Source organism: Arachis ipaensis, chromosome B3, assembly GCF_059453495.1.
Source record: "Arachis ipaensis isolate K30076 ecotype BB chromosome B3, ASM5945349v1, whole genome shotgun sequence".
NCBI lineage: Eukaryota > Viridiplantae > Streptophyta > Magnoliopsida > Fabales > Fabaceae > Arachis > Arachis ipaensis.
Genome location: NC_142438.1, coordinates 11,019,424 through 11,091,512, shown reverse-complemented (window position 1 = coordinate 11,091,512; position 72,089 = coordinate 11,019,424). Strand labels below are relative to the sequence as shown.

The 72,089-nt window shown below is 33.6% G+C and overlaps 4 protein-coding genes, 1 long non-coding RNA gene and 1 other non-coding gene across 9 annotated transcripts in view; 3 read left to right on the top strand and 3 right to left on the bottom strand.

Annotated features, from left to right (window-relative positions):
* Positions 1–3,307: 3,307 nt before the first annotated feature.
* On the bottom strand, positions 3,308–7,759 carry LOC107632477 (uncharacterized). Its single transcript, XM_016336154.1, has 4 exons — positions 7,518–7,759; positions 6,451–6,606; positions 3,607–4,965; positions 3,308–3,542 (listed from the first exon to the last, which is right to left on the bottom strand). The coding sequence occupies exons 1-4, from the start codon at positions 7,757–7,759 to the stop codon at positions 3,308–3,310; spliced, it is 1,992 nt and encodes a 663-aa protein (XP_016191640.1).
* Positions 7,760–12,818: 5,059 nt separating this feature from the next.
* On the top strand, positions 12,819–14,407 carry LOC148569844 (uncharacterized). The gene is made up of 2 exons (XR_015907260.1): positions 12,819–12,882; positions 14,176–14,407. It is a non-coding gene; the product is annotated as an uncharacterized LOC148569844 (long non-coding RNA).
* A 29,289-nt stretch (positions 14,408–43,696) lies between these two features.
* LOC107629576 (DHHC-type zinc finger family protein) lies at positions 43,697–49,714 on the bottom strand. Of its 2 annotated transcripts, none has more exons than XM_016332390.3 (9): positions 49,468–49,714; positions 48,586–48,699; positions 48,084–48,488; positions 46,626–46,694; positions 46,445–46,516; positions 46,217–46,345; positions 46,034–46,114; positions 45,600–45,800; positions 43,697–45,272 (listed from the first exon to the last, which is right to left on the bottom strand). In XM_016332390.3, the coding sequence occupies exons 1-9, from the start codon at positions 49,510–49,512 to the stop codon at positions 44,193–44,195; spliced, it is 2,196 nt and encodes a 731-aa protein (XP_016187876.1). In that variant the 5' UTR covers positions 49,513–49,714; the 3' UTR covers positions 43,697–44,192. The 2 variants fall into 2 exon arrangements, with proteins under 2 accessions (XP_016187876.1, XP_088364334.1); XM_088508208.1 differs by having other exon boundaries at positions 48,084–48,436; positions 49,468–49,669.
* Positions 49,715–49,760: 46 nt separating this feature from the next.
* TRNAE-UUC (transfer RNA glutamic acid (anticodon UUC)) lies at positions 49,761–49,832 on the top strand. The gene has a single exon. It is a non-coding gene; the product is annotated as a tRNA-Glu (tRNA).
* Positions 49,833–51,279: 1,447 nt separating this feature from the next.
* On the bottom strand, positions 51,280–53,387 carry LOC110269947 (uncharacterized). Of its 3 annotated transcripts, XM_088509581.1 has the most exons (3): positions 53,370–53,387; positions 52,978–53,102; positions 51,280–51,916 (listed from the first exon to the last, which is right to left on the bottom strand). In XM_088509581.1, exon 3 carries the CDS (start codon positions 51,841–51,843, stop codon positions 51,490–51,492), a length of 354 nt encoding a protein of 117 aa, XP_088365707.1. In that variant the 5' UTR covers positions 51,844–51,916; positions 52,978–53,102; positions 53,370–53,387; the 3' UTR covers positions 51,280–51,489. The 3 variants fall into 3 exon arrangements, with proteins under 3 accessions (XP_088365707.1, XP_088365708.1, XP_088365706.1); XM_088509582.1 differs by lacking the exon at positions 53,370–53,387 and having other exon boundaries at positions 51,280–51,852; positions 52,978–53,178; XM_088509580.1 differs by lacking the exon at positions 53,370–53,387 and having other exon boundaries at positions 52,978–53,173.
* A 12,835-nt stretch (positions 53,388–66,222) lies between these two features.
* Positions 66,223–72,089, top strand: part of POP2 (Pyridoxal phosphate (PLP)-dependent transferases superfamily protein) — a 7,207-nt gene continuing 1,340 nt past the window's right edge. The window contains exons 1-17 of the mRNA XM_088509428.1: positions 66,223–66,254; positions 67,026–67,129; positions 67,615–67,699; positions 67,857–67,929; positions 68,825–68,922; positions 69,286–69,378; positions 69,765–69,838; positions 69,927–69,965; positions 70,074–70,162; positions 70,250–70,326; positions 70,405–70,479; positions 70,798–70,845; positions 70,934–71,017; positions 71,107–71,194; positions 71,712–71,790; positions 71,886–71,976; positions 72,063–72,089. The exon at positions 72,063–72,089 is cut by the window's right edge and continues 52 nt beyond it. Of these exons, the coding sequence (XP_088365554.1) occupies positions 67,631–67,699; positions 67,857–67,929; positions 68,825–68,922; positions 69,286–69,378; positions 69,765–69,838; positions 69,927–69,965; positions 70,074–70,162; positions 70,250–70,326; positions 70,405–70,479; positions 70,798–70,845; positions 70,934–71,017; positions 71,107–71,194; positions 71,712–71,790; positions 71,886–71,976; positions 72,063–72,089 (1,104 nt within the window). The 5' untranslated portion in view covers positions 66,223–66,254; positions 67,026–67,129; positions 67,615–67,630. The remainder of the gene's footprint in view (positions 66,255–67,025; positions 67,130–67,614; positions 67,700–67,856; positions 67,930–68,824; positions 68,923–69,285; positions 69,379–69,764; positions 69,839–69,926; positions 69,966–70,073; positions 70,163–70,249; positions 70,327–70,404; positions 70,480–70,797; positions 70,846–70,933; positions 71,018–71,106; positions 71,195–71,711; positions 71,791–71,885; positions 71,977–72,062) is intronic.

Here is a 72,089-nt window from a genome sequence, read left to right as displayed (position 1 = left end):
CAGAAACCTTAAGTGAGTGAATTTCTAATACTTGATATATATATATATATATAACTCCAATTTCCACAATCATACCACAACACAACAATATATATAATTGAATGTGGGGTGAATATTGTTGTTTGGTTTGGAGTGTGAGAATGAAGATGGATTATTGTTGAGTTGTATGTTGTCTATTATTGATAATGATATTGACGAGGATTATAGCCTAAACTTGATGAGAGTGGAATGTTTAATGATGAGAATTGTTGATTTTTGGGTTTTGAATGAAAAATTATATAACTTTGAGATAAAGATTGATGTTTAGCGAATTAGTGAATATAGAATTAGATAGAGTTAAAAATAAAATGAATGGTTATGGTTTAGGCTTGCTTTTGGTTAAGAATGGTTGCTAAAAAATTGGTTTTTGAAATGTGGGGTTTTGCCTTGGTGGTGTAAAAAATTCTGCACTCGCAGATTTTTGGTCAATTTTGGAGGGTTATAATTTAGCGCTCAGAACTTGAAAATGAATGAAGTTTATCTTGAAATTAAACTAGGAATATATAATTTAAGACCGTCAAAGAATGGAGGAAAAATAATTTTTGTAGAAAAAGTTATGGGTGTTTGAAAACTGGTGGTTAAAATTAAATTATGCAGATTCTGCAGAATTAGTGGCCGAACCAGGTTTCCTGCGTACGTATCTATGTTGCGTACGCATCATTACACTTTTGTGCGTATGTATGATGCCTGCATACACACCATTCACGCACCCTTAAGGAACCGAGATAGGTTCCGTGCGTACGTACGAAGCCTGTGTACGCACCATTTGTTGTTTTTACTTTTTACTGAAAATGTTGTTTTGAATCGTTAAGCTTTTCTGGCGAGTTTGTATCCCCCTGTAACTTTCGTTTGAAGTCTGATAACTACTTTAAAGGCTTTGCATATGTTGGGGTGGATATAATGAATAGTATTGAATCATTTTCCGATAAAAACTTGTTAAATGAGATATAAATATTGTGGAGACGGTGGTTTGTTCCGTCTGTGGTGAGGATGGTGCCACGGTGGTTTTGTTCCACTCACGGGTTGATGATCCAAGATGGTCCAAGATGGCAAAATTATTGACATCCCGAGAAAATGATGTAGTTTGACACTCGTAATTTCGTTTGAACTTTTTCTTTTCGAACTGTTTTCCTTATCGGCCCGATATGATGCCCTTGATATGTAATTATGAACAATACTTTGTTGTGGTTGGGCCGATGCGATGCCCTTTTGTACTACTATTTTAACGATTTAAACTCTTAGAATCTTCGCATTATTTTGGTTGCTTTTCATATGTTTCATATCTCGCTTGGCCAGCAACTTATAATTCAATGGATATCCGCATGTTGTTGCATTATGGTTTTCAGGGTGATCAGTCCCGGGAAACCATCCTTGTATCTTGATAACATGCATGAACAAATCAAAGTAAAAATAAATTGATATCAACACGCAATCACTTTTCAATAATGGGCCTCGTTAAAACCCTTTGTCGTCGTCTCACTCTGAGGACAAGGGGAAAGAGTACCCCCTTTTTAACAATGTATAATGAAACAAGTGTTCTGGTGAAACAAATTAAATTAAAGAAAGAAATGACAAAGTAGATGAAAGTAAAAGTAAGCGAAGGCAAAGGATAACCAATTGGCCGGGAGGTCGTCCAGCCTTCAGGAGTAAAACCTTCTAAGGTTCGCCACATTCCATGTCCTCGAGACCTCCTTTCTGTCTAATCGCTCTAACTTGTAAGCACCCTTTCCATGCACTTCTTTTACCCTGTAAGCTCCTTCCCAATTAGGCGAGAGCTTGCCTTCTCTAGGAGTCGGTGGGCCGATATCATTACGTTGCAACACCAGGAGTTCAACTCCCCATTGGGAGAAAGGCCGGGAGACCAGGATTGAGCTTAGCTCTTCTGCCGGTGCTTTATGGAAATTTGCATTTTCTTGGCATTTCTTGCACCTCTTGACGAACTCGCGAACGTCTGTCATCATGGAGGCCAGTAACTGGCTCTAACGAGCTTTCGAGCCAAAGCTTTGTCCCCAATGTGGTGGCCATAACATCCTTCATGCACTTCACCTAGGACATACACCATCTGGTCGGGTCGTAAGCACTTTAGTAAGGGTTGGTTGAGCATTTTCTTGTATAGCTATCCCTGTACTACTGCGTACTTAACAACCTCTCTTCTTATTAGCTCCATTAACATGGAGTTTCCATCGTGTGCTTTGATCGCGTGTCGGGATTCATACTGAATATTGAACTGGGACAGCTCTATTGCCTAAGTCATCATTCGCCCCGCCAGGTCAGACTTCTGCAGAATCTGTCGGATCACCTAGTCGGTTCTGAGTGTGATCGAGTGTCCATGAAAGCATTGCCTTAACCTTTGAGAGGAGATTTACAAGGCATCCGCTAATTTTTCTAGCTTGGTGTATCTCAACTCCGCTCCTTGGAGCACTTTGCTTACGAAGTACACAGGTTGTTGTAGCTTGTCCTCCTTCCGGACCAGAGCAGCCGCCATGGCCTCTTCTGTCACCGCAAGGTACAGATACAAGGTCTCCCCTTCTTTTGGCTTACCGAGAAGGTGGCTCCGACAAGATTTTTTTTAAAGTGATTAAAAGCTTCTTCACATGCTGGGGTCCACTCGAAGGCCATCCCTTTCTTCATCAGGTTGAAGAAAGGGAGCCCCCTGGCTGCTGACACGTCGATGAAGCACAATAGGGTCGTGAGTCTCCCGCCAGTCTTTGTACGTCCTTCACACATCTCGGGCTTGTCATGCGGAGAACCACTCACACTTATCCGGGTTGGCCTTTACCCTCTTTTGCATGATCATGAATCCAAGAAATTTTTCCACTTCCATGACAAACGCGCATTTCAGGGGTTTAACCTCAAGTCGGTTACTAAGCTACCCAGCTCACCCATCTTCACAAGTATGTCATCTACGTAAACCTCTACCGACTTACCAATGTGGTCCTTGAAGACTTTATTCATCAATCTCTGGTAGGTCGCTCCCATGTTCTTCATCCCAAATGGCATGACCAGTGACGGATCCAAAAAATTTTATCAGTAGGGGAAAATATATATAGTATAATAATAATTTATATAATTATACTATAGTATTATAAAATTTCTCAAATTATTTAACTAACAAATTAAAATAATAAAATAATAATTTAAATAATAAATAATTTAAAATTCCATTATTCTGGGTTTCATATTTTGAAAAGATTGAATAATCTTTTCATTGTCAATACAATCAAATGTCTCTCTTTCTATGTATGTCACTAAACAATCATTTAAAAATTCATCTCCCATATGGTTGTGAAGCCGACTCTTTATGATGTTCATAGCAGAAAAAAGTTCTTTCAACTGATGCAGTTGCTACAGGCAAAACTAAAGCTAACTTCAAAAGAAGAAACACTAACGGATAAACAATATGTTTTCGAGTCTCAACCAATTTCTGAGAAAGAGCACCAATCCCATTTAAGTTTGAGAATTGATCATCAGAACGTACATCTAGTATAAAGTTCTCAAGTTGACTATCAAGTGCCAAAAGTTGAGTAGAAGAAAATTCTAATGGATATTGGATAGAATTGAGCTAACTGGATTAACTTCTCCTTATCAAACGCAAGAAATGAGTGTCTTGAATTCAGACAAGCTATACAAAGAAGTAATTCAGTATTCACCTCTGTAAAACGATTCTTGAGTTCTTGAAGTTGTCTATCAACTACTTGATAGAATATCTCAACTTGAAAATGATGCAAATTTGAGATCTTTTGAGCTTTGCGTCTTGATCTTCCTTGTGACACAAATATATCATCCATTTTTGGAACAGTAATATTATATTTGTCACAAAATAATGAGACTTCGTCAAGTAAAAGAGACCAACCATCATCTCTTATAGTTTGCAACCGTTGCTTAAACACTTTAACCAATGCCATAGCATTTACAATGTCTTGATCATTCCTTTGTAATGCTTGAGATAATTCATTAGTAACTCCCAAGATATTTTTCATCAAGTGCAAGTTGAAAATGAATTCAAAGGATTGAATGACATTCAATAAATGACATGCTTCAGCTCTTTGTTCTGAATTATTTCCATCTTCCTCAACATATTCAAGAACATTGACCACGGAAGGAAACAAAGAAATTAATCTAAGTATAGTTCCATAGTGTGAATCCCATCTAGTATCTCCAGCTCTTTTCAAAGCTATTTCTTGATTCAAACCACGTCCACTAGCAATTTCTCCACTTTGTAATGCTTCAATGGTCTTAGTCATCTGACTATCACGAAGCATATCTCTTCGTTTACACGAAGCTCCAACAACATTGCACAAATTGGTTAACAAATTAAAAAGCAAAGCAATTTCAACTTGTTTCTTTGCAACCGTTACAAGAGCTAACTGAAGTTGTTGAGCAAAGCAATGTACATAAAAAGCATAAGAATTTTCTTTCAATATCAAAGTTTTCAAACCATTAAATTCTCCTTGCATATTACTGGCACCATCATATCCTTGGCCACGTACTCTTGATAAACTTAAATTATATGTTTCTAATAATGACTCCAATGCTAATTTTAGAGATAAAGCATTAGTATTAGAAACATGAACAAGACCAAGAAAATGCTCCCTAACTTTCCCTTCTTTATTCACATACCTTAAACAAACTGACATTTGCTCCTTAATAGAAATGTCACGGGCTTCATCAACCAAAACAGCAAACAATTCATCCCCAAGACCATTAACAATAACTTTTGTCGTTTCACTTGCAGCAGCTCTTACAATATCTTTTTGAATTGAGGGAGCTCTTAGTTTAAGATTCCCACGAGCATTTTTGAAAGCACGATCAATTTCTTCATTATGTTGTGCAAGAAAGTTTAGAAATTTCAAAAAATTTCCTTGATTAACAGAATCATCTGTCTCATCATTATCACGAAAGGCCAATCCTTGTCGCAAAAGAAATCTAATACAATCAATTGTGGCTGTCAAATGAATTTGATAATTCTTTTTAGCTTGCTCAGATTGTTTTTTAATAGTAGTACTAATGTGTTGTTTTGGTTTCATAAGTGCTTCACATTTTCTCCAAGCTTGATTATGAGCACTATCATGAATCCCAACATGAGTTTGTAATCTCTCTTTTTTTTTTCCAATTTGAAAAGCCATTGATTACAAAAGCATCACCACCTTCAGTCTCAGGTTTCATAAGATAACAACAAAGACAAAAAATAGCATCTTTGATATACTATACTCTAACCAATTGCCATAGTCATCAAACCAATTAGGATTAAATCTTCGAAAAGAAGAACCACAAGCAGTTTGTGGAAAATCATGAGTCCTTGGTTGACAAGGAATTTTTTGCAAATATGCACATCTAACTTTGTCTCTGTCATTCGGATGATAACTTGAAATCTTTGGTCGTTGTCCTGGATCTGCTATGAGACTTTTTACTTCGAATTCTAAAAACCTCCTCTTGTTAGAAGAAATCGATGAATTATTTTGGGATCCAATCTCCAATGATGAAGTTCTTTTGAAATATTTTTCCATTACTAATAGAAGAAAATTATAAACCTAAATTAATTCACAATTCTATACAAATTGAGAAGTTCAGTATAAAATTATAAATACAATTTGAAGTAGGAAGAGATGAATTTGGTGATGAAGGAATACCACGAAAACAAACATGTTATAAGAATGGAAAGATGAAGTAGCAGGTGCGAAAAACCAACACAAAATATGAATAGATTTTTTGGATTCGTGTCTGCTTGGTTTTTGCCTAAAATTTGCAGTTTGTTTAAGCCTAAGCCTAGACATAGTTTACCAATATCGTGTTTGTGCTTTCGTTTTTCTTATTTTATTCATGTGTGTTTATTTCAAATACTGAGATCATACAAAATTGATCAATTAATAAAGTAACAAATACAAATTACATCAGAACAAAATTACATCAATTAATAAAATAACAAAATTAACTTGAATTCCATTAATAACAAAATTCACAAAATAACAAAATTGATAAATTAATAAAATATAAATTCAGTATAAAATATTTCTCCATCAGAACACAATTACCTCAGAACACCATTAGAATTCCATCAGAACACAATTGCTAATTAACAAAGTAACAAACAATTACAATTTACATTAGAACTCTATCAGAACACAATTACATCAGAACAAATTAATGAACTATATCAAATTGAATGAATTAATGAACTATATCAAATTAATAACAATGCAACAAATGAGAATAAAAACTGAATGAAGCAACTAAGTGAACTAACTATATGAATTATGACCAAGAGGCTTAGAAAACCAACACAAATACCATCTAAGAGGCTAAGACCTAACCAAATCATAAGCAGTAGAAGAGGAGCAGGTACAAATTCAGAAGACTGAGAAGAGGAACGCAGGTGCGCAGCGGCAGAACCACACAAATCATAAGCAGTACCTAACGGTAGAACCAGCGGCACCCAAGACCCAGGCACCCAGCGGCAGAACCAGCGACACCCCGCACCCTGAACTGCTGAAGATAGAACCAGATCCAGACGCCGAAGGAACGGAAAGACAGAACCAGACGAGGATTGAAGGCTTGAAGCTGTGAAGACTGAGAAAGAAGACCTCACCAGACGCTAAAGGAACACAGCATCAGAACCAGACGCGGGCATGCGGTGATGCAAGGAGAAACCGACGGAGCCGACGCGGGAGAAAGGGTTAACGGGATAGCGACAGAGAAACTGTCGGACTGGGCGAGTGGCGGCAGACGAGAGTAACTCTGGAGGGCTGGAGTCTGGAAGCGGAGGTTGGAGGCTGGAGCAGAGGAACAAAATTTAAAAAGGGGAGAAGAAGAAGAAGGGGGTTAGCCCGTTAGAGATTTGGAAGGTGGGGAATGGGGTCAAAATGAATTGGATGGTGGGGGAAAATTAGATATTCACTAAGAACTACTAATTAATTTTTTCAAATTCACTGGGGGCAATTGCCCCCACTAGGTGCTGAGTAAATCCATCCCTGGGCATGACCTTGTAACAGTAGGTCCCTACTGGCATTATAAACGCCGTTTTGTCTTCGTCAGGCCGGTGCATAGAGATCTGATTGTATCCCGAATATGCATCCATAAAGCTCAAAAATCTGTATCCCGCTGCCACATCTACCAGGGCATCAATGTTGGGGAGGAAAAAAGAATCCTTGGGACACGCCTTATTGAGATCTGAGTAATCAATATACATCCTCCACTTCCCATTTTCCTTTCTGACAAGCACCACATTTGAAAGTCATGTGGAGTAGGCGAGCTTCCCGATAAAGCCAACTTCCAACAAGCTAGTCATTTGTCTGGCTACCTCGTCAGCTCTTTTCGATGACATTTTCCTTCTTTACTACAAGACCGGATAGGTCTCCAGCTTCACAGCCAGGCAGTGTGACATGAAGTCAGGGTCTATCCGCGGCATGTCGGCTGGAGTTTAGGCGAAGAGGTCTCTGTTTGCTTTGATAAATTCCATCAGGGGTTCCTTTAACTCATACGGTTGGTTTCGGTTTACGAACGTAAACTTATTCTCCATATCCCTCACTCGGAATTTCTCCAGGTCTTCTTCTGGTTGAGGCCTCGGTTTCTCGTCAACCCTGGCATCCAAGTCCGCCAAGAACACTCCAGCTGACTCCTTTGATTTCTTCTTGAGTGTTAGGCTGGTGTTGTCACAAACAACCACCATTTCTAAATCTTCCAAGATCAATCCCACAGATCCATTGTCTGCCACAAATTTCATTGTAAGGAACTTCGTGCAAATGATAGCCGACAGCTCGTTAATGGTCCTTCCTCCCAGAATCCCTCAGGACCACAAACTCAGCCATTGTCAACTTCTGGCTTGCCCTAGAACCCACACAGATCGGAAGGGTAACGGGCCCATCAAGCTTGATGTAGTTGTCTCCCAATCCTATGACCCCGTGACGGTGGTCTTTGAGGTCGTTCTCCTTGAGTCCCAAGGCATCGAACACGTTCTGGAACATGATGTTCGAATCCATCCCTATATCCGCTAAGATCCATTTGACCAAGCCAGTCCCAATCTTTGCCGTGATTACCATTGGCAGGTCCTCGGGAAGGTCGTAGCACCAACGGTCTCCCGGGCCGAATGATATCTCAGGGAGTTCTCCAAAATGGACCTTAGAGCTTCCCGAAGACATGGCTAACACCATGGCATCTTTCCTGACCGCTGACTTCAACTTAGGTGGGGCATCCCTTCCAACCACTACATTCACCACCACAGTTGGACTAGTGTCTGGGTTCTTGGAGGTACCTTGCCTCAGCTTCACAATTCAGCTTCGATCTTCCTCGAAGCGTTCTTTCTCTCTCTCTCCTCCTTAGTTCTCAGATGAATTTCGAGAACTCAACTAGCTTTTCTTCCCAGATGGCTTGTTCCATTGCATCTTTCAAGTCAAAATAGTCTTGTGTTTTGTGGCCAAAACCTTTATGGTAATCACATTAAAGGCTTTTGTTTTCCCCCCATTGATGAGAGAACTTTTGCGTGGTCTAGAAATTTGCGGATAAATCATCGTTGCAAGTATAGTTTCTAAACCTTCAAAAGTCCTTTCATACAAACGTTTTGGTTGTCACAAGTAACAAACCCCTTTTAAAATTGATAACCGAAGTATTTAGACCTCGGGTCGTCTTCTCAAGGAACTGCAGGGAGGTATGTTCTTATTATTGGTTATGAGTTTGTAAATTGGGGTTTTGGAGTTTGGGCAATGGGCACAGGTATATTTAAATGACAAGTAAAATAAATTAATAATAATCTCTTGGCAAGGTATGAAGAACTGGAAGTCCTATCCTGGTTATCCTTATCAATTGTAATGAGAATTGGATTTTTCTCCCACTTTGTTAACCTCTAACTATGAAGGTAAGTTAAGTGGATGAATTAATTTTTATTCCTCAGATCCTAGTCTTTCCTTGGGAAAAGTTAGAGTTATTGGAACTTAAATTAATTCTTGAAGAATTCCAATTTTCAATCAACAATGAGTTTGATAACTCAAGAGTCACCAATTATTTAACCAAAGCCAAAAGGGAAAATATCTAAATTAAATTAAAAGCATTAATATAAATAAAGCAAAGCAATCTTAAGTCTGAAATACCTCAAATAATATTAATTAAGAAAATCATAACATGAATATAGCATAAGCCAAATAGGCAACATAACTAATATAAGCATTAAAGTATCTAAAAGTAAGAGATAAATATAAAGTAAAAGAACATTGAACCTGGGATTGAGAGTCACTCCTAAAACTAAGAGAAGTCCTAAATCCTAATCCTAAGAGAGAGGAGAGAACCTCTCTCTCTAAAAACTACATATACTCCTAAAATTGTGAATGTGAAAGCCTGTTTTATGAATGGATGTATTCTCTCTACTTTATAGCCTCTAATCTGTATTTTTTGGGCCGAGAACTGGGTCAGAAACAGCCCAGAATTCGCTGGTTGCGAATTCAAACACGCTGAATTTTCGTCACTGCGATGCGTCCGCATGGAGCACGCGGTCGCGTCACCTAGCATCAGGGCAACTATGACATATTATATATTAAATCGAACCCCGGACGTTAGCTTTCCAACGCAACTAAAACCGCATCATTTGGACCTCTGTAGCTAAAGTTATAGCCATTTGAGTGCGAAGAGGTCAGGCTGGACAACTTAGCAATTTCTCCAACTTCTTGTATTCCTTCCACTTTTGCATGCTTCCTTTCCATCCTCTGAGCCATTCCTGTCCTGTAATTTCTGAAATTACTTAACACACATATCAAGGCATCTAATGGTAATAAGAGAGGATTAATATTAGCAAATTAAGACCAAAGAAGCATGTTTTCAATCAAAGCACATAATTAGGAAGGCAAATGTAAAACCATGCAAATAGTATGAATAAGTGGGTAAAGAGTTGATAAAATCCACTCAATTGAGCACAAGATAAACCATAAAATAGTGGTTTATCAACCTCCCCACACTTAAACAATAGCATGTCCTCATGCTAAGCTTAAGAGAAGCTATAAAGATGAAGAGAAATGGTAGAATGTATGAAATGCAACCTATCTATATGAATGCAACTACATGCAAAATGTTTCTACCTACTTAGTTAAAAGTAAACAAATCTTTCAAGAGAAAATATGAACTGGATTTCACTAATTCAAATCATGAAAATGAAATACAAATAGACTTGCAAGAAGAAAATAGCTCATGAAAGAAGGGAACAAGGAATTGAGCATCGAACCCTCACTGGTAGTGTATACACTCTAATCACTCAAGTGTTTTTAGGTTCGATTCTCTCAATTCTCTACTAACCTTGCTTTCTAAGGCTTGCTCTTCATCTAACAATCAACATAAATTTAATGCACAGATACACATATCAAGAGGTTTTTAAGGGTTGTAATGAGGTTAGGGTCAAGGTAGGATTGTATTTGGCCAAGTGGACTAAAATCTGAATCCTTAATTAACTTAAACTTTCCACCTAACTTTAGACAATCCATGTAATCATAATACCACATCTAACTATCCATTAACCATGTTTTCCACATATTCATGCATCTTAACTTTAGTGCAACTCATATGCATTGCTTTCACCATTTACTTTGGGGCATTTTGTCCCCTTTTACTTATTTGCTCTTTTTCTCTTCTTTTTCTCTTTTTCTTTTTTTTATTATATATTTTTTTTCTTTTATTTTTTTTAATTTTTTTTCAATGCATATGATTAAATTATTGAATGCATGAACATGTCCTATTTCTTTCACATTTTTAAAAAATTCTAACATACTCAATTCTCAAACCAAATATTTTCAATCCCAATTTCCCACACTTAATTCATGAGCACTCTTACTAGTCTAAGCTAACCAAGGATTCACATTAGGGACATTATTATTTTCCGCTTAGAGTTAATGATATGCTAAAGTAAAGAATAAAAGGGGTAAAATAGGCTCAAATTGGTTTGCAAAGGATAATGAAAGGGTAAGGCCATATGGGTATGTAAGCTCAGTGAAACAAAGGCCTCAATCATATAAGTGCATGCATACATCAAACCATGGAAATATAGAATTAAACAAGATAAAGATCACAATTTTAGAGAGAAAAATACACACCAAAATAGAATATTGGTTGATAAAATGCAACCAATTTAAATAAGCTCAAAATCTCACTGGTTTTGTGTGTTCGAGCTCTAAACCATGTTCCAGTATAATATCTCTTCAAACAAGTGTAACATTAAATTTTATTCAAATTAGTGAAATGCTCTTAAAAGGTTTTTTTTGAAAAAAAAAAATATTACTTCAACCAAGTGGTAAAATATGCATAAAATCAAATAATCATGCAATCAAACATGCAAATGCAATAACTAACAAGGAAAATAAAACATTGGTGTTTGAGAAGAAAATACTAACCCATGGAGATCGGTATCGACCTCCCCACACTTAAAGATTGCACCGTCCTCGGTGTATGCTGAGATGTGCAGGTGGATGGGTTGTTCCAATTGATGCTTTTCTTCAAGGATTGTGCAGATGGACTTGTGTGTCTCCCCATGTAAACGTCTTCCGCTTCCCTTCCGGGTGGCCATCCTGAAAGAAAAAGGGAAGAAAGGTAACCCAGTAATAGAGATAAGAAAATAAATGAAGTATGGGTGGGTTAATGCCAAGTGAAAAAGGTCTCATTTACATGGAAGCTTCAACATGCAAGTGAGAAAACAATAGAAGCCATGGCATGCCAGTGGTACAAAATGTACAACAATGGGGAAGAGAGTGGGGAAGGAGAGATAATATAAATTCATGTCAATGCAAAAGTAATACAGGTATAAAAGGTTGGCATTGATATAAATAATATTACCTATCCAGAATAAAACAAGTCACTAAGTACCCAAAATAATTCAAGAGAAGATGCAACAGTTAAATAAGAAAATTTTAACTCCAAATGAAAAATAATGAATTTAGAAACGAAAACAAAAAATATGCACAAAATTAAGATGCAATGAATGAAATATGCAAATAAATTAAGTAAAATAAAATAAAAGATAAGAAGAATGAGAAGGGAAAGAAGGGAAGAAGAAGTAAGTAAGAAAGGAGGGAGGAAAAATTAGGATTGGGGGAGAAAAGATAAGATATTTGGCAAATTAGGATAAGCTGTGCGGCGCAAGCGACGCCGTCGCGTGGGGCACGCGGTCGCGCGGCTTGCGCTTAAACTGATTGACGCGGTCGCGTCGGTCACGCGGTCGCGTGACACAGTTTATGCTACTGGTGCGAGGGCTAGGGGTGGCAGCAATACCCGAACCCTCGGGTACCCGCCCCGCCCCTACCCGGTCGGGGCGGGTTTAAACCCGACCTGCAGCGGGGCGGGGCGGGGTCGGGTTTAGGGTGAACCCACCCCTACCCGCCCCGGAGTGCATAAATATATATATATATATATATATATATATATATATATATATATATAATTTAAAAATTAGGGTTACTTGACTTCACTTCCTCGCCGCCGTCACTCATTTCATTTCCATTCTCAAATCTCAACCCTAGGCATTAGGCAAACTCTGAAGCTCACTTCGTCACTCACTCACTCTTCACTCCTTCAGGCTTGAGGCTTCAGGCCTTCAGCTCTTCTCCAACTCTCCAAGGCTGTCAAGGACCACATCCTCTGCTCAGCTGCGCCAGTAAGTCGCCGTCACAGCTCGTCCGATCGTTCGCCGTCGCTCACCAAGACACCAACCCTCCTCATTCATCTCGGTCGCTTCGCCGCTGTTGCTCACGGAGCTCACGTCGGCGTCGCTCCCACTTCTCGCCGTCACTGTCCTCGCCGACTCGCTCTCCAATCTGCGGTCTTTGGTCTGTGCTCACCTTGTCATCCCTTCTTCCTCCGTCGTCGTCTCTCTGGTGACTGGTAAGCACTAAGCACTTCTCGCTCAATACTTACCGCTGATGTGCATGTTCAGTTTTTTTTAATTTAATTTTTATGATTTATGTTTTATGTTAAAATAGTTAAGATAAAACTAAAATTAATTTTGATTTCAAAAAATTAATTTCTCGCTCTGGTGACTGGTAGATTCCTACATTGTGTAGCTCTTTTTCTTGTAAAATTCAGTCCATGGAAAATTTAGGGAAGAATATGTTTGTTGGCTCAATTTGTCAGACTTTGTTAGGCTAAAGCTTGTAAAATTAAAGTTATTTTGGCTTCTTTGATGATTGGTTATATGGAGAAGAAGAAGTGATTTATTCTGATTTTATTCTGATTTTGCAATTGTCATTGAGTAGTGAATGGACTCTTCAAGATTAGAGTGACTTGGTTTATGAAAGGGAATATAATCAAGATGTTATAATTATGAAGAGAATCAAAGACTGTTCTATTTTTTCTGTTAAGAACAAAGGCCAGAGCAATAAGTTTAGTGTTAATTATGTTATGAACTTTGTTTATCTGTTTTGGTATGTTGCAGTTTTTGGTTGAATAAATTTGGCTGAATTTTGCCTAAAACTTGTGTGATTTTTGTGCAATTTTACTACACTAATTAAACAGCAAAAGTGCAGAACTGATCAACAAATTTTGCTGATAATTCCATTCCATGCATCTTGTAAATTTCTTCCTATCCATGTGATAAAAAAAATTCAGTTATATCTATCTAAAGAAATAAAAGGGTATTGACATAATTCTTTCTTGGTCATTACGATTCACTTTCCTAATCTCTTAATTATAAAAGTTGAGTGATGAATTATCAAATCATATTCACGTAGTTTACTGCTACTGCTACTGTTACCAAATGAATTTTGAATTTAATAAAAGTAATCTCTAAATTATAAATCTAAATAAGCAAACTCATAATCCTCAAAAAATAAAAGATGTTAACAACTTCTAATTAACCTACTTGAATGGAGTTATTTTCCTCGTCGAGTTCCTTATTTCCTTGTCAAGTCTAGTAAGTTCTTCATGGAGTAATTGGACTTCAGTTCTAAGCTTTGTCACGGATCCTTCGAGCTCTTGGAATGCTTCCTAATAAAATTAACAGTTTTGTTTATAAATTGAAATTCAAGTTTTGGAGATATATATCAATCAAGATAATGCACATTTTTATATTGTATTATGTACCTGTTCATAATTTCTCTTCCTCTGAGCACATTTTCTGCTGGCCTCTCTTACATAGTACCAATTAATTTGCTAATTGTTACATCTTTTGATTTTCAGGTTTAAATCTTGATTTGCAAACTTTTAATGATGATGAAGATGTTGAAAGTGATCAAGAATAAGGGTTGAAGATTCCTTTATATCTAATATTGTAATTTCTTTATTATGGTGTTAAGTTTGTAGTGATCTAACACTTTTTTTTTTTAATTTCAAGTTATTTGAGCTAATGACATTGTATGAATTTCATGTTTGTATTTTAATTTATTTATGAATTTTAAGTTTTTTGTCTTAATTTAGATATGAATATGTTAAAATTAAAATATTTAATTTTTATAGGGGCGGGTAGGGGTGGGGCGGGTACCCGCGGGTTGTGACGGGGCGGGTAGTAACTGAGTTACGGGATGGCGGGGCGGGATCGGGTAGGGTAAAAACCCGCCCTTACCCGCCCCACTGCCACCCCTAGCGAGGGCAGCCTCGCGCTCGCACAACTCTATGTTCAAATTATTATTAGTGCCAAATTTTAAGTGACGCGATCGCATGGGGCATGCGATCGCGTGAGTGGGCTTTAAAGGAATATGACGCGGTCGCATGGGTCACGCGGCCGCGTGGGAAGGATTATGCGTTCAGCACCAATCCAGCACCACTCTCGCACAACTTTCGGGTGTGCACCACTTTGACGTCGAAATCTTGGTCACGCGGCCGCGTGGGGCACGCGGTCGCGTGGGAGGCCATTATTCCCATATGACGCGGTCGAATCAGCGATGCGGTTGCGTGGGACGATTTGTGCCATTGGCACGCCTCCAGCCACGCTCTCGCGTGACTTTCTGTTCGTTTTCTTTTCTTCCCATTGCACTGGTGACGCGGACGCGTCAGCGACGCTGCCGCGTCGCGTGCGTTTTTTTTTATATGCAATTATGTAGTATGCAATGCTAATGTAGATGCTATGAAAACTTCCAAGTTCAATGAAAATAAAATAAAATAAAAATAAATAACACGAAATAAAATTGAAAAAGAACGATCATACCATGGTGGGTTGTCTCCCACCTAGCACTTTTAGTTAAAGTCCTTAAGTTGGACATTTGGGGAGTCCTTTGTTATGGTGGCTTGTGCTTGAACTCATCCAAGAATCTCCACCAATGTTTGTATCTCCAGTAACCTCCGGGGTCCCAAACTAGGCATGTAAAGCACTTAAGAAGCTTCAAACAGATTCTTAGGCTCCCGGGGTGACAAATGTCAGAGCAGATTCCAGGATCCCAAATCTTGCTTTTACACCCATTTTTGTCGGGATCTGTATTTTTCCAGCCGGGTGATAAGTAATTTGAATTCTCACTGCAACTACCAAACAGCTTCCTAGACCCATTCAATTGAGCTTTACACCAACCTTTGCGTTTAAACTTTGAGCACACAACCATGTTGAATCTTATTTGACAATTCTTACCACTGGCCATCTTCCTCTTACTCTTAATGCTACAAAGAGTTCTAAGTTGACCATCCGTCTCCAGTAGCCCATATTCAAGTGGGATTAGAAAGCTAAGGGGTATGAATTTTACCCACTTGAATGTTGTGAAGGATGATGGCAACTTAGGGGGAGGGGTCTCCAATAACTTTGGCAAGGTGATTCCAAACTCCACTCCCTTGTGCTCTTTGACAACTTCCACCTCTTTGCAAGCTTCTTTAATTTCAACCTCTTCCTCTTGGTAGCTTTCTTCCAATTCAATCTCTTCTTTATTACTTACCAAGGGCATGGGAGGCTGTGCTTCTTCTTCTTTAATCTCCATCTCTTGATCGACCTCTTCTAAGTTCTTAATCATGATATGCCTTGGAGGTTGTACACCCTCCTCAACATCAATTTCAATCGCCTTGGAAGGAGGTTCTATAACCTGACTTTCCCATGGAGGTTCAGCATCTCCTAAGTCTGCAACCACTTCTTCTTCTTCAATAATTACAGCTTCCTCCACTTGTTCCAGTACAAAGTCATGCTCCGTACTATTCACTGGAGTTTCTAATATCTCCTTCATGCTACGTTCTTCATTAGATTGCCCACATGAAGCCATGGGAGCACTTTGAGTGTCCGAGCGTTGGGAACCTAATTGACTTATCGCTTGATTTAGTTGATATAGAGTAGCATGAAATCGATCCGCTGCTTCCTTGAGATGATCCCTTGATTCTTCCTTCACTAATTCTTCAACCACTCCTTCGACTCCAAGGGTTTTTACTACCTTCACCTTTAGGGCCTCCTCTAGCTCCTTATGAAGTATGGATTCGCGAAGATGATCCCTTCTCTCTTGTTCCATGTCAATAGCATCATTGAGATCATGTTGCTCTTGGATTGATGGATGTAGGTGCTCTTCCATGGATGGTGGTGATGGGATGGAGAGATCATTCTGTGGTTGACAAGGAAGTGCACTAGAGCTTGAGGGTTGATTGTTGAAGGTATTTGGTGGTCCGATTTGGGCGAAGAGAGCTTGTATAGTAGAGTTTAGATCGGCAAGTGCTTTCTCCATGGAGGTTTGGGGTGGATAGGATGGTTCATTTGGTTCATAGGGTGGTTGGTATGGTGGATGTGGGTTAGGGTCATATGGAGGTGTTTGGTGGTGAGGGGCTTGTGAGTATGGTGGTCCAGAGTTATTTTGAGGAGAGGGTTCATAGGCATATGGTGGTGGTTGTTGATAGTCCATTGGAGGTGGTTGTTGCCATGAGAGTTGATCAAATCCTTGTAGCTCCTCCCATCTTTGATTGTTCCAACCTTGATGTCTGTTCTCCTTGTAATCTCCTCTTCCTACAACATAATTGTAACCAGACTCATAGCCAAAGGGGTGAGAGTTCATAGTAGCAAATAAAAATTAAAAACGAAAATAAAAACAAATTTAAATTAAAAGATTATTTAAATTTTGAATTTGAAAATTAAATTTTGAAATTCGAAATTTTAAAATTTTGAATTTTAAATTTTTGAAATTTGAATTTTGAAATTTGAAATTTGAAATCTGAAAATTGAATTTTTGAATATTAAATTTTGAAATTTGATTTTTTTGGAATAAGATAAGATAAGATTTTTGAAATTTTAAATTTTGAAATTTAAAATTTGAATTTTAAATTTTTAAATTTGAATTTTGAAAATAGAAATTTGAAATTTGAAATTTGAGTTTTAAATTTTGAATTTTTGAATTTAATGAGGAAAGAGAAAAACAATAAAATGACACCAAACTTAAAATTTTTAGATAAGAATGAAGAAAACAACTAAGAACAACTTGAAGGTCAAAATGAACACGAAGACCAACCTGAAGATCAAGATGAACACCAAGAAAAACAATTTTGAAAGATTTTTAATAACTAAACAAAAACCAATAACCTCTTAATTTATGAAAAAGCAAAAATAAAAACAAAAAAATAAAAACAAATAAACAAGCAAAAATAAAATATTTACAATAACCAATAATAAGGCACACGTTTGCAATTCCCCGGCAACAGCGCCATTTTGATGAGAGAACTTTTACGTGGTCTAGAAATTTGCGGATAAATCCTCGTTGCAAGTATAGTTTCTAAACCTTCAAAAATCCTTTCATACAAACGTTTTGGTTGTCACAAGTAACAAACCTCTTTTAAAATTGATAACCGAAGTATTTAGACCTCGGGTCGTCTTCTCAAGGAACTGCAGGGAGGTATGTTCTTATTATTGGTTATGAGTTTGTAAATTGGGGTTTTGGAGTTTGGGCAATGGGTATAGGTATATTTAAATGACAAGTAAAATAAATTAATAATAATCTCTTGGCAAGGTATGAAGAACTGGAAGTCCTATCCTGGTTATCCTTATCAATTGTAATGAGAATTGGATTTTTCTCCCACTTTGTTAACCTCTAACTATGAAGGTAAGTTAAGTGGATGAATTAATTTTTATTCCTCAGATCCTAGTCTTTCCTTGGGAAAAGTTAGAGTTATTGGAACTTAAATTAATTCTTGAAGGATTCCAATTTTCAATCAACAATGAGTTTGATAACTCAAGAGTCACCAATTATTTAACCAAAGCCAAAAGAGAAAATATCTAAATTAAATTAAAAGCATTAATATAAATAAAGCAAAGCAATCTTAAGTCTGAAATACCTCAAATAATATTAATTAAGAAAATCATAACATGAATGTAGCATAAGCCAAATAGGCAACATAACTAATATAAGCATTAAAGTATCTGAAAGTAAGAGATAAATATAAAGTAAAAGAACATTGAACCTGGGATTGAGAGTCACTCCTAAAACTAAGAGAAGTCCTAAATCCTAATCCTAAGAGAGAGGAGAGAATCTCTCTCTAAAAACTACATCTACTCCTAAAATTGTGAATGTGAAAGCCTGTTTTATGAATGGATGCATTTCCTCTACTTTATAGCCTCTAATCTGTATTTTCTGGGCCGAGAACTGGGTCAAAAACAGCCCAGAATTCGCTGGTTGCGAATTCAAACACGCTAAATTTTCGTCACTGCGACGCGTCTGCATGGAGCACGCGGTCGCGTCGCCTAGCGTCAGGGCAACTATGACATATTATATCAAATCGAAGCCCCGGACGTTAGCTTCCAACGCAACTAGAACTCCGTCATTTGGACCTCTGTAGCTAAAGTTATAGCCGTTTGAGTACGAAGAGGTCAGGCTGGACAATTTAGTAATTTCTCCAACTTCTTGTATTCCTTCCACTTTTGCATGCTTCCTTTCCATCCTCTGAGCCATTCCTGTCCTGTAATTTTTGAAATCACTTAACACACATATCAAGGCATCTAATGGTAATAAGAGAGGATTAATATTAGCAAATTAAGACCAAAGAAGCATGTTTTCAATCAAATCACATAATTAGGAAGGCAAATGTAAAACCATGCAAATAGTATGAATAAGTGGGTAAAGAGTTGATAAAATTCACTCAATTGAGCACAAGATAAACCATAAAATAGTGGTTTATCACCCATCCTGTCCTTGAGCTGCCTTGTCTTGGCTAATATACCTTTTTCAATGATTTGTTGGTATACCTCAACAATGGGTGCAGTTAAAAAGGTGTAATTGGTGAACTCACCCACCTGGAGAAACAGTTTAAATGGTTTCCCGGATGTCCCTTCTCTTGACGCATCTTTTGGCCTTTTAACGTTGTCGGCCTGACGAGTTGGCTGGTTGGGTGGTTGCCGTTTGTTAGCGGCTACCACTTGGCTGACTTCTTCATCATTGATATATTCCCTTTCAACATTCTGGATATCCTGCATTGTCTAGACGGATTTAGTGGTGAGGTGTTTCCTAAAATCCTCATTCACCAGACCGTTGGTCAGGCATAGGTTTGCCACTGAGTCTGTCAGGCCGTCAATCTCCAAACATTCATCATAAAATCAGTCGAGGAATTTTCTCGTCGGTTCGCCAATTCGTTGGGTCACTCCCAGCAAATTAATCGGGTGCTTGGTTTTGGGGATCCGGGTGGTGAATTGTGCCAAGAACTTTCGTGTAATGTCCATGAAGGTCGTAATGGACCTTTGCAGAAGGGAGTTGAACCAATAAATTGCTGGTCCTACCAGGATTACGAGAAATGCACGACATCTAACGGCGTCGCCCACGCCCTCGAAGTTCATTTTGACCTCAAAGGTCGTTAAGTGCTCTTGTGGGTCATTGGTTCTGTCTTACCTCATGTCCGTTGGCTTGGCGAAATTCTCCGGCAGCCAGACCCTGAGGATGGATGGGTGGAAAGGAGTGTCCCCCATTATGATGGGATCTCCCTGTTTCTTCCCTCGATCTCTCCTTCACTCCCCATGGGCTTTCGACTTGCCGTGTGCGTAGGTGAGAGAGTGAGCATCGGTTTGATCATGCCTGTCGTCTCTCTTGGTGCTTTGTTGCCGATCTTCCGATCTCGGTGATGGAGATCGGGTTCGTGAAAGGCTTGGACGAGAGTTCTGGCTATGCTCGGGACGGTAGCGGTCCCTCGCCGCCAATTTTCTCTCCAAGTTCTGTACCCTGTGTCTGAGCTCTTGCATGATTCGAGAGTTATCGCCGCTGGTACCGCCTAACAGGTGCTTTTCTAAAGATCGGACGTGGGAGTCGTCTTGGTGAGATGGGAATCTTCGACATTTCTGAGAGGTCCTCGAACTCACTTTTCTTCGTGGGCGGCCCCCCGGACACCCAACGGATCCACCCTCAGCTCGTACCTCTTCGGTACGAGGGATAAGCTAGATGGTCGCGTCAGGTCCCCACAAACGGCGCCAATGTTCCGTTGTCGTCAGGATGAGAGGTCAGTCCAGTGTTGGGTCGAGAGCAACTACTAGAGAAAGGAAGGTATCTGGACCTGGGCACGAGCTGTTGAGAATAAATAGTATGGCCACAATTCAATCAATCATGTGTCAAATAATTTGTTATTGTTATTATATTAAAATATTAATATAATAAGGTCCTTGATTAAATTTAGAGATTTATTATTGTGATAGTGATCATAATATTGAGAGATAAATCTTTTATAATTTAATCTAAATTATTCTTGGTCATAAGATTATTAAAAAGGACATTAATAATCTGAAAAGATCAATATATATATATATAATGGCCTTCGTTAGATGAATATTAATAGATCTCATTTATTAAATTATATATATATATGGTGCATATAGAGATATGACCATTGAACTGACTCAATTTGAGAACTTTTAATGGTTATAATTACTGCATATTTATCAATAGGATATTCTCAAGATGAACATGGTGATAGAGTTTCTTTTGACGTGCGATTGTCATAGTAATTAACAATATATTTATTATACTTTGATTCCGGACACCTAATACCCTAGGGTGCTAATTGAATGGATATTGGGTATAATTTAAATACTTATAGAATTAATGATTAGTTAATAAGGAATCCGTCAACTCTCGGTAAAGAGTTTGAGATTTATGATTATAATGACTAAGATGAATAAAACATTGGCCAAGGGGATTGAATGAATGAAGAAATGAGTTTCTTAAGTCATTCACAGTTCATTATAATAATGGTAACAAGTTAGAGTTTGACAATTAAATCATACTCTAAGGGTTAATTAAGTGCTGAAAAGATGGAAGGAATTATACTTTGTTCTTATCAGGTTCTTAGTAAAAATATATATTACTTCATACTATCGGTCGTTGAGGAGTGTTGTTAGATGCCAACCTTGATTAATAAATTTAGTATGACTAGTTTACTACCCGCTTAGTATTGAACCTATGGGTCACACACTAACGAGTGTTCTAATAGAATTATTTAATTATTATTTTGATTTGATTAAATAAATAATTATATTAATTCAAATAAAATATTATTATATTCTTTGTTAGCACCAAGAATATTGAATATAATAATAATACGATAATTGAGAATATTAAATGAGATTTGAAAATAATTAGCTATTCTATTTCTAAATTTGAATTCTAAATTTGAATGAGATCCTAACTGATTCTATTTCAAATTGAGTTATGATATGATTCATAAATTTGAAAGATTCAAATTTAAAATCAGTAACAAGTCTCATATTATATATATGTATGCCAAGAGTAGAGGAAAGAGACGAGAATAAAACACAAGAGTTTTATTCCTTTTACCTCTACAAACATAAACGTATGTGAGCCTAATTTTTGGAGAAGAATTTATGGCATGCAAAGAGTTGCAAGAGGTTTCTCAATTTAGATTAGATGTCCATTGGTTAAGGAGTTGACAGCAAAAGTTGGTCTCGGTGTAGATACGCATAGCGCCTTCGTACTATCGAAGGAGAAAGTAATTTTTACTAGCGTACACAAGTATTTAGATCTGAGCTATACATATATTATTGGAATAAAGTTTAAGCATAAAATAGATCTTTAGGATTACTTTCTTTTTTCTGCTGCGTGTTATGAACACATAGTAATCCTTCACGAGCTTTACAAGACTAGGTGCTGCTATGGTCGGCGAGTGAGGCCACCTGCAAGAACACTCCGATGCTAAAGTGTCCGTACGATGAAACGGTTAATTAGGGTAAAGATGACGTACTTTGGGGGAGGGGTAGGTCCCTCCCCATTTATACCTTGTACTCGGGTGGGTCCTCTAATTTGGACCTGTCTGCCTAGAAGCTTCTGTCAGCTGTCTAGGAGGACTAGGACTTCTTCAGAAAGTACAGTAATGCGTAGGTCATTTTTTGCGCGCATGGGTCGATGACTCGTCGGGTCAGTAGCCTACAACATGGGTCACCGACCTTTATTCGGCTGGGCCGAAACAGAAATTATAACTAATTTTCATACGTGATTTTTTAAAAATAAAAAATAATTTAGCTCAGTTGAAGGTTAGGTTTTATGTAATCTAAATTAATATTTTTGTCTATAATATTTCAATTTTTTTATGTGATTTCTAAAAAATAGATAATGACTTCACTCACTTAAAGGTTCTAAAAATAGATAATGACTTGGTTCAGTTAAAATTTAAGTTATATGTAGTCCAAACTAATATTGTTATTATAATATTCCAATTTTTCATATGTAATTTTCAAAAAGTAGATAATGACTTAGCTTAGTTGAAAGTTCCAAAAAACAGATAATGAGTTAGCTCATTTGAAGGTAAGGTAATCTAAATTAGTATTTTTGTCGAATGAAGGTAAGGTTGTATGTAATGTAAATTAGTATTTTTGTCGAATAAATTATTAAAATAGTATCTGAAAGTTTATATAGATATGAAAAAAAAAATTCCAAAAGATGTTAACAACAAATAAGCTTTTGAAAGATTTAAAACTGACAAAAATAACTAGATATTTTATATATATATATTCTAAAAAATGATTTTAGAGATTAAATTTTGATACAAATTTTTACAATCATTATTTAAAAAAAAAGATCTTTTTATCTTTAAAATTTAGTAATTTTTTGTCAAGTGAATTTTTTAAAATTTTGTATTATGAATGACCATATTTTTTAAAAAAATAAAAAGAAAAATCTAGAAATTAAGTTTTGATCCGAATTTTTCTGTGCACATTCTAGATGTTTATTCAAATGTTGCCATGAAACTTTAGATTAAATAAATAAGTCGTTTGCTAATATATGAAAGTTTTTTTTGTTACTTACAAAAAATATAATATTTATTGATTCTCTTTATCGTATTTTCAAATTATTTAATGGTTATTTTGTCGATAACTTCTTTTAGAGATTTTTTTATCGGCAGACGAATCTTTTGAATACCAAATTAGTATTTAACCCTATTTTTGTCCATAATATTTCAATTTTCATATGATTTTCAAAAAATAGATAATGACTTAGCTCAGTTGAAGGTTCCAAAAACCAGACAATGACTTGGCTCAGTTGAAGATTAGGTTATATATATGTAATCCAAACTAGTATGTTTGTTCGTAATATTCTAATTTTCATGTGTGATTTTTAAAAAACAGACAATGACTTAACTCAATTGAAGGTTAGATTATATGTAATCCAAATTAGTATTTTGTCCATAATATTTCAATTTTTATATGTAATTTCTAAAAAACAGACAATGGCTTAACTCAGTTGAAGGTTCTAAAAAATAGATAATGACTTAGTTCAATTAAACTAGTATTTTTGTAGGTCAATAAAAAAAATCAAGTAATAAACTATTTAGTTATCATTTTTAAAAAAAAATAATTTGTTTAATTATTTAATTTTTTAATATTATATTAATAATTAATTGAACACTATTATAAATTTATTTAAATTATATTATTTTATTTATTTTTATTTTTTAAAATACGTCTAGATGTGTAAATACATGAAAAAAAAAGAAGAATATGCAGTAACTGAAAGAAGAAAGTATATATATACATAGTGTGACAATATAAGCAACAACATACATATTTTGAAGAGACATTTTGAGCAAAAAAGATTTTTAATTAATTGTATTGTAACATGTGATGTGATATATTTTAGTTGTCAAATGAATTCTAAATAACAACAACAATAATAATAATAATAGTAATAGTAATAGAGTGAGAATGATAGAGATAGAAAAAAAAAAGAATTTTTTTTATTTAAATTAAATAAATATAAAAAATTTACAAAAATACATAAAATATAGTATAATTACGTAAATATTTTTTTATATAGATATGCATGATAAAAAATATTTTAAGAATAAAAATTTGTATATCAAATTATTTTTCAAATTTACTATATATAGTATATGATAGATAGATAATAATTAATGGCAAGAACAGCATGACTCAAACTGTGGCTTTGTTTTATTTCCAAAATAGCAATCAACATCCATACAAGTGGTAGTATCATATTTGCCCTAGTAGGACAAACAGACACGCAGGTTTAGGAAACTTCCAAAAGTAGATTCAACATTTAGTTTATCTCTACTTGTGGTCTTATGGATTCTTAGGTGGCACTTGCCAAAATCCCAGCAATGTGCTATTTTACTTGGGAATTATAACCAATTTTCATACGTCATTTTCTAAAAATAGAGAATGGCTTATTCGCGCAATGAAAGGACAGGTTATATGTAGTCTAAATTAATATTGTTTTCTGTAATATTTTAATTTTTATAAATAATTTCTAAAAAAAAAATCACTTATCTTAATTGAAGGTTCTAAAAAATAGATAATGATTTAGTTTCGTTAAAGATTAGGTTATATGTAATTTAAACTAATTGTTTTGTCTGTAATATTTCAATTCTCATATGAAATTTTTTAAAAAATAAATAATAATTTAACTCAGTGAAGGTTAGATCCTAAAAAATAGATAATGATTTAATTCAGTTAAAGGTGAGATTATATATAATCTAAATTAGTATTTTTGTCTATAATATTCCTATTTTTATATGTAATTTTCAAATAATAGATAATAATTTAGTTCGGTTGAAGGTTTCAAAAATTAGATAATGACTTAGCTCTATTATTTGTCCGTAATATTTTAATTTTCATATGTGATTTCCAAAAAATAAATAATGGCTTAGTTCAGTTGAATGTTACGCTTACGCATGTAATCTAAACTAGTATTTTTGTTTGTAATATTTCAATTTTAATATGTAATTTTCAAACTCCGGATAATAGGTTAGGCCAGTTGAAGATTCCAAAAACCAGATAATGGTTTAGTTCAGTTGAAGGTTAGATTATATGTAGTCTAAACTAGTATTTTCGTCTATAATATTTTAATATAACTGATTGGAGGAGAGCATATCGAATTGTCGCACTTGAAATTTGCAGATGATACGATATTATTTTGTCTTCCGGTGACAGAGACAATAGTGAATTATAGGACACTGTTGCGATGTTTAGAGTTGATGTCGGAGTTGAGCATTAATTTTGATAAGTCAAGTCTGATATCGGTGAATTGTGAGCAGAAATGGATAGATCATGCCGGTAGTTTGCTGGGGTGCAAGCAAGTAGTTCTACCCATTAGGTATCTCGGGATTTTCTTGGGTGCGAATCCTCGTATGCTGAAGACTTGGAAACCGATAATTGATAAGGTGGAAGAGAAACTCAGCCTATGAAAAGCAAAGGTTCTAACCAAAGCGGGCAAACTTGTTCTTATCAAATCAGTGCTGAATAGCCTGCCTATCTACTACCTCAGTCAGTACAAGATGCCAAAGGCGGTTGCGGATAAGCTGATCGCATTGCAAAGGCGATTTATGTGGTATAAGGGGGATGGTAATGATGGTATTCCGTTAGTTAAGTGGGAGTTGGTTCAGGCACCGAAAAAGGTTGGGGGTTTGGGGGTTGGGGATGCGGTGCTGCGAAACACAGCGTTCTTATTTAAGTGGTGGTGGCGATTTTCTAAAGAGGAGTGCTCCTCGTGGAAGAAGATTGTATGCTCGTGCAACAACCTGAATCCTGATGTAATGCTAGTAAATCAACAGTTACCGGTTAAAGGAGGGCCCTGGAAAGACATATGTCATTTAAATATAAAAGAGCAAAGGATAAAAGAGAAAATGCTTACTGGCCTGGCGATGGAGGTAGGGAATGGGAGGAGTACCCTATTTTGGGAAGATAACCGGTTGCAAGGTGGGCCCTTGAAGGTGACTTTTCCAAGACTATTCTCTATTTCGAATCGGCAAGGATCGATGATAGGGGATTGTGGATTTTGGGATGGGTTTGAGTGGATATGGAATTTCCAGTGGCAAAGAGAGTTGTTCCAATGGGAGCTGGAATTTGTCCACCAACTTTATGAGCGACTAAGGCCGGTGAAGTTGTTAGATGGTAAAAATGATAATATGGTTTGGAAGTTTGATAGTAAAGGGGTATTTTCTACCAAGTCTGTTGTGCAGGTCCTACAATCAGAGACTCTGTCGGATGAGATAACGAGCTACAGTTTCACAAGTTCAGTTTGGAGAGGAGTGGTACCGCCGAGAATTGAGCTTTTTGGGTGGTTTGTGCTTATTGGTAGAGTGAATACTAAGGAGATGTTGAGTAGACTAGGCGTTATTAGGCCCAGTGATAATCTCTGTGTACTATGTAAGAAGGAGATAGAGTCGGTAGAGCATTTATTTCTCCTATGTGAACTAACATGACAGGTGTGGTGTAGTTGGTTGAGGTCTTTTAGGGAGATTTGGTCTATTCCTGGAACCATAAGGGAACTGTTTGAGCGGTGGACCGGTAGGCATAAGTGGAAACAAGATCAGAAGAAATGGTTGTCGGGGTTCTTTGCAGTTATTTGAAACATTTGGGTGGAACGCAATGCTAGGATTTTCGATAATCAGGAAACAGGTGTGGAGTTCGTAATAAGGAAAACGATTCTGAGCTACAACGAATGGATCGAGAGTGATCCTTTTGGTGGTTGATGGCATTGTCGGAAGTTACAAGGATTTTTTGTATTTTTATGAAGTACTTGTTGTTTCTTTTGTTGTTCCACATTAGTGTGTTGAGATTATTTTGATTAAAAAAAAATATTCTAATATAACTAATATTTTTATTGGTAATATTTTAATTTTTATCTATGATTTTTAAAAAAATAGATAATGGCTTAACCAGTTGAAGGTTAAGTTATATGTAATCTAAACTAGTATTTTTGTTCTTAATATTCTAAGTTTCATATGTGATTTCCAAAAAAATAGATAATGACTTAATTCAATTAGACTACTATATTTGTAGATCAAGAAAAGAAAATCAACTAATAAAATATTTAGTTATATTTTTGTAAAGATTTTTGTTTAATTATTGATTTGTTTAATTTATTATTGTGTGAAATAGTTTAATATTTTAATAATAATTAATTGAATACTATAACAAATTTATTTAAATTATATTATATTATTTATTTTTATTTTTTCAAAGACGCCTTGTAAAAGAAAAGAAAAGAATAGAATATAATATACAGTAACAGAAGGAAAAAAGTATGTACATACTACGTAGTATAAAAATATAAGCAGCAGCGTACATATTTTGAAGAGGAATTTTGAGAAAAAAAAATTTGAAGGTAAAGATTTTATTTTAATCGTAATTAAAGAGTGATATATATTCATATTTTGGTTGTTAAATAATAACAATAACAATAATAATAATAATAGGGTAAAAAGAATCAATAGAAATAGAAAAGAAGAGGGGAAGGAAGAAAAAAGAGATAGGAGTACATTAATTTTAATAGAAAATATTTTATTTTAATTATAATGGTTAATGAAAAAATATTATCTGAGTATGTGATATATTTTAATGGTCAAATTAGTAATAACTGAATAAGAGATGAGGTGGATAAAAGAGAAAGAGAGATAGAGAAGTGAGAAGGAAGAAGGGAGAAGGAAAAATCTCCTTAATTTTTTAAAAAAATATTTTAATTTAATTACAATAAAAAAGCGACATATAATATATTTTAGTTGTAAAATTAGTAATAAATAATAGATATCTATATTGGCTATCATGCGCCTTATCTATACTTCAAATACTTGGGTTCCAAATATATTCAACTAAGTATGAAGATCAACAGAGACTAGTAGTTGCTAAAAAATGAATTAGTTTTGAATCAAGAGATCTCTTATCAGTGTTATTTGTATACTTATGAGTAGCTAACCTAAGGTTGTCTTGATTTTTAATTGGAACAATTGAGTTAGACATGATGTTTGAAATGGAGCTAAGTATACAGTGACATCAGCATGACATCATAATGGAACTCTTAATAGTTAATACTTAATACATCCTATAAATGGAACTAGAGGGATTTGTCTATCTACCTATAGAGTTACTCGGTCAATCTATATTCTACACTATAGTAATCTATTAATCTATTTCTATCTATCTATCTATCTTTAATATATAATAGGAGAGTAGTAGTGGGTTGGTTGCTCGACAAGTGGCACTTCATTTATTCGACAAGTGTTAAGCTTTATTGCATGACAAGTGGCAACCTAAATAGTACAGTAGAATCTTTAATATATAATTAATAGGAGAGTAGTAGTGGGTTGATTGCTCGACAAGTGGCACTTCATTTATTCGACAAGTGTTAAGCTTTATTGCATGACAAGTGGCAACCTAAATAGTACAGTAGAATCTTTAATATATAATTAATAGGAGAGTAGTAGTGGGTTGGTTGCTCGACAAGTGGCACTTCATTTATTCGACAAGTGTTAAGCTTTATTGCATGGCAAGTGGCAACCTAAATAGTACAGTAGAATCGTTGAAATAAAATGAAATGAACATGAATAAGAGAAATAAATTTTGAATAACTTTTGGTTCTTTCATTCTTTATGGCATGCCGTTCACACACTGGGTTGTCCACCAGTTTTTATCCGGTGAATGAGGCGGGAAATAAATTTGAATTGAGAAATCAAATTTTAAAAATTAATTTATTTCTCTCCCCTAATCCCTTTCTCCTTTACCCTGATGATCACTGAGTTCTCTACCTTTTTTTTTTCAATCTCTCTTCTCTTACACCAAGGTCTCCTCTCACATTCCCATTGAAGCAGAGAAGAAGAGAACATGACAGTGAAGAGGAAAAGCACGAGGAAGAAGAGGGAGGCGATGGCGGCCGTAGTGAGAGGTGGCAACCTTGCCACTGAATCAAATGAAAGAGAGTGAAAGCAAACAGATCGGTGACAGAGGAAGAGGAAGGAGGCGACGGCGGTGATAGAGGCCACCGCCGCTATTGGATACGTCGCCAGAGAAGAAATTCGTTGGACTGAGGGGAGAGAAAAAAATGGAAGAAGAAGAGTAGAGGCTCAGGTTCGTCATGGTCTACAAAATTTTTACATGATATATTAAATGCTAAAATGTACGAATAAAACTGATGTAAATAAAACTGTTGTATCTGCAGAACCCAAAACTTCACTTTTTTTGTTGTATACTTTTTTCTCATTTGGAGTTTATTACTGTTGTCTTTCCTGCAGTCGTGTATTATACTATGGGCTGATGTAAATTGATAAAATAGGACGGATTCTATAGTTTATAGAAAAGCCGAAGGGATCTGATATGACAAAATTGGTATGTTAATGGTATCTAAAGCCTCAAACTTCTAACATGTTGCCTTGGTAATGCTTGCTTTACAACTGCTGTAAGTTGACACCACTGTCCTAGGGTTATCTACGGAAGAAGCAAAGAAACATCCTTAGATTGCATCAATGGGAGGATTAATAATAAAGTCCAAAAATAAAAGATTATCATAATTTATTTTTATTTTCAGTAACTAATTGTAGGTTTAATTTTTTTTTTACCATTCAAATGATCGTAGGTAAAATCAGCTAAGAAGTGAATTTTTTTAAGGTAAGAGTGTTTGGATTGTGTTAAAATAATTTCAAGTTACTATCATCATGTTTATCAGTACAAGAATTTAAATTTTTGTTGTTTTCTATTTGTTTTATTAATCTGATTTATGATGTGTTGTTTTCCGTTAGTGTAGGTTCCTCCTCTAAATGATGGAAACTCAGCTTACTTTGTTCAGTCAAATGCAGTTGAAAATGAATCATATCAAAACTCACCAAAGAACTCTAGCAGACAGAGGTATTCTATCATTTCATTTTTGGGTTTTGATTAAATTTTGTTATACTTTTTGCTATCCTCTTCAATATTCTTGATTTTTCTATTTATTTGAGTTTGATGCCTGTAATCAGCAGCCCTTTTTCTATTGTTAGGAATTCTTTCACTTGGCACGTCAATACTCTCATCACTAACACTACACATCAGTAAAAAGGATTTGGGTTTTGAAAATTCTATAAGAGATCATTTAGGAGCAATGAAGATAATCAAGTAATGCAAAAAAAATTTTTGTAAGAGACAATTTTTTCAAGGTTTTGTATTTCTGTTGTACAACTAATTTGAAATTAGTGTAGCTGAACAGTTTTTCATCTTTTAAATTTGTTCTTCATTTGGTCAAAATTTGTTCTCCTGCATAATATTGCAATGATCAGGTATTGATTTATAATATTGCAATGAAGCAATAGCCTTGCATCTTGCCTTTTTAGCTATCACTTATCTTTTGAATTAACTTTGACATCTTGGCCTATGTTGTAGATTTACCTTGGAGTGGATGAAAGTTATAGTTTTATTCCAAAGTAGTCAGAATTGAGGTTTGCTTTTAGCTTTTAAATCCAGTCTATGTACATTAGATCTATTTGTAATTTGAGTTGAATTTTATGTGTGTCTCAATTGTATTCATAGGTCATAAATATACTTTCATGAGGCGACGACAGTGATGGAGGCCACCACCGCTGTTAGATCCGCAGAGCTGCGTCCACCACAATGGGTGAGTTGGCAACAATTTCCTATCCTTGCCACATATGGAAGGATCAACAAAAGAGGGGAGCCACAAAGACAAGCTCCCAAAAGTACTGTACCTGATAGAGGTATTATTCTATCATATATTTTTGGGTTTTGATTAAATTTTGTTATACTTTTTATGTGTTCTGGATTTGCACCCACCATCTTATTGTTTGGAATTCTTTCATTTGGGACATCAATTCTCTAATCATTAACGCTTCACATATACCAATATAAATCTATAAGAGATGTTTCGAGCTTTTAATTTATCAGCTGGAATTGATTTGAGTAAAAATAATTTGGTTTTGAAAATTCTATAAGAGATAATTTTGGAGCAATAAAGATCATCAAGTAATGAAAAAAAATATCCGGTCCCACTTTAATGACTCTATATTTCCGGTCTTTGAAGAACATGATAACATCAAGCATAATACAACTTTCCCAACTTTGATTAGATACAAATGTCCGCATATCCTTTATTTGGGTTGAAATACCAATATGATTGCCTAATTTGCTTTAAGCCTTTAATGCCTCTTTAGGTTCTATCTCAAAGATACATTTCCACCCTTCAATTGGCTATGGTAGTCATGCCCCGTTTTACTTTTTCGCACAGGTTTGGTGGACTGTAAAGTGAATTTTATGAAATCTGCAAAAGAGTTTTAGTTTTGGTATTAATAGATATATTCTTTTGATCTTTTTTCATAGGGTTGGGCATGATGTAGAAACTAAAGATATTATCAATGGAGCTATGAAATTGCTATGGTAGACTATGGGCTGCAAATATCACATATATATATATATATACCTAGGTACACAACTAAGCAATGGAGCTATCAGATCGCTATGGTGAACTTTGAAGTGTAGGAATATTGGCAGCAGAAAAGGCACAAAAGAGGAATGGTTTTGAGATGACATTTTCAGGTATTGTTAAAAATTACCTATCTTTACTAAACTGTTTTGTGACTTATTATTAAAAAGAGTGGGGGCAGGGAAATAGAAGGGGAAGAGATGTGAATACTGCAATTGTATAGTGAGTCATGATTGTTCACTTAGTCATGAAGAATATAAGTATATTTGAATCATAAATTTTCTATTTTTTATTGGCAGATTAAAGATGGAAACACTACTATAGCAGGAAGGAGGGTTCTTAAGTGATCATGCTTTAGACTTTAACCCAAACTTCTACTGGATATCAATTGGAGCCAAGCTTGGTATCACAACAATTTTTTATTTTGGATTTGTCTTAGCTCACCTTATTTAAATCGTAAGTAACATACAAGTTATTATAGAAAAAGAAAAATGAAACAATCATTTTAATTTGCTCAATTCACTAATTTGATGAAAATATATTCACTAATTTTGTGAGTGTGTGTGCTGATTTTTTTCTCTTTAAAATCTACTACATTTTTATAGTTATTGATTCTATCTGAATGTTGTTTGGCTAATTCTTTTTTTCACATTGTTCAAATTCTCCCCTTTTACTACTGCTACACTAACTAGAGAACTTAGCTCATGGGTCCATTTATAAAAGTTGTTGTGTTGAACAAGCTTCCATCTTAATTTTTTAAAATTTAAACACGATTTCCAATGTGTTTTATCATTTTAAATAATTGTTGTCTGGACCTGAAGTTGATGAGAGACGCCTCTATGATTTGTTCCACCAGGATTGACAAGTGGTTTGGGTTTGTTTTGCCCCCGCCCTTTTGTTTGATTGTGTTTATTTTTCTTTTTCCAAGTTTGTTTGTAAACTTTGTATGAATAAATGGAGTGTCATTTGTGCAATATGAGTTCTGCAAATGTAATGTTGACTGTGATACTGTGATTTATTTATATATAGATATTTCTTTCTTGGTAAAGTACCTTGCTTATGTTAGGATCATAACAATATTTTAATTGTCCTTAGTTGGTGGCATTATGAAATTATTTCCAAGCTTCACTCTTTGTCTTTCATTTTTGAAATTGGAATATGCTAATGAACTTTAGCTTTAACTTTGTGTCGATACTATTGCTACACATTTTCTTTTATTTGTTATTCCAACAAACCAATTTGGTGAAAGGTCTGAAATCACATCCTACGTTCTCTGTGATGTTGATTTGTGTGGTGGAATTCTCAAGAATATATTTGTTTTTAAACTTTCTTCTTTGCATGTTACATGCTTGATTAAATGCCTATAAACTCTTTGAATTTTGCTTCATTTGTTCTAACTTTAGACTACAAGATTAAGAAGTTAGTTAATGAATGCAGGGGTAGTTAATAAGAATTAACTAATATATGAGACTTAGGACTTAAGAGCATTATCTTATGATTTTACATTACTAAAACAGAGTTAGAAATGTGTAGCCACATTGCCTTCGTTACTTATATTCTATTGGATCTGACTAGAGATGAAATGGTAGTTTATTTTGGCATTGTAGTTAGATTCTATTAATAAAATTGTAGCGAGAATTTTATGCTCTAAATTGAAAACTGCTATGTCATAATCATTTATGAATTGGGACTGATGCTTTATTTTTTATAAACTGTTATTGTCCTGATCATTCTACCTTGCTCACTCATTAGTTATTTAACCCATCAATTTAGTTTAGGTTATTTACCTACAAGAATACACTATTTTTTTTACTCTCACTATATTTTTATTTGACATGAAATTGTGGTTTTTAACTTGCATGATGTATTAGTAGATGATATAAATTGACTTAAATGTATTGTGTAAGAACCATGCCCCTTTTTTTTTCTTTTATTGCATCAATGCACATTTTCTGAGCAAACAATTTCAAATATATAACAATGGTTAGTGGTTCTCATAGTAGTAGTTTTCTATCCATGGATATAACAATGATAATGTAAGTTTTTGTTTGCTTTTCAAGTCGTATTTGTGACTCTAGTTCTTTTATGCAATAGTTTGGCTATATTAAAATTTCTCATAATTTTAAGTTGCATTGATTCTTGATTAATGGGCTCTATTGAGAGTAAATAATAATTAATTCTTTTTTTCATTTGACAGTACTATCAATTATGAATGTGAACTGTCATTGTTTGGGGAAAAAAATTTTGGCCAGGCAGTTACAATGTAACAAACAGTATCCTTTAAATCAGGTTTAAAAAAGAAAAAAAAAAGAATTAGATGGTAGTTAAGAAAATGCTTAGTTTGATGAAAAGAATTGTTCATGACATAATTTAAGATGACTTCTTTAGTGATTTAAATGAGGTGTTACTTTATTTAGTTTCAATATATGTATTGTATGTTAGAATTCCTTAACATGCTTTGCGAAATAAAAGGATATCTATTTAGTATTTTAAGGAATTTAAATTCTTATAAATTTTAAACTGCATATGTAAATTAAGTAGTTTTGATGATTTTGAAGTTCGATTCTGGAATATTATTAAGGTGTTGAGTTTCGCATATTAACATAATTTAGTGCAGTGGTTGAAGGTGGCAAATTGATCAAAAATGAATGGTACAGAGTCAGTGTCTCTAAGGGAAACAGAGCTGTAAGTGGAGGTTGAAAGAATGATTGCTAAGGCAAATATGGAGAAACTTAGAGTTGATTTGCTCTCTATTGAGTATGAGACTAGGGTTATTGCTTTCATTTACTTCAAAAATGAATTAGTTATATTTTAATGAAATATTTTTTCTATCTGATTTACAAAGCTAGAGAGAATCATATTTTTTAGCCTATGGTTAAAATTGTTCTCATTATCAGGATCAGCAAGTGTTTTTATTGTAAGTAAAAGTATATAGTAAAAACCCTGTTGGCAGATCAGGAATTTTTTTTCTGTAACACCAATAATTTAAACATGTATGTGAATAGTTCGATAACCATGACAAATTCAAGATTTAATTAAACAAATTATGACATTATGGCTAAAAAGAAAAAAAAAGATAAGGTATTGTATTGCTTGCTATACTCTCAAAACAAAAATCTATTTTTGTTTTATGTATGTTGTTATTAACACAATAAGATTCGAACAATGCTCCTTATTTGTTCAATTGTCTGACATTTTCTGAACTTTTTTTCTTTGGAAGATTGTTTGGGACAAATGTCTTGGTATTTAATAGTTCGTACCTTCTTGGGTTGCAATTAATAACAAAGAAATTAGAGTTGCCTGTGAATATTGTATTTCCTAAAAAATTGTTGCCTGGTGTTGTTCCTAAAGAGGATATGGTGTGACATTCTTATCCCTTGAGCTATCCTGTTAAACATTCTTATTCCTTAACTGTTTCAAGATTTGTTTTGGGAAGTATCATAAATTAGTACTTTTGTTTGCATTGGATTTATTTTGAATAGAGATATAAAATCGTTAGAATAATGAAACAACTTTGTATCATTTTTTTGGTTTGATTTTTTTTTCTTTTAAAGAGTAGCTCATGAATGATTTTGTATCAAATAGATACTTTTCTGTTGAGATTTTACTTTTGAAAAATAACAAGATTTTTATTTTAACTTTTAAGTATAAATTAAATTGGAATTTAGTTCTCTAGAAATAATTTTTTTCTTTCCGTGTTAGTATTTGTATTTGTATTTATTTAACGTATAATGCTCTAATTGTTATGTAGAGAAGTAAGTAACTTTATGCAAATATGCAACAACTCATATGGAGGATACTATTTACTTATTTAAAGTGACATAAAATGAAAGTTAGAAATAACACTAATTCATCGGATGTAAAAGTACTTATAGGTAGAGGATATTAGTATAAATGTGATTTTATAAAATTATAATTAATTATGATGTCATATAATTTATGTTGGGATATTTTTTATTAGACATTAAAAAATGAATACTTTTAACTAATGTTAGTTAAAATTACGTTGAAGTGTAATTTATTAATAGGATATAAATTATATAATATTTATAGTACTTTTTTAATCTAGTTTTTACAATAATAGTATGTAATTCATTTAAAAAAAATCAATGAAATGGATTTTAGTATGCACCTTTTTTTTTTAAAATGAATATTAATATGAGTTATAAAAATAAAAAGATTATTTAGCCTTTATAAATATAGGTTGGAACAATTTTATACATTGGATAATAAATTTTTATATATGAAAACTTTTCAAATGAAAAATAACAACTATTAATATCAATAGTATTATACCAACAAATTTTGATAATGATACAATATTTGACCCGCGTTATGCGCGGGTTTTACCCTAGTTTTAATATATAATAGGAAAGTAGTAGTAGATCCTTTACTCGACAAGTGGCATGTCCAATGGTTGACAAGTGCTAGCTTTCATTGTATGACATGTGTAACTTATCAAAACAGCAGTTGTAAAATATTATTTTAATTTTAATATATAATAGGAGAATAGTAGTAGATCCTTTACTCGACAAGTGGCATGTCCAATAGTTGACAAGTGCTAGCTTTTATTGTATGACATGTGTAACTTATCAAAACAGCAGTTGTGAAATATTATTTTAATTTTAATATATAATAAGAGAGTAGTAGTAGATCCTTTACTCGACAAGTGGCATGTGCAATGGTTGACAAATGCTAGCTTTCATTGTATGACATATGTAACTTATCAAAACAGCAGTTGTGAAATATTATTTTAATTTTAATATATAATAGGAGAGTAGTAGTAGATCCTTTACTCGACAAGTGGCATGTGCAATGGTTGACAAGTGCTAGCTTTCATTATATGACATGTGTAACTTATCAAAACGGCAATTGTGATAATAGGAGAATAGTAGTAGATCCTTAACTCGACAAGTGGCATGTCCAATAGTTGACAAGTGCTAGCTTTCATTATATGACATGTGTAACTTATCAAAACAGTAGTTGTGAAATATTATTTTAATTTTAATATATAATAAGAGAGTAGTAGTAGATCCTTTACTCGACAAGTGGCATGTGCAATAGTTGACAAGTGCTAGCTTTCATTGTATGACATGTGTAACTTATCAAAAGAGCAGTTGTGAAATTTGAAATTTGAAGCTCAGCGGGAATTTTCCCAAAAAGATAGCTCCAGTAATATTGAATCTTTTTCCATTTCAAATCCATGATTTGAATCTCTCTCTTGCTCTCATTCCTCATTTTGCTTTGCAGCTCTGAAGAAGTAGCTTCAAATTTTTGGGATTCATTTGGTGTTTACTTTCATTTCCTCCCCGTATCCGCACCAGTGACGTCGGCACCGTCTACCTCTGGTCTGACTTGCAGAAAGTACTAGCCTTAACCTTACACAGTTGGTACTTCTTCATCATATCTACCTTCTCTGTTTTGAACCGTGTTCATCATGCCTCAGTCTCAAAGAAGATACATTCAAGTGAGTTTTTGTGAATTATTTTCACTATTTTTCTTTTAAAAGCTTATATAATTGTTTACATCTACCAAATACTCTGTTACCTATCTTTACTAACCCATCTTCCCACCGAAGCAGAGAAGAAGAAAGCTAGGGCCTTCCACGAAATGCAGGCCAAGGTTGAGAAAGAGATGGACAGTGTTTAAGGTTTTTATTTTCCCCTAAAATCAGATTTTCACTTATTTAAGCTTATTTGTTTCATTTTATCTGTTAATTTTAATTTAATGTTCAATGCTGAGGTTTTGTTCAAGTTGGTAGTAAGTAGTAACATTTTCTATTATTTTCTCAAGGTTGTTGAAGATGGAAACCTGACTTTTACCCTTCAGGAGGCAAATTGAGACAGTTAATTTCTTTTTTCAATATTTCTTTTCTATATGTGAAATCACTTGATATGTTATGGTATGTGATTCTAAAAGTGTAAACTAGACAAAATTTAAATGGAAAAATATAAGCTGATTGTTGATAAGCTGTGATCTGTGGTTGGAAAATGTGATGGAATTGACTGAGATTATGGTGTTGTGGTAATATGTAGGTAGATGAAGAGGATTGTTATGCAGAGATCCTAAAGAATACTATTATAATGTGAGATGAATCAGCACTCCTATGGGTGGATCCAGCAACGATACAATCGCTACTAAAGGACTGCTCATGCCAAGGGGCAGCAAATAGGAGAATAAGGCTAAGGATTCCAAATAAAGGATTTGTCCTCCTTTAGCTACCGTAATTTGTTTCCAAGGTTCGATGCCATAGTTTTTCTTATTTAGTTTGTTACAGTATAGAACTTGAGTTCAGGCTTAATAGTCCCAAAGATGATTGGTGTGAATCATTTAGTACGTATCCCATGACCTATGATCCCTGTTTTTGAATGGTGCCACAGGTTTCATCAAATTCATTTAAAAAATTGTAGACTCTGTTATGATTATTTCTACGTGTTTTCAAAATTAAATATATTTTTTATAATTGCAGCTGGAGTATTAGTATCATGAAATTAAATATAGTTTCTCATATCTAATTTATGAGCAACATTGTGCATTGGATTGGACTGACAATAGCTTAGTGGTTAGTAGAATCACTACTTTTCTTGACAAATGATATTTGAGAAGAGAAAAAATCTCATTGATCTTGAGACAGATATGAGGAAGAATAATTTTCCTAACTTATATGTTTAGTTGTAGATAATTACCAGCTAATTGAATTTAGCAAACAACTTTCTTTTAACATAGTAATTCACAGAAATATGTATTTAAGCTATGTGTATTCTTACTGTATGTGCTTCAAAATGTTAGTTTACAGTTATAAGTTGGTTTACCCATGGCTCTTTAGTAAACAAAGCTCAAAGCTACAAGAATGCACATTTATGTCAGAAGAGGCGGTCAAATTATCAGGCTGGCATAGCAAAGATGCTGTCCTGTCCTGGGAGAGGAACGAGAAATACCAATTCAAGTAGGAATACAACAATCTTTTCATAAATCTTGGATTATGAATTTATGAAACGTAAATCATATGATGGAGTCTAGCACACAGAGTACATCATTTTCTGTCAGATACGTCGAACTATGTGGCTAATTTATAAGCATGGAGGATAAAACTTTTGAAACATATAATTAAAATTAAATATCAAAACACATGACTGTGATTGCAAAAATACATGGACCACTAAGTTGAACATTAGAATTTACCACCAAATTTTGTGAATATTTTGAGCGTTTTTTCCCATTTGTTTTAAACTCTATCTTTTTGGCTTTTGAGATGATGCATGATGATAGGATACTGTTTAGCATTTTTGAAGAAATGAATTTATATAGAGAGAGAATATGATTTTATATGTGATTTTGTATGAAGAAATCTTAAAGACTATAAGACATTGTATTAACTAGCCTTTTAATTATATATATCTTACATTAGGACTGATTTGTTTCTCTCATTTTTTTTCCCTGTTCTCTTTTTTTTGTACTTCTTTGGACATCTGTTTGACTACAAAATGATATCAATGCAAGTTTATAGATAGCTAGATTGATTTGTAACAATCCATTCAAAGTTTCCAAACAATATAAAAAATAAAAATTGTTCATAGTCAAAATGATGCCTAGAGATCATGTATATGTTAATGAAGCTTTTCAAAAACTCAGTGTCTTAATTTGATTTACCATGAATATTAAGTTTGTCCTTTTATTAATACAAGTATTTTTTATTAAATTGAAAGTTAAAATTTTCAAAAATTCAATTAAATTACATAAATAGTTTTTGTATAACGGTAAGGTTGGTGATATGCAATGATACGACAGCAGATGGAGAATACACATATATGAGGGGAAGAAAAAATTTCTTGGTGCAATTTCCTTCTGTGTGATTTAATAACAAATTGTGCCCTGTAATCATATATCTCAAAATTAAAAATAAATAACAAAACTGATTGAATGGATTGCCAACGAAGTCCAAAGCTTCTTTGTGTCCTTTGTTGTGTGTGTGATTGTGGTAATGTTTTGGCAGAGAAGATATAGAATGTAGTAGGTCGATGCTGCTGTTAGAAGATGGCGGCAAGTGGAAGATAGAGTGGTTCGGAAGAAGAAGAGGAGGGGAAGGAGAAGTCAGTGAAGGGTGAGAACAAGATCAAGCACAAAATGAAGATTGATTCATAGTTGGAAGTTTTAGAGAAAACTTTTGCTGGTAGGTGAAAGTATTTTAACCATTTTTGAACAATATTGTAATATTCCTTTTCTTTTGTTGGTTTTTTTCCACGGTTTTAGTGTTGTGCATTTTTTTTGTTCAGGGAGGCTTACCCTTCAGAAGTAGTGTAAGCCGAGTTATTTTGAGAGTACTTTCGAGTATTGATAAGTGGTAACTAAGACCTTTATTTTGGGCATACTTTCAAGTAAGATGTTTTTGTTAAAAGTTTTTCGAATGCATTCACTTTGCTAGTAATTTCTGTTGCCGTGCCTTCATAAAAATCATAGCTACCTGCACTGCTGAAGATCAGTTTAGAGATTAATGCCATCAACCTACTCAAAAGAGATATCTTGAATCTCAATATTAAATTGGCAGAGCTTTAGGGACTACTCGATTAGAAAGAGGCAAAGTTATCACACTACAAGAGGTAAGCATGTTCAATTCTCTCGAGACTCTAATGAGATATAAATATTGATTTTGTTAATTAGTTGTGATTGAAGTATGGAAGGGAGTATTAGTTCATTGAACAATTTTGCGAGACCAAAATTCTCAGATGTCAAGAGGCGTACATCCATCTCCTGCTTTTGGTAGTTTTCCTAATCTTGAAGCATTGGTAATTGAAGAAAGTAATGCTGAAGAAATGGATGAGAAACATTTTTGTACATGTAAGTGCTCAATATTCATGGTAGGTAGATTTAACATCTTAAAACAAATATTCCTATATAAGCAATTCTACTCATCCATTTAATTATTTTTTACAGATTTTTGAAAATTAAAAAAAAAAAAACTAAGATAACATTCTTAGCACACTTATATGTCCATACAAGACCAATTTATGATGAGTTTTTTTTGTTATTTTTCAGCACATCTGAAATTGTGCAATTCAGACGGAAAAAGTAATAATTGAAATTGTCTTAAATAAACAGTAGTTTTCTATTATTAGTAAATTAAGTAGGCTTAGGCATCTCTTAAAACATAAAAAACAAAAGTTGTTAAATATATGTATGTCATGTTGTATATCATATATATTCTTATTGTTATTCGTTTATAATGTATAATCATTTATTGGTTTGAATTATGATTTCTTAAATGTTCTTCATATCTATGTGTCATTCTGATTTAGATGGAGGAGAATATGAAAAGTCGGTTGAACACCTTTGCTACCTCTTTTTAGATTCGGAACTTCAACGAAGAAACATATTTGATTCGTTGACATACTATAGTCGTGTAAGTGATGTTGTAAAAATACTTTAGTGACGGTAGCATCATCATTCTTTTTGCTTGATTCTTTAGGTTACACTTAGTAAGGATGAAAGTTATTACTTTATAAATGAGAATTGAAACTTAATTTGTAAACATGACACTTGGTTTACTATTTTTTTTTTCAATTTTTTTGTGAAATATCTGTAAAAGCTACTTGGATCTTTTTTTTTTTTTCTTTTTACAATCGTTGAATATCTTGGTGAATAAGTACATTGGTTTTGCTGCTTCTTCTTTCTTTTTGATCTGCCACCTGGAGTATAACTACCGACTGGAGGAGGGGTGGAGGGTGTTTAGATGTGCTACGGGTACTTTGTTATTATTTTATTTATTCGTGTCCATTTATATTTTAGGGATAATCGTCTCGTTCTCTTTTATGTTTCACAGTTTTTTGTGGCAGCTGATAGTCTGACAAGGATTATACCATGTTCAATTTCTGACAATTTTGAGATCCGAGATTATTGATGCTGATATTCTGAGCTGGGCAAACAATAAAGTGAAAAAAAAAAGTTTCAAAAGTAATTAACCAAATATTTATCAGTTATAAGTTATCAATCTTTTATCATGAGTACATTGTAAACTAGTTCCCAAATTCTTTTTAATTAAAGATTAGTGTCTAAGAATTGTGTAGGTCAAGGAAAAAAGGTCATAATAGTTCTTTTGATATGTCTTTTACAGTACTCCTATATCACATCTGATTGGAAGTGTAATCAAAATCAGTTTTTATAATTTTTTAGTATAGTATCAAATTGAACCTCCGTTGTAATGAAGTTAGTATCTAGATCATAATCCACTTTTGTTTTTATTTTTAACATATTTTTATTGTTGACCCAATTTGGTATATTTAATCATATTTTACAAATGTAATATTTATTAATCTCTGTATTAGTGGGTTTTGCCTTTGATTTTATTTTGTTTGTTTACTTTTTTGGGAAAGCCAGGCTTCAAACATGGCTATTCTTCTTTGAAAGCAAAATCATAATTATCTGTTAAAAGAACTATTGAACATATAAATAGCAAGTAAAGAATTTAAGTTTTTCATTCTATTGATCTGTGAAGGGGGCATATCTTTTGCTACAAAAGATGATAAAAGTCCTTAAATTATTGAGTTTCATTTTAAATATTTTTATATTCTTATTTCTCATATTTGAATCGAAGGTAACAAAAATAATATTTATTGAATGTCTTTAAGATATTGAAATGGTGAGAAAATTAATTCGTTAATTTTATAAGATCTATATATGCTTTCTTACCTTTATTTATAAATAACAATATCAATAAGCGAGTTTCAGTAGTCGGATGCTAAAGATTATGGAAAAAACTATATTGTATTATAGTCTATATTAATAGCAAGGAAAATTGGCCAATAGTTGGTTTTAGAAAATTTTACTGTACTATTTTTTTAAGCATAGAATTTTAAATGTATAAATTTTTTTGCAACGGTATATTGGCAAGTTTAGATCAAACAAACTCATTCAGTTACACGTTTTAAGAATTTAAGAAGAGGTGAAAGCTCAACATAAAAGATCTTTTGCTTTTAGAAATATGTATATGCAAAAGAAAGAAGAAAGAAAAATAAAGAACACTGACACATCAAATAAAAAAGAAAATAAAAGAGAAAAGAAAAATAAAGAAACTAACAAAGGAATACAAAAAAGTGAAGAATTGAACAAACTATATATTTTTTTTGGTTCAATTTTATATCATTGTCAAAAAAAATTATCATTTAGCTATGCTAAAAAGATTCATTAATAATACTCCAACATGATTTAAATTCTATAAAATTTATATTCTTTGAGAAGTTGTGTATGCAAATTGATTGAAGTTGGTATCATGCATGATTATATTTGTGAAACATTAATCATAAATAAATATAAATTCTCTAATTTATATTTTTTTTGTTATTGAATAAAAATTATAAATAATTTGTTCATTAACTTTTTTCGTCTATTTATTATTAGGAGTAGAAAAGATGTAAGTTAAAAATATTTATCAGTTTAAACATCAATATAATAAAAAAGATTGAGATAAAAAGTTTTTTTGTATACTAATAAATTAATTCTTTCAATAAATATATGTATTAATGTTTTTGTATACAAACTATACATAAATATAATAAAGTAAATTAAGTATAAGATTTGTGTGTAACGCAAACCATATATTAGGGATCTAATAATATAACTAAATGTCATTTAGTTGGTATCCGTACATTGTATGATTACAATATAAACTATTTTTATTAAAATTTTAATTTTTTTTAATTGTATTACAATAACAGAGTATAATAATATTTATTTAAATATACAAACATAATAACTTTTATATTTAAATAGAATTCACTCATATGGACTAAAAAAATAAGATTATTTTGGTTTCTAAAAACAGAAGATGGAATAATCTTATATATTATACCATAAATTTTTAATTTTTCATACATGAAAAATTTTTTAAATTAAAAGTAACAATTATTATTATCATTAAATAAATATCAATAAATTTTTATAATAGAATAATATTTGGCCCGGGCTACGCCCGGGTTTACACTAGTATTGGAATACAAGAGAAACTTCAGAAGATAAAAAATATATGAAATGTGCTAAATCAATGCAACCATCTTTAATTTTCTCGTATGTGATAGCAAAAGGAGTGAACTGAAAAACATAGAAAGAAACTATGAAATAAAAGTAAGACAGGAATAGGGCTTCAATGAAATCCAATGTATTATCATCTTAGCTTTCTCTTTAATAAAATTGGATCTCATTGAGACTGTCAAAGGATACACTAGATTCAAGTACAAAAGGTCTCATTAGGCTCGATGAGACCATCAAAGGATATCAAATACAAATAGCATGTACCACAATATACAAACCAACATTTTTTCTATTGGGGAAAGGTAAATACAATTCAAGTGTCTAGTGGAACAAAAGTTACAACAATAAACTAAAATTTCACTTTGGAGATTTATGCTCAATGAAATGATACCTGCTAAGGTTGACAGATGTTAAGCCTGCATGCTTAAGCTGAATAAAACAAAACCGCTTAGATGTTCAGGTTGGTGTCAAATGTTGTCCGATGTACCCCATTCAATTTGTACCTTTTGTCAAAACCTATTTAATTTCAGAAGCTTCACCCCAATTCTCTTGATTCACACAAAAAAACATTGTAGGACTCATTGGAATGTCTAACATCTTCAGCTAATTTATGCTAGACCCAGCTTGATGTGTGCTCTCAAAACCACCAGGGACAAATACAGGAAGCTGATTTGAAATTGAATCCCTTCTATATCTTGTTTCCTGGGGAATGCTTACTCCTGTGCTATCTTGGCTCTCTAAATGTCTTTCATTTTTTAAACCATCCTTAACAGGGAGACTCAAAAGTGGACCACCAAAAAATATAGAATCTCCTGTATATGTCAGATTCTGTGCATGATGCACCGGAGACTTGAGTGCAGATGATGTCTCTTGTGCAGGAATCACTGGTTTTCTTGCAGCATTACTTGTCTCAGCATTAAAAGTTGCCAAGTCTGAACGCACAGATGGCCTATTTCGAGGTTCTGAGGGCAATAAAGGAACAGATACATATCTGCCAGCTTCTTGATCCCAAATGACAGAAGTCCTTCGCACATCTCTTAGAATGGAAGTGCCGGAAGCTGAAAGCAACAATGGATCATTATTGGCTCCCCTCTGTGTTATCCTTCCATCAAATCCAAGAGGAGGATTAGATATTGGGTTCCTGAAGTTGGACAAAGTTGGTCTAGAAGTTAAAGGACGTTCAGGCACCAAGCTAGGGATCAAGGTACCTGGCTTAGGGCCACCTAAGCCATGACCCTGCGGTAGAGGGCTAAGTGTAACTGCCTCATGGACATGGCTTGGACTGCTAAAGCTACTCATACTCTGAGTCCCAGTTTCATACTCATCACGACTGCCTAGACTAGGAGCAATAGAACCTCTCACCGGAGACAATCTCAACTCATTTTTAATTCCTTTATTAGTTCCTGTGTCTGCACTCAAACTACTTCTGACACTCATGTTGCCACTAGAGCTTAATTCTGGATCTGCTAGACGGTTATTATCTACAGGTCGCAAAACTGAAGAAGATGCCCTGGCTTTTGCTGCTGCTTTCATTGCTTCTTGTGAATCCAACTTAGCAAGCTTCCAAGCACTAATACGAACAGCCCTTTTTGGCATTTTTGGCCCTGTCTCTGCATTACCAGCTGCATCTGGATCAACAGTTGATGGTAGCATTCCAGGATCCAAGTGAGGAACAACTTCATCCTAAAAAACCCATGATTAAGGCAAGTCCATAAATCATGGCATAACAAGAAACAACTAATAATTCTCATGCTGAAATCTACACTATTAAGGTTGATGTTAATATATATATTATCCTTAAAATTAACACGGGCATAAAATTAACCCTTAAGTTTTATGGCAATACCAAGCATAGCCCAAACTGAGAAATATTCTTGATGCTTTGCTTATTGCACATAGTCCTTAATAAAGTTTCACATTAAAGATTTATAAAGCCAACAAGCCCTTCAGGTGGTTTTCTTTAAATACATCAGTAAATATAGAGATGAGAATAAGTTTCAATCCAAGTACCTGATAATCCACAAATACTCTAGGAGGGGTACACCAAGCCCCTTTGTACTGCAAACCTAAAGAACTTCCTCCACTTACTCCAGTTGTGGCTGAGCCTGTTGGAGAGTAAAGTACATTAGGCAAATCCCCATCATAAGATGCCGCTGCAGGTCCTTCACTCATAGCTCTCATTGCCACAACATACTCGTAGGTTGTGATACCCTGTCCAATTGGGAAAACAAAGTCACATGAGAGTGCTAGCTACTTGAAAAATGGCCCTCTAGTTATACATAAGTTTGCTAAAACACCAAAAATGTTCCGTAAGGTCCACTGCTTAGAGTTCCTTCAACCAAATTGGATTAGTTGAGCAGTATAGAACCATGTATGAAAGAATGGGGTTCAGAAGACAAAGAACAGGAAAACAACCTCAGATTCTCAGCAACTGAATCACTGACCTTCCTGATTAGTATCATGTGGAAAAAGAAAAGTTCACTCAAAGGCACAAGAGCCAAGATAGAAACTGCAGTACATACAACCTATACAAATTGAACAAAAAATCATGAGAGATTTTTATATATAGTTGATAATAACCATTTTCTGTATGTTACATCCAATATAAAACATGAATAAATACATACCACAACTGTTGCAAATGGTGGACGAGAGAACCCATTTCCAAGTCTATCAACAATTTCAGATTCCATTCCTCTTTTGTTAACAAAGAAACGCACAAGAACGGCAATACCCACTCCAGCTTCAAGAACAAGCTGAAACGCAGCGGAATAATGTACAAAAGGAATTATTAACAACCAAAAGAAAATGGTTGGTTTTCAAAGATTAAAATTTTATTGGATCACTATACATACCCACATAAGACTGAAGGCCATGAGAGCAATAAAAGAAATGTAATTTTTTTGACCCACACAGTTGTTAAGCCACTGCAGTAATGTGATGTATCAAGTGAAGCTCGATGTTGAAAAGTAAATGATGAAAATGATACTAAAATTTTAGATTATTCCAAGATGTTACAAAGTACTCCAAGCATACCCGACAATGGTGATCAAAGCCATCAACACACTTATCACAACTTCTACAATGTTTACTGAACTTGCGCACCTGTAGCATAGGAACAAAGGGAATAAATAAGGAACCAGTGTGACAGGCATCAGAATTCATCAGCATCTCTCACTCAAAATTTCCAAGAAAGTGGAAGTCTCAAATGTAAAATTGCATAGGTAGGAAGTTTCAATGAAATTTACAGAGAAAATAGAGATATTACTTAAGAGAAGAGAAGGGCAAAAAATGATGTTACTAGATGCGCTTAGAAGAGAGAATTAAAGACAGACAAATAAAATGAATTCATCAAAAACCATAACTCCACCCGATGAAGTACAAAGGTTCCCAACTTCAATCATATTGTACAAAATGGTTTAATATCATCTTCAATCTTCATTTTCCAAGATCAAGTCCATAAATCATGGTATTTCTAAAAGAAGAAAATTTCAATCTAATTTTGAAGATTATCCATGATGCCCCATAAGATTTGGATTTAAATGGTTTGTTTATAGATCATTCCCCACCTAGTCACTGGCAGAGCTTTTTGTGGACAATGGGAGGTCATGGCCCCCCCAAATATTTTGTAAAATATTTAGTAGTAGTACTACAGATAACATAACAAGCTCATTTGGCTAATCTCTTATGTAACAATTTAAGCGTACCTGTGTTCAACTCTTCACTCATTCACTCAAATTTTTCAAATTCAACATGATGGGCTGTTCAACTCTTCACCCATTCACTCAATACTTATTTTAATTCAACATGATGGACTATTGGGCTAACTGAAACGGCTCATTACACATAATCATTACAATAATTGATTTATTTGTTTAATGTTATTTTATGTTTCATTGGTTTTTAAAGAACAAGATGGAAGAATACTTTTTCATGGATAATTTAGTTATTTATATTAGAAAAAATACCAAAAATATTTTGTTCTAATTCAATTATTAAAGATTTTAAGTCACTTAAAATTTGAAGAGTACCACTTTAAGATATTTTATAATATTTATCTTTAAAATAATTCATTATTGTCATGGTAATGACAAAATATTGAAGATTGTGATATTTATAAGTTTTGTTTCTATATAATGTTGTTATGTATTTTTTATGTTAAAATTTTTTGCCCCCTCAAAAAAATTTTTCAAGCTCAACCACTGCACCTAGTGGAATAAGACTTTGATGTTGTTTATAGACATGAAAAATAGGACACATAGTGGTGTCTGATTCATGTACTTGACCCTACTTAATGGGAAAATGACTGATGCTGGTGTTGTTGTTCATAATATCCCCATGTCTTGTTATTGTGTTCATGACATACATGTATGTGGTTAAAATGCAAGTAACAGGCAATGCAAAGGATCCCAATAGCAAGTAAAATTAAGAAGTAAAGGAAATAACTGAAATTTAATACTATTAAGCTATGTGCCAAAGACTGCAATGGAATACCTCGGCATCACACAGAGTGCAGAACAATGCATCGTCACCACCACCCTGCTCATCCGCTGTTGCGTCTTGTTCCCGGCAATCTCCGTGTGTAAATAATATACATAAAATTCCTCCAAATACATCACATGAGTTTCTGCTATGTTGTGTCCTTGAATTATCTGCTCTCTCAATGTCTTCAACAGAGCTTTTCTTGCTAGCATTTGCCACAGACCTTTTGGAAGCAACAGATGATGGAGAATATTCCTCTCCAGCAACAAAGTCATCATGTTCAGAAGCTTGATGCTTCATCAAACCATGGGCTGAGTCAAATCTATTTCCCACTCGAGGGTCGAATTTCGACATTATGCCTGGATCTGCAGGGTTAATTGCAGTACATCTGATGTAAAGAATAAAAACAACCAGTGCCTGCAATGCCCAAGAATGCGACAATCTAAGCCTTCCCTCAAACTAAGTAAATAATGATAATAAATCATGCAGAATGATTAAAAGTCGGTTCACATACCACAGGAGAGTAAACAGCAATGAAGGTGTATTCCAGTATATGACCTCCAAGGAAGGGAACAAGGAAAGCATAGAAGGCAATTACCAGCAAGCAGAATACAGTGATGGCAACAACCTATTCATGAAAGATCAACAATTTTAATAAAAAGAAGTTGACATGCCAGCAAGGCTGCAACTGGTTAAATACAAATCATAGTGCTTTAATGTACTCTAACATAGTATTCTATTTATTTAAGGATCACTACTATTTTTTTCCAGTACAAGTAGCACTTAATCAAGAAACATAAAACCAGTTACTTTACACATTACTGTAAATGTTCAACACCAATGACACCCATCTAATATGCCAATGTGTTGGTCGTCTTGTCTACCTCGCCCAAAATAAGATCACAGATTCTGTTCTGCATCATATCACTTATCAACCCAGCCACAAAAATCCCAATACACTATAAAATAACACAAAACAAGACCCTTGAAAGCTGTATGTCTGGTCTTCACCCTTTAAGCATGGATGCAATCCCCATTATAATTAATGGTTGTTAACATTATTCCAATTTTTCTAAACTGCTTCTTTTCAATTTTCCGAAACAGCCAATATAGTAAATCAATAAGTTTCTCCAAACATAAATTCTCCAATTTTATTAATTTGTTCCCTTCAAAATTCAAAAACGTCGTATCGAGGGCATAACAGAACCTCCACAAAGTAGCTAAAATAGAAATGCATGAAAAAAAATTAAGCGATCAGATAAATTGAGCAATAAATTGACAGGATCGAGCTAGAGAGAGTGAAGATAACAGTGAATTAAGAAGCAATTGCATGAATCCCTAAGAAAAAAGGGACGATTGGGAACAAATGAGAGAAGAAGAGGTGAGAAATTAAGACCTGAAAAGTGTGTGCGGGTAATTGCCAGCCATGTTTTCTGACCATGTTGCTGAAAAAAATGGATTGGGAATTTGAGAAGGGGAAAAAGGCGCCACCTTTGAGGTACAGGTTGAGCTGACAGTCAACGGGGTCAACGACGGAGTGAGTGTACCCTAAGAAGGTTCAACCTGCAAGCGCGCGCACTTTACTTCACTTGCTATTTGCAGAGAATGAGTTACCAATGTCCAAAGGGAAAATACACGGCCCCGAAATATAATAATGTTATTTTTTTAATTCTTAAATGGTGCATCAATTCCGTTGTCGTCCAGCGGTTAGGATGTCTGGCTTTCACCCAGGAGACCCGGGTTCGATTCCCGGCAACGGAATTAATTTATTAAGTCACTAAATAAAAATGGTGCATCTCAAATAAATTCCTATTCTATAGAATTTTTTTAGTCACTTTTTGTCGGATAAATTGGTCTTTTTTTTATATTTTAAAGAAATTATTAAAAATTTATATGTCTAATATATATATATATATATTTAAAAATTTGATTGAAAATAATGAAAAAAAATAATCTATTCAAAAAATATTCTTGAAAATTTATGGAGAATAAAATTTCGTGAGACCGAAGGATCTAACTTAAAAATCATTGGATTGGAGAGTCAATTTGATCTAAAAAGAATTATTCCCTTACAAAAAAACAAATAAGAAAAGTTTAAATCAATTTTTGGTTGCTAATATATTGTAGATGTGTACCCGCTGTATGGCTGATGCTGTGTTTTATTTTGTGTCAAAATAGTAGAGAACAGAGATCCAAGCATTTGATTGCTGTACTGACGAATTCTATTTGGATATTATTTTTAAGATTAATATAAAGAGAGATGAGGGAAAAAAAACATGTTTAGTTGTTAAGACAGAGACAAAGATGAGTAAGTCACTACCTCACTATTCGGAAAAATTTAGGTGTTAATTAAATTATTTTTAAAACAAAAATATTATATACAATAAAAAATTAGTCACTAAATTAATTATTATAAATAATATAATTTATTTTTAATACATATTTTATATTTTAATATATATTTTATAGTTTATACAAATAATTAATTTGACAGATGATTTTTTGTATACATGTAATATAGTTATTTTTAAAAATTAAAATGACAAAATATTTTTAAAAAATTTGAAAAGTGAAAAATAATAAAAGAAATATGTTTCTACAAGTGATAAACAAGTTAGATACTTAATCCAAATTTTCATGATAGCATTTAGATAACTATTTAAGGAGTGGATATACCACAGGTTATGATAAGAAAGCATATATGTCAAGCTGGAGAAGAAAATGTAAACAAAAAATGTCATTACTCACTTCTATTATTACCATTTTTACAGCTAAAGAAAATATTGTAAACTGTCTTTCTGTAACTTCAACAATTTTTTGTCATTTCCTTAATTTATGTCTTTTTAGAGTCTTTAGTCTTTACCATAAGAGACTAAATATTAACTTTGTGATATTAATTTTTTAAATATTTTTGATAAAAAAATATAAATTAAATATTAATTTTTAAAATTTTTAATGCATTTAATTTATTTGAAAAACAAAAATTTTCCCCTTTCATAATCTTAACCAATGCTTTTTGCCTTAGGAGTGAGGACACTTTTTTACCTATTTTTTTTTTTCCAATATTGTGATGGAATAGAATTTAAACTTGAAGTTTTATGCTCTTAGTGACAATACAGTTACTTTTGCATTAGTTTTATGTATCATGGATTAATATTTCTTTCTTAAAATAAATATTTTCCCAAGTCTAAAAACATTGGAACACCTCTGTAAAACTATCACAGAACTTTCTTTGGAAGGAAAGTTATCAAACTTGAAGTTTAAACTTTAAACAATTTCTAAAAATATCAATGTAATCAGTTGCTTAGAGAAGCAACATGAAATGTCAGTCCCAGCCACCATTATGGTAAAGAAAGTGATATTGAGGCTCAAAAGACCAGTCTACTTGGCCTTGGGCAAGGAATATTGAAACTGTAGGCTACTTGGAAGGCGTTTCAGAAGATGTAGAACCCTTTTCAACCACTTTGGTAGAAGTAGAAATAGCAGATTCTTCAGTTTCAACAAGCTTTCGTAGTTTCTCTTGAAGATTCTTTACTCTGTCTTCGGTTTTTCGAAGCTTTTTCCATCTATATGCAGTCCATATACCAAAGCCACCATATACAACAATATAGGAAGCCCATACATAAGGGTAGGTTTCTGCATTCTCTTTGATTTTGAGATATTGTTTCTGCAATGAATCTATCAAGTTCACAGTAGAAGAGGCACTTGCTACTTGATCCTCAGTATTCAGGACCGGTGTGGCAGAACTTGTTGCTTGTGGCTGATTTACCATACTCTCTGACTGTAATATTCAGTTATCAATAATCTAATAGTTGCATAACCAATGACCCTTTCACAATCGAGCCCTATACAATAACATCAAAGCATAAACATACAACATGAGAAAAGATTTATTGTGCTGCTAATCAAGAGTCAACAGTCTTGTAAAGGAGAAACTGTAATGAGTATAGGTATTGCAACACTTAGTTTGGAATTTGTAAAATTTCTTAGGACTCTCCTCCCCGATTACATCTCTTCTATCTGATTTATCTCCCTTTTCTCTACCAAATTTCCTCAATATGATTCTACTTTCACTATAATCCTCTAATCCTACTACTCGTAAAATCAATCTCATTACAGAAAAATATTTTCCTTTTTTCAAAATATAAAATTATCAATGATCAATAATATAACTTAGAAACAAAATTACAAAACAATATAACATGACTACAAAACCAAGTAAAAAACAACTAAACCGACATAAAATATTAATGAGTATAAAGTGAAACTTTAACCAGATGCATTCTCATAATATGGCTGCCACAATCTAAACTGAACTCACAATTAGCATTTTTATTTTCTCAAATTTGAAACTTTTCAACCATAAAACCAAGGGAATCAGCCATACAAACATTAAAACTTTTAAGACCAAACCAACATTAACACAAAAGAACAGTGTCATTTGCACCAAACAAAATTTTTTCAAATTACAAAAGACATGACAATTGACAAGTTAACAACCAAATAATCAACCACATTTTATCCTAAAACATTGCCAATCAGAATTAGAAACTATATTGGAAAAATTCACAGTCCACATTAAAACTCACACCTCAAAAATCTGCAAATGAACCGGTAAAAGAAAAGTTTACATGCCTTAACACACATTTTATCAAACACCTCATGTGCAATACCCATCTTTGGCTTCTTGGCAATGATCGATTTGCAAGACAATACTAACAAAAAACATCCACACATGTATATACAGCTTCTGAATTCTAAGCCTTTTGCAATTAACAAAAAATTAACACTATCGTGTACCTATTAAAGCACAACAAATATCATCAAGTTTATGCAGTTTTTTTCATTGACCAGAACAAAACAAAGAAGAATGAACTAAAGTGAGTTAAGAAGCTTCGTCAAATACCTCGAATTGCAAAAGCTTGGAAAAACCAGAAACGGTTAGGAATAGAAAGAGGTTGCAGAATTGGAGTATTAATATCACTCTAAGAAGCTAGAACACCATCTGATAGCTGCACTTCGATTTAGGCCCTGTTTGATACGTACATATAGAAAAATGCCCGATTAATTTGTGTATATTTATACATATTGATGCATATTTTTTTAACTAAATAATTAACAATCAACTTAAAATTCAAATTTATTTGTAATAGTATAATGAAATTTTTTTTTATGCCAAATACATATTTTTATAAATACTAATTTATTAGTAGCTATTTAAAATTTTTATGTTTGCTTAAAATATTAAGAAATTTGATAATACATCAATAGCAATTAGCAAGAATGAGTGAGAATGACCTTAAATAATCTAAGATTTTTTCCTCCTTCTAGTTCTAGTTTGAGTACAAGACTTTTAATCCGGAGAACATCTCTTCCCTGATTGAAGAATTATTAACAAAGAAAAGCATAATTTTAACTTTAAATTGAATAAAATAAGATATTTGTATTTTAGTCTTAAATGTTTAAATTGAGTTTTAAGTTTATCCACGTCATTATATTTATTTCATTTTATTTCGAATATTTTAAATATATTTTATTTTAGTGTTAGTAATATTTTTTGACGTATAATTTGTCGAGAATGTAGTTTATTGTCCCAAATTTTATTGTTACGGCCTTGGACACATTATAACTACCGTGTCAGTACTTGAACTTACTCAACCTCTTGAGTTAAGACCAAGTTAGTCTAACCCTCAATACTTAACAAGAAAATTAATAATACAAGAGAACACAAGAGAAACAAAACTTTGGTAAAAAGACTTTTTATTACTCAAGAGTTTGTTACAATTAACTCACACACACCAAACTCTTACTGTTACTCAGATTTATAGCCATCCACCTCTTCAATGGGTGGTTAGGATTAAATCTAATTAACAGTCCAGATTGATCATCTAGAACCTTCAGTACAAATATCTATCCTACCAAAACTTTTAAATACTTCTAGATTCTTCCATACTATTCTTCGTACTCCTATATATATCTACACTTTTCTAGAATACTTTATGACCTTCCAGAGTCTTCTAGAACTTTCTAGGGTATTCCGGGACATTCTAGGACATTCTAGAACGTCCTAGAATCATCTAAAGCATTCTCAAATACTCCAGAAAACTATACAAACACTGTTAAATCTAACCTTCTAAAATTTACTGTGACATTCTCCCCACCTAATGCGCAGACGTCCTCGTCGCATTCTGTTCATGATAGCACTCTAGGTGTTCTTGAAATTGCCACAGATCTTCACGAGCTTCCCAACTAGCTTCGGATATCGGGAGCCCTTTCCACTTGATCAAGTATTGGATACTTGGTGGTATTCCTCTTCATCGCACGACGCGATTAGCTAAGATCTCTTCGATTTCTTTATCAAATGATCTAATCACCACAGGCGGAGCACGACTCAAGTCACCTCTACTCGGTTCATCTTGGTCTTCATGATATGGTTTAAGCATACTCACATGAAAAGACCGGGTAGATCTTCATAGAGGGAGGAAGCTATACTTTGTAAACAATCTCTCCAACACGTCCAATGATCTCAAATGGCCCTTCGTATTTGCAGATTAATCCCTTATGAACCTTGCGAAAGGTTTTGAATTGTTGTGTAAGAAGTTTAATCATTACTTTTGTTTCCCACTTGATAGTTTGCATGCCTCTTCTTCTTATCTACCAATTTCTTCATCATCTTTGCAGCTTTGTCGAGGTAAAAACAAGTGACATCTGCTTGTTCTTCCTATGACTTAATCATATGATAAGCTCCAGGGCTCTTCCCCGAGTAAGAAGAAGAAAGAGAGTGAGGTGTAAGCGGCTGTTGTCCAGTCATAATCTCGAACGGACTCTTCCATGTAGACTCACTCCTTTGCAGATTGTATGAGAATTGAGCAATGTCTAGGAGTTTTGTCCAATCCTTTTGATTAGCACTTACGAAATGCCTCAAGTAACATTCGAGTAAGGCATTCACTCTTTCAGTCTGCCCATCGGTTTGGGGATGGAAGCTTTTGAAAAATGAAGCTCCGACCCAAGGAGTTTGAACAACTCTGTCCATAGTCGTCCTGTGAAGCGTGAATCTCGATCACTAATGATGCTCTTAGGCAATCCCCAGTACTTCACCACATTCTTGAAGAATAGTCGTGCTGCTTCTTCTGCAATGCAGTCAGTAGGGGCAGGAATAAAAGTAGCATACTTTGAAAATTGATCCACTACCACAATAATAGATCCAAATCCCTCGGACTTCGGTAAGGCATAGATGAAATCTAGCAAGACACTTTTTTACGGTCGCTCTGATGAGGCAGAGGTTCCAACAACCCACTTGGTGTCTTGTTTTCAATCTTATCTTGTTGGCACACAAGACAAGTCTTAACATAGCTCTCCACTTCATCTCTCGTTTGAGGCCAATAATAAGAAGATTCAATGAGTGCCAAGGTCCTTCGCTGACCTTGATGACTAGCCCACTTGGTGTCGTGGTATTCTCTCACTAACTTTCTTCTTAGATTTTCTCATTTAGGGACGTATAGTCTTCTTCTTTTGATGTAGAGAAGGTCGTCTTCTAGCCAAAATCTTTTGGTCTTACCTTCTCTAGCTAACTCTACCAACTTCTTGGCTAATGGATCATGATGCAATCCTTCTTTGATGGTATGCACAATATCTCTTTCGACCATAGAAATGGATGCCAACTCAGCCTTGCGGCTTAGCGCATCTGCTACTACATTAGTCTTGCCTGACTTGTACCTAATTTGTTTGGGGCTTAACTTTTTCTGAGTTTGGAAGTAGCTTGTAGCTACATTATCTGTCTTGACGATGAAGTGTGAACTAAGCAATTAGTGATGCCAAGTTCTCAAACAATGCACTACCGCGGTCATCTCCTTCTCTTTGACAGTGTATCGCCTATCTGTATCATTCAACTTGTGACTCTCAAAGGCAATAGGATGTCCTTCTTGCATCAGAACCCATCCAATAGCGTAGTCAGAAGCATCAATGTGGACTTCAAACACCTTTTAGTAGTCGGATAGTGCTAGTATTGGTCCTTCTGTGATAGCAGCCTTCAACTCATCAAAGGCCTTTTGACACTCCTTTGACCATTCCCAAGAGTGATTTTTTTTGAGAATATCAGTTAATGGTGTAGCCTTGGCGGAGTATCCCTTGATAAACCTCCGATAGTAATTAGCCAATCAAAGGAATGACCTCAATTCACCTTTCCTTGATCCATGCAGAGAGTTCCATCTTTAATGATGTGTCCCAAGAAATGGACTTTATCCCTTGCAAAAGAACACTTTTCCTTCTCATATATAGGTTATTCTCTCGAAAGATCTTAAACACGATTCGTAAGTGTTCTACATGTTCCTCCAAAGTATTGCTATAGACAGCAATATCATCCAAGTAGACCTCTACAAACCAATCAAGGTAAGGTTGAAAGATCTAATTCATCAAGGTATAGAAGGTCACAGGAGCATTAGTCAAGCCAAAAGGCATCACCAACCACTTATGCGATCCATACCTCGTGACACACATGGTCTTAGGCTCATCACCATCAGCAATCTTCACTTGGTGATATCCTGACCTCAAATCCAGCTTTGAGAACCACTTGGCTCTACCAAGTTGATCAAACAAATCGGCTATCAAAGGAATAGGTTATTTGTTCTTGATGGTTACCTTGTTAAGTACTCGATAGTCGATACATAGTCTCAACAAACCATCATGTTTCTTTTGGAAAAAGACCGGTGCGCCATACGATACCTTTGATGGACAGATGAACCCAACATCTAGCAAATCCTTGAGTTGCTTCTTCAACTCCTCAAGTTCTGGCGGTGCCATCCTATAAGATGTTGAGGCAGGCGGCTTTACTCCTGACTCCAATTCAATCTTGTGGTCCACCTTCCTCTTAGGTGGTAGTTATTTTGGCAACTCAGGAGGCATCACGTCCTTATTTTCTTCAAGGACTTCTTTGATTTCGGGAGGAACGTCTTCTCTTTCAGATATTGACTCCTCTTGCAATAGAGCCAAATATGTAATCTCTCTCTTCTTGAACCCTTTCTTGAGTTGTATAGCAGAGAGCATCGGTGGTCCTCCAACTTTAGAGACTGTAGGGACCATGCATGGAGACCCTTTCTCCATGACGCATACTATGTCGTAGTATGGCATAGGTATTATATTTACCTTTCTTTGCAAATCGAGCCTGATGACTATTTTGAAATCGTCCATGGGTGCTATTGAGAAATCCACAAGACTCTTCCAAGAACCAAGAGTCATCTCAACCCATTTTGCTACTCCCTTAAGAGGTTCACCCTTGGTATTCACGGGTTTGAACCAGCCATTCTTTTCGGTGATCTTCAACCCAAGCCTCTTTGCTTTATCAGGCGTGATGAAGTTATGTGTAGCACCTGTGTCGATCATAGCCATGGCGGATTTTTTATTGATAAAGGCCTTGACATACATCAAGCTTTTCTTTTATCCAGTGCTTGCTTCTTTGTCCTTCACAGCATTTATGAGTTGGATAGATCCAACACACTCATTTACTTGAGTTTGAGCCTCTCGTTCCTCAGTGATAGATGCCAGAGTCCCTAGCTTGGGACAATTCTTCATTTGATGTGGTCCCTTGCACACAAAGCATCTTCCTTTGGGCACAAAATCCTTCTTCTTTTTCTCGTACTCTTTTTTTTTTTTGTTGAGAAACTCTTTCCCTTGTCTCCCCCACCTTTAGTAGAACTATGTTTGGAGGAAGACTTGGGTTTAGAGTCTCCCCTATGATACTCAGTGAGTGATTCAGCCACCACGATGACCTCATTGACATCCTTAACATTCCTTCTTTATAGTTATTGCTTTGCCCAAGGTTGGAGTCCATCAATGAAGAAGAACAATGCATCCTCTGATGCTAAGTTGGGGATTTAAAGTGTAAGAGTAGTGAACTCCTTTACATAGTCGCTAATTGTACTCTTGTGCTTCAACTCCCTCAACTCATTTCTTGCTTCATAGACCACATTCTCAGGGAAGAATTGTCTTTTCAACTCTCTTTTGAAATCTTTTTATGTGGCTATGTTGCAAGTACAATTTTTTATATCTACGCACATTCTCCTCCACCACAAAGTAGCATTATCAGAAAAGTAGAGAGCTATAGTGTGTACCTTTATTACTTCTTTGACCACCCCTTGGCCTTTAAAGTACCTCTCCATTTGCCATAGGAAGTTCTCCACCTCTCGAGCGTCCCTCACACCCTTGAACTCCTTTAGCTTTGGGAGATCAATCTTTGTCGTCTCTCTTATAATGGTCGGTCGAGATTTTGCCTCCTTGAACTTCCTCAAATAGCTTCAAGGAATTCTCAAGTTTCTCTTTGATTTGGAGCATGCTTTCTTTAAAAGCATCTAGTTCTCCTAACACATGAGTCTCGAGGGTCTCCTTGTCATATTTTATCATTTGGAAGCGCTCATCCATAGAGGATAGAACATTCTCCAACATAGAAACTCTCTTTTCTAAGAAGTTAGAGTTCTTACCTATAGGCTCACTTGAAGAGCACACCTTCTTGCTTTCCAATTAAAAAGGAATGGTATCCCTTCCCCTTTGAGACTCAACATGCTCCATAGTTACACTATAAGTCATACCCACAAACTACTTGTGCTCCCTCTCGAACCAGGCTTTGATACCAAATTTTCAGGACCTTGGACACACTCCAACACTACCGTGCCAGCACTCGGACTTACTCAACCTGTAACACCCTAATACTTTTAAATTGAGTTAAGCTTTATTTGGATTATATTTAGTAGTTGATATTCAAAACCTTGCAAAAATTTTCTTTTAAAACAAATGTGAAATATTTATATAAAATAATTTATAGATAAAAATATTGAATAATTAGTTTTTATTAGAATAGTTACTAGTTGAAAAATATAATTGGATTTGAAAATACTAACATGAAAAATCGGTGTGCTAAACTATGAAGGCACAACAATGACAAGCTTTACTCATACCAAATAAAAAAGGAAACATCATAGTTACAATTGCAATCAGTCAATAAGGATAAAACAAGACATATAGGAAATCCTAATTCTCTCAATTTGTTTAAATATGACTGAAACAATCGCCTATTCTTCCTTCTTAAGATAAACACTTAATGTTTCGTATCTACGTTCTTGATAACTCGCTCCTAATAGCGCACTTGTCTTTTCACCTCAACTGAGCAGTGTAAGATGGTACGGAGAGAGGGGTGAGAAACAAAAGATTCTCAATAGTTTATCTATATGGTGTCATCGTATCCATCTCCAGCCACTCCGAGTTTTAAAATAAAAACAGTGATAATGCAATGTTGTTCAATTATTATTTTCAAAAGTCCTTGTTAGTCAGAGTGGTGTGACTTTTAGATGCTTCTCATTTACTTATGTTATGACATATGTGATGCATACAAAATACCTATAGCGTTAAAACATATAAAGGTAAACTCATAAACCTTGGTATGATGTTCTCATAGGCCATAAAGCAAGACAAAATAAATAATAAATAAGAGAAAAATAGTAACATTGCCATAGATAAGTCAAACAGGATAGATCTGAATAAAATAAAAATCTTAAACAATATCATACATCATACAAAAAGGAACTTTGGAAAAAAGAAGGATCTTTGAATGCAATAATAAACATAATCATAAATGAAAAAAAATAAATAAAAGAAGAACAATCATGATCACACTTTTCATTGCACTTTTCATTACTTTTTCTCGTAGCTTTTATGGAAGGTATTGAGCTCAAACCGGTATAAAAGGTGGGAGTCCTCTTCCCTTACCGAAGGTTCTTATCCCAAATGTTTTGGCGATCACCTTCCCTTATCGAAGGATCATATCGATATCTTGTCTTTGGGTTCACCTTCCCTTACCGAAGGATCATTCTCTCAGTTTAATTTACAATCAAGGTTATTTAGACATACACAAGAAAAGAGTTATATCAACAAAGATATCTTATTATATAAAATTGATGAGAGTCTCCTTCCCTTACCGAAGATTCCCAAAAGTTTGCCGATCACCTTCCCTTACCGAAGGATCATCTCGATTATCTTGTCTTTGGGGGTCACCTTCCCTTACCGAAGGATCATTCCCTCAATTCTTTATGCACATAAGATTTTTTTATTATAATGCATAATGCGTATGAAGGAAAGAGACATTATATCATGACATATAATGCTAACATCTATATATGACATAAAAATTAGCATAAAATCCCTACCTCAAGTGAAGTTTCACTAGGTATTCTGATGCAAATAGATGCGGTTTGTTGGTAAAGAGAGACTTGTTTTATGGCTAGACTTTGTGTATACTAGAATGTTTTGTATAGAAAAAGAGAATAGATTGAGAAAGGAAGGATCAAATAGCTCTTAGGTATGTGCAGATTTTGTTAGGAGGTATTTAGGTGAAATATTCAATCTGAATTGTCACTTTGTGAACCCTATAATGTTTTCTACATTTGGAATTTGGAAATAACTATTAGAGACAAATTTATAGAGAATTGAATTAGCTTTAAAACAAATCTTAAAAGAAGTCAATCGGATAACCAAATCTTGAGATATTCCCAAAATATTGTTAGTATATCAGGCTGGCTGATAAGAGTGCGATTTTCTACTATGAACTTGTAACAGATTTATCTACCTAATTTAATTTGAATTTGATTTTATACTGAATTTAAGGAATAGAGCTAGTATTCTTATCTTTTCATATAACTAAATATCATTCAAATCTAATAAATGTAGAATTAATTATGACTATATTTTAAAAGGTTGTTTATTGTCGGTTAGAGATTTACTACCACTAGTGTTTTCATATGTTTAATTTTAAATTCAAATCTTAAATCATTACCATTTTAATTAATTAATTAGTTATAAAAAAAATGACTTGATTCAAAAAGTTGGGATGTTACACAACCTCTTGAGCTAAGACCAAGTCAGCCTAACCCTCAATACTTAACAAGAAAGCTAAGAACACAAGAGAACACAAGAGAAATGAAGCTTTGGTGGAAAGACTCTTTATTACTCAAGTGTTTGTTTATAATTGACTCACACACACTAAAATCTTACTCTCACTCCTATTTATAGCCATCCACCTCCTCAATGGATGGTTAGAATTAAATGTAATTAACAGTCCAGATTGATCATCTAGAACCTTCAGTACAAGTATCTATCCTACCACAATTTTCTAAATACTTTTAGATTCTTCTATACTACTCTTCATACTCATATATACATCCACATTCTTCTAGAATATTCTATGACCTTCCAGAGTCTTCTAGAATTTTTTAGGATATTTCGGGACCTTCTTGGACATTCTAGAACGTTCCGAAACTATCTAGAACATTTTCAAATATTCTAAAAAACTATACAAATACCGTTAAATCTAACCTTCTAAAATTTACCATAACAACGTAATCAAATTGAAGTGATAACTCTAAGTTATAAAACTAATAAAAGAGTTCTTTGTTAGAAACTCTTTAATAGTTGTAGGTGAGATTGATGAGCTGATACTAAGTAGGATATAACATTATAATGCTCAAGTACGCAAATATTTAAGAGGTATACAAATTTTATAAATATAAAATGTAGATAATAATTTATAAAACTATAAAAATATATGCTGTGTAACTTAGTTGGGAGTTAGTAGTTAGCTAGTAAATATTTATGATGGTAATTTCTCTCTCTATATATATATATGTTGTATCTTATATTCATTACATATAATTTCAACATAAAAAAAATTATTTTTTTAGTATCCTTTCTTGAATTCTAACATAGTATTAGGGTCATGTTATCCTCGTTAAGTTTCTCGAGTTGTTTTTTATCTCTGGAATGAAAGCAATTTTTTTTCTGTTGTCTTTTTCTTTCCTTTTTTTGATCACCTCTTTGACAATATCTTTTGTCATAGACCACATATTTTGATTCTTCATGACGTTCTGAGTTTCACATATCAAACCTCACTATCATACTTTGTTGGACGTGCTGCCAGAAGCTCCATATCTGCCTCTAAGCCATGCTTCTTCCAGTCACATTTTAAATTAGTTGCCAATATTTTTATCCATCATCGATCGTACCATAGTTTTGAGTTGAACGCGACCAACTCCACCCTCCGCAGGTGCTGTTTGAAGGTGCTGTCGTTGTCAAGCCACCCACTACATCTTCATTCGCGATTTTTTTTACCTTTTTCGGTCATCTTTTCGATGTCTTTTTGCACAAATAACCACATTATTGTACTCGTCTCGTTGTTTCGAGTCTAACAAAGCCGGTTGCTTCCATCTCATCTTCATATTCGTTTTCCTCTATTGGATCCATTTGAAGATTAACATTTCTCATCGTACAGCATCTCTACCATTCGATATAATTTCAAATCATCGGTCCTCATTAAAGCACGTGCCGATGACCCGTATTGCGACCCCGTTTTGGATGTTGACCCGCATGTTAACCTGTTACAAGGGATGGCAAATGAGCCAAAATTTATTGGGCCGGCCTGCATAACTCACTAAAAAAGGCGAGTCGAATTAGAAATTTTAGACTGCTATAATAAAAAAGTCCGCTTAACTCGCACCGTCTAACCCATTGGTTTTGGCGGATTTCGGCGGAGCGGGGCGGACTTTCCCGCCATACTATGATTTTGCTTCAAAAAATTTGGTTAATAATTATGTTTATTAGATATTTAGAAATATAAATATTTTAGTGTTTGTGAATTTAGAAGTTATAATTTATTTGTCTTTAAAAATTATAAATTTATTAAAATATTTATGAAATTATATATATATAATATTTAATAGTTAAAAAAAAAAAAAAGGCGAGTTTGGCCTGCCAATCTACTATTAGAAGGAGCGAGATAAGCCGGGCTGCCAAATAGCGAATTTTTAGCTGGATAAACTAATTCGTTTATCACTCCTATTTATCCCTCTAACGTTAACAAGACTATTAACTCATTTTGTTGACATGTTTTTTCTCCTCTACTCAGGTTCTGCTATGTGTCTTTTGACGACTGACGTGACATATTTTGTAGAATTTTTATTAGACAATAATATATAAAATAGTTAGAAACCAATAAGGATTTACTATGATAAAATAGTTTATCATTCCTATTTGTTCTCAACATTTGGGGTAAGTTCCAAAATTATTCTTAATGTTTAAATCGTCTTATTTAAGTCTCTAACGTTTTAAAATTGACTCAATGTTGTTCTGCCATTAGAGATATATTAACAGAATTGACGGGGGAGGGAGGGGACAAAATTGAGACGATTTTGAAATGTTAGGAACTTAAGACGAAAACATTAGAAAAAATGATACACAAATAAATTTTAATTTTATCATTCAATAATATCAATCTTTTACGGTACATAGTTATTCAATTATTTTTTAATCACATCTAAGTAAATTATACTTAATCACATTACTTTCATTCTAAATAAATTTAATTTTTTTATAATTTTACTCATAATGAAATGTTTGAAGAATGACAAGAATCACATTATTTTATTGTATTTATATCATTTTTTTTTCACAAGTTTATGTACTAGTCATTCTACAAATATTTTATGATAAATAAAATCTTTAAGAGTAAAATTATAAAAAAATAAAGTTATTTAGAATAAAAGTAATGTGATTAAGTGTAAATTACTTAGATGTAATTAAAAAATAATTGAATAACTATGTACCGTAAAAAATTGATATTATTGAAAGATAAAATTAAAATTTATTTCTATGTATCGTTTTCATCCTATTTAAGTCCATAACGTTTCAAAATCGTCTCAATTTTGTCCTGCCGTCAATTCAGTTAACAAATCTCTAACAGCAGAACAACATTGAGTCAATTTTGAAACATTAGGGGCTTAAATAGAACGATTTAAACGTTGGAGACAACTTTGAGACTTACCCTAAACGTTAGGGATAAAAACGATACTTTACTCTTTTTATATATATGTTGTATCTTGTATTTATTATATATAATCTCATTATTCATAAATCTATTTTGGGTAAAGTATATTTTTTGTTCTTGAAATTTGGTAAAAGTTTTAAAAATACCCTTAAATTTTATTTTGTTTTAATTTTGTCTTAGAAGTTTTTTATTTGCATCAACTATATCCTAGCCGCTAATTTTTCAAAAAATATAGAACCAATTTAACAACAATTTTATAAGAACAACCTTTAATACAAGTAAATCAAGTATAATTTTCATGTATTTTTGTTGGATTGGCTTTACAATTTTTGAAAATTTAGTTATCAGAGATATATTCGATGCAAATAAAATTTTTTTGGAATAAAATTGAAACAAAATAAAACTTAAGAATATTTTAAAAAATTTTACTAAATTTTAAAGATAAAAAAAATTAATTTTGGCCATCTATTTTTTTAAGCTTTTTTTAAGTTTTAGCCGATGCTATGGCGATTTGGTTATTGAATTAATAATTATGGACTTATGGTCATTAATTTCGTTATTAGAAACTACAAATGAATAACAATTAAAGGCAAGATATAATTTATCATGAGTATTTAAATTGAGTTATAATTTTTTATTGTATAAGGGATTATGTTCAATTTAAAAGTTAGAAATAAAAAACAAATAAAATGTTAGTGTTGATTCACTTATTCAACAATTAACAACAGCTGATGTAAATTGTGGGTCATAGCACTTATCGTTATCGCTTTAGGAATTAGGACACACCCGCCTTCTCCATTGCGGTCCACCTCCACTTAGACATGGCTGAATCCTTGCGTACGCAATTCCTACTTTCTCTGAAAAAGGTCAAGTGAGTAAGTAAATAATTAAATTATCATAAAGTCAAAAGTTTTATAAATATCTACACTGCTACACTTCATGTGATTCATGAACAATCCGTATAAATAAATCTATTTTATTCTTAGGCAATGGTAACACACACTAGATGGACTCATATCAGCCGAGGGTGCCGGCCTAGGATACTGTCCATGGCTACAAACTAATAATAATAACAAATAACATAACATGTCTTAAGTGTATATATATTAATAATAGTTTAGGAAAGATTTTTAGTGTACTAGAAATATCGGTATTTCAGTTGTTTTAATCATTAATTTTAATTAATATATATTATATATATTTTTTATAATTTAGATCAACAGTTATTTTAACTGAAACATCCGTATTTTTGACACATTTAAAACTCTCTCAATAATTTAATACTATTATTGTTAGTAAAAGTTGTTGATTTTTTTATTTTATTTATAAAAGATTTATTAAAAACATAAAATTTGTATATGTTTTAAAATCATTTTAAATGATCTTTCATTGCCTATGACTAGGATTAGCATGAAATGAATGCTGAATCAGAACCATCAAGCGTTAAAGACAAACTTCATCAATTTCAAAGATGTGATACAAATCCGGTGAGTGCCAAGTCTGCCAACTTTTAATTTGTTTTTTTTTGGTGACTACTTTTAATTTGTTTTACCTCAAAAAATTTAGATCACATGTTTTAAAACAAAAAAAAATATTCTAACACTAAAATTAATTATTAATATATTTATATATAAATATATATAATTTAATTTATTTTTAATATATATTTATATTCTAACATATATTTATATTTATATTGATAACTGATTTTGATAATTAATTTTAATATATACCTAATATAATTAATTTTAAAAATATATATTAAAATTATTAATTTATAAGTTTTTATTAAAAATATATAAAATTTTTTTTTTAATATATTTATTAAAAAAAATAAATATTATTATTAATTCTAATTTTGAGACGTGTTCTTAACCTTTAATTTAATTATTATTTCTCTTAGTATTTAGGGATGAATTAACAAAAGGAAAAGTTTAGAAACCAGTAATTTTATCAAATTCTAACCAGTAATCAGCAAAGAAAAATAAACTATTGGATGAAATTTTACATCAATCTCATACCATTAAAATTATCATTAATGACTATTTGATAGTTACAAATCACAAAAGTTATTGCCCCTAACACTCCTTTTAACAAAATTAATAAATAATTACAATAGATTATTACTCTGGTTGTCGTTTTGGGACCCACCAAGGAGCGAAATCACTATAATCATTACAAATTTGGATTTTGGATGCTTAACAACACTGCTAACAGTTTTCAATTTCAGTTCCATTTTCACTAAGCAATCTCTCTCTCTCTCTCTCTCTCTCTCGTTGGTGATGATGAACAGGCTCTTCCGATCCACCACACTCACAGCGCAGGCACGCATGTTATCCATTATAGTTTCAATACCTGTTTTCATAACTTATTTTCATTTATTTATTGGTTAATCTGCTGGTGATTCCGTTTTCAAGGTTTCTGAATTGTTTTCGTAGTTGCAAAATCGAAGTGAACATCTACGTTACCTTGATGATGATGATGATGATGATGATTCGTGAATTTTGAAACCGCTTTTCATTTCTTCTTCACTTTGACTTTTCCTTTTCGTATCATACTTTCTTGGATTCCTTTGCTATATATTATTGTAGTCTTAGCATTTGGATTTGTATTTGGATTCGGATTCGGATTCGTCGCGCTTATCGTCCAATGCAAGTGTATAACAACAAACTAGCATTCTTTTTCAGTCAAAATGAAAAGCTCGTTTATCGTATCACTGACACGTATATTAAATTATTAATCACTGCGGTTTAAGCTGTTGATGCTGCTTAATCACTACGGTCTAAGTTGCTGATAATGTTTCGGACTCTGTATCTTATTTAGAGTAACCGAGATTTAACTGAAGTTTTAGGTAGCCAGAGTAAATTTTTGTTGACCGTTGGCAATAGTTGGAATCGGAAGAGTTAATATAATTTCCTGTTTTATAATTTATTATTAAGTTTAATTTTTTGAACACATAAAACCCTTTACTAATTTATTGGTTCTGCTTGAATGTTTGATGTTTATGAATGTGGTGGTCCAAAGGCTACCCTGTTTTTTATTTGAACCTTTCACATGTCATATGTCAATGATGTCTATCTTTAAATCTTCATTAGGTTTCCAGAAGTTTGCATGAAAATCTTCTTAAGATTGCCTTATGGTCTCGATCAAACAGTACAAGCTCTTCTTTGGCAACAGACAACACCACTAATGATGCACGGTATATGGTTCTTCTATGTTAGTACAAGTCTATGGCGATGTTCTGATGTGTGTTTCTAAATATTGATCATAACTTCTGTTGCATGTAACTACATTGTTACAGTGCTTTTGATATGGATAGCACATTAATTTATTTTTCTTATTTTTGGTTTTAAAATTTAATTTTGGAAATTAAACAATAGGGTGTTAGTGTTTAAGCTTAAGCAACATGATAATTGCCATTTTTACTATCCAGATGATGGTGTTATCTGGACACCCACAGGCTAAAGTTTATAACATCATTTAGATAAATAAATGCATCACTTTCTTGTCTCATTCCTTTTCTACTTTGAGTTTGTTTGCGCTTATAATAATTATTAGTCAAACACGTAAACTCAGTTGAAAATCCATGTTTGAAGAAAACAATGGAATATCACTGTAAGTGTAAAACTCGAGAATGATATGGTCGACATGTGTACATCCTGTTTAGTGCTTTGATTTTCTCAGGTTCAAGGGCCATGATATGCTTGCGCCTTTCACAGCTGGGTGGCAGACAACTGATGTGAATCCTTTGGTTATAGACAAGTCAGAGGTGAGCTTCCTTGGTACTTCTGTTTTTTGTTGCATTTTTTGCTTTCTTTTTGCAACAACCTTGAGCCAACATATTGCATCAGATAAACAATTGCTTTAGTTTTATTTAAAGATGACTAATTCTTCAACTATGTAACTTACCTGATCAATGGAGACAGGGAAGCTATGTATATGACATTAATGGGAAGAAGTATCTTGACTCACTTGCTGGTCTATGGTGCACAGCTCTAGGTATTTTACATATGTTTTTATCTCCCCGTTTCTTTGATATCTCACTTGTTATTCATTATGTTTATCTCTTGGAATTACAAGTATTCCTCAAGGATATGGTCTCTAGAGCGTTTATTAGCGTGAGGTATTTCTCACCTCTGAGCTAGCTTTTGGGGTGAATTAGGCCCATTCAATTCTAATACTTGGTTCATCGTCATAATTGTTAATCCATCTTTTGAAGGAATCGTGTTATCCTTTCCCTTCAACCAACTGCCATGTCACTTCTTAGTTGCTCAAGGACCTTCTTCCCCCCATTTGAATTTAGAATTTTTTTTTATCCGTGGTGGTCGGAGAAGTTGCGACAATGTTTTCTGGCTGTCCTGGACATAAAATTCTAGTAGATTAACAGTGATAGAAATTGAGCTTATTAATTTGAAGAATTGATTTCTTAGTTCTTGAAGTGGAGTATTGAATTTTTTGATGGAGGCATGGTTGAATTGTGGTTATATTTGTTTGGTTTTCCCCCAGTATATAGTTATTATGTGCCTAAATATCAAAATCCATATTCTAGAATAGAAATCAATCTGCAAGCCTAGGCACTTCATTTTTCCGAAGTATTCTGTTTTATAAATGGTTCTTTTTGTTTCTACTGCTGTTGCTATCTATGAATTGTACCCTTCTAGGGATATTTGACAAACTTGTAGAGCCATTGGAACCAGAGACTCTTTTTTATGGAAAAGCTTTTTTATTTTTTTGAAGAAATCAGATCATGCTTAAATATCTTTTAGACATGGTGTTTGAAATATATTCAGATACTCATAATTGTATGGTATATTTCACATGTGCAATTACACCTGATGTAATGATTTATTATTTTCTTTTGAAAAAGAAAAAACGGTTTTTTATGTTTGTGCAGGGGGGAATGAGCCACGTCTAGTTGAAGCTGCCACTGCACAACTGAACAAATTGCCATTTTACCATTCCTTTTGGAATCGGACTACAAAACCCTCTCTGGTATCCTTATTGTTATCCTATATATATTCTACACATAATCTTATGCCTGTTTATAACTTTTCTTATTTATAGTTTACTTTGTCATTATACACTTCCTTTTTTTACTTCTTCCGTTCTACTCAAAATAGGAAGAAAGAAAATTGGGGTTCAACACATTTACTTTATAACATCTTAAAGGTGCCGAGTTTTTGGTGGGGTTGAAGGGGGGTGATACTGTTTAAGCTAATCCTAAGTGTACTCATTAGTATTATCAATTACCTTAAATATGCCTGTCGTGGCCACAAAAAATAAAATAGCTTTTTGTGATATTGACACTTGACTTTTCATCTTTGGTTCTTCATTAATATATTTTTCAACATACAGGATCTAGCCAAGGACCTCCTAGAAACGTTCACAGCCAGAAAGATGGCTAAAGCTTTTTTTGTTAATAGTGGATCAGAAGCAAATGACACTCAGGTTTGTAAGATTCTTTATCCACTTTAGTCTCATTATCTTCTGTTAATTTTCATTCAATTTTAAGTTAGATAGTTATCTACAATGCATATAGTATATCTATACAAAATATCAAGAAGTAGCTACATATGATGAACATGCCAAGATGGCAAATATGGACCAAGTTTTAGGTGCAGGCACCTAAAACAAAATAAACTACAATCAAATATGTTCTTAATAGCAGCTGTGATTCTTCAGATAAATTTGGATCTATAAAACAAGGTTTTAAGCAAAGATGAAAAAATAACATGTAGGGGGAGTTAAAAAGTGTCATGTTAACATATTGCTGAATTATATATTATAATTTAGAGAGAAAAAAAATAGCACTATTCTATATTTGACTTTTGCAGGTGAAACTTGTATGGTATTATAACAACGCACTTGGAAGACCAAATAAAAAGAAATTCATAGCTCGTGCTAAATCGTACGCATGACATCTCAACAATCTCAATCAATTTTTTTTTCCTCTAGCAAACCTGAAAAAATAGCTCATGTACTGTACACTCTAACAGGTATCATGGTTCAACATTGATAGCAGCCAGTCTTTCTGGGTATGCAGAACTTTTTATTTTTATTTCTTAAACATAATAGACCTTTTATATGTGAAAAATTGAAAAAATATTTTATCTAATCAATTAGCTTGGAAATGTGTATTTCAGACTTCCAGCTCTGCATCAAAAATTTGATCTGCCTGCTCCTTTTGTCTTACACACTGATTGTCCACATTACTGGCGGTTTCATCTTCCAGGTTGTTATTTGTATGGACCTGTTGGGAATAATAGTTTAGACATTTGTTATAAGGAATACATATTATCCATGCTTATGAACATCTCAGGTGAGACAGAGGAAGAGTTTTCAACCAGATTAGCCAAAAATCTAGAGGAGCTAATTCTGAAAGAGGGACCAGATACAGTAATACTTCCATATACCAAATTTTTTCTACTACTTGAACATTGACTTTGTACCAACTTATATGTCCTTTTATTACAGATTGCTGCATTTATTGCTGAGCCAGTTATGGGGGCAGGAGGTGTAATACCTCCACCTGCAACTTATTTCGAAAAGGTATCTTATTATCATCATTGCTTCATACATGTTAGAATTCCACATTTTCAAGCTGAGTGCCAAAGAATTTGCTAGCCTTCATCTATGTGCTTTTGCTGATTATGCATCTTCATTTGCATTCCCAATCACAAAACACCAATTCATCAATTATAGGAGCTCATAATGTTGCAATCTTTCGAATTTAGAATGCTACTACTGACACCACTACGCCTGTGACTTTTATCCTACAACCTTTCTAAGCTTTCAAAAGGACCAGAAAATTGATGCATGTCTTAACTTTATACTGGCTTATACCTGATAGCATTTACTCATATGCAGATCCAAGCTGTTGTCAAGAAGTATGACATTCTTTTTATTGCTGATGAGGTACTTCTTTCTTCATAACAGTTACAAAATGGATCCTTTTGTGGAATTTACAACAATGGAAGGCTTGTATTGTGTGTTTCTTTTGAAGGTGATCTGTGCCTTTGGAAGACTTGGAACAATGTATGGATGTGACAAGTATGGCATCAAGCCCGATCTTGTCTCCTTAGCAAAGGTATGAGTATGAAACAGCTGTAGGTACAGTTTTACTGGTTCCTTCTTTTTGTGTGTATTTAATGTGCTCCATGTTATGTTAACTTCTAGGCACTCTCGTCTGCATATTTGCCAATTGGAGCAGTTCTTGTGAGTCCAGAAGTTTCAGAAGTTATACACTCACAGAGCAACAAGCTTGGTATGGTGGTTCATTCATTATTCGTTACATGTTTTGAAATGAACTTTTCTTTATTGTTAAGGGTAAAGTATACTTTTTGTCCCTGAAATTTGGCAAAAGTTTTAAAAATACCCCTAAGTTTTATTTTGTTTCAATTTTGTCCCAAAAGTTTTCGATTTGCATCAAATATACCCTCGACGGCTAAATTCTCAAAAAATTTAAGACCAATCTAACAATAATGCATAAAAATTATGCTTGATTTGCTTGTGTTGAGGGTTGTTCTTATGAAATTGTTGTTGAATTGGTCTTAAATGTTTTGAAAAATTAGCCGTCAGGGGTATATTTGATGCAAATTGAAAACTTCTGGGACAAAATTGAAACAAAATAAAACTTAGGGGTATTTTTGAAACTTTTGTCAAACTTCAGGGACAAAAAATATAATTTACCCTATTGTTAATTATTCATTCATTATTAGTTCTTTATTAATTCTCTTGGCTAGTTGGCTTAGTATCTCTTAACAGATGTTTACTTATTCTAGGTTCATTTTCCCATGGGTTTACTTACTCTGGACACCCTGTATCCTGTGCTGTTGCAATTGAAGCACTGAAGATCTACAAGTGTGTCCTGTTATTTCCTGCTTTTGAATCCTATTTGATCATCTTTCATTGATTAATATTTGGCGATGTCATATGATCATTGCTCATCTTCGCAGAGAAAGAAATATTGTCGAGAAGGTGGCAAATATCTCCCCAAGGTTCCAAGATGGTGTAAAAGCTTTTGCTGACAGTCCTATCGTTGGAGAGGTATTTATTATTTTGCTGGGTAATTTTTAGTTTGTGGTCAACATCAATATAAATATATGACAAGCATAACTTTTCTGTTACTACAGATCCGAGGAACTGGCTTAATTTTGGGT

Coding starts and splice junctions, on each gene's coding strand:
- LOC107632477 (XM_016336154.1), bottom strand. CDS start 7,759: ATGAAATTTGTGGCAGACAATGGATCTGTGGGATTGATCTTGGAAGAT. Junction 4,966..6,450: donor GCCGCTGGTTCTACCGTTAG/GTACTGCTTATG, acceptor TGATTGTATTAG/ATTTCTTTTGCGACAAGGAT. Junction 3,543..3,606: donor GATAAGGAGAAGTTAATCCA/GTTAGCTCAATT, acceptor GGCACTTGATAG/TCAACTTGAGAACTTTATAC.
- LOC107629576 (XM_016332390.3), bottom strand. CDS start 49,512: ATGGTCAGAAAACATGGCTGGCAATTACCCGCACACACTTTTCAG. Junction 46,517..46,625: donor GCTTTGATCACCATTGTCGG/GTATGCTTGGAG, acceptor ACATTACTGCAG/TGGCTTAACAACTGTGTGGG. Junction 46,346..46,444: donor TGGCCTTCAGTCTTATGTGG/GTATGTATAGTG, acceptor GCTGCGTTTCAG/CTTGTTCTTGAAGCTGGAGT.
- LOC110269947 (XM_088509581.1), bottom strand. CDS start 51,843: ATGGTAAATCAGCCACAAGCAACAAGTTCTGCCACACCGGTCCTGAAT.